The sequence below is a fragment of the Pinus tabuliformis genome, chromosome 4_2, assembly GCF_031772625.1.
Source record: "Pinus tabuliformis cultivar Carrire ecotype Pingquan chromosome 4_2, CPIR1, whole genome shotgun sequence".
In the NCBI taxonomy this organism is placed as follows: Eukaryota; Viridiplantae; Streptophyta; class Pinopsida; order Pinales; family Pinaceae; genus Pinus; species Pinus tabuliformis.
The window spans coordinates 804,174,368-804,246,456 of NC_142304.1; the positions used below are offsets into that span (position 1 = coordinate 804,174,368).

Sequence of the window (72,089 nt, forward strand, 5' to 3'; positions counted from 1 at the left end):
CTTTTGGTAGCGTTTTGAGGCATCAAACGACGTTTTTGTGGGGGTGAAACTTTGTTGCTTTAGCGCTGCACTGTTTCATGTTATTCTACACACGTAAATCTTTCCAATGGCGGATGAAGTGCATCAATCGAAGTTTGTATGCAAAAGTTATGCTACTTAGAAGTTGATCTTCCTGTTTTCACACCTATAGTTCGGGAGGATGCTACGTTAGCCCCCATTATTCATGGAAAAGGGGTTGGCCACATGATTATGATGTAAAAGACTCTAGAAAAGTTTATATTGTAACTCTAGTTAAGAGTTGATGTAGTCAAAATTAACCACTAGTAGGCTATCGGGCTGTGTTATAACTGGGCCATTAGGAGGAAGAGACATTCCATTCTTTCGAGATAATTTTGTTCCATAGCCGAGCAAAGATAGCCAGGAGATATAGGAGGTAGAGCACACAGAGAGGATTTGTGCACTGTAGCAGCCCATGGGCTACAAACATTACTTCTTTCTACCTGCAACCATATTCCAAACAGAGAAAGAGAGTGAAGTAACCTCACCTTCTAACTGGGTTTTCTCCTGAAAGGGTTTCCCAAAGAGCATATCTTGTGTTTTATGTGTGTGTGTGAGCTTGTTTTGTCATTCTCTACTTTCCTGCATAATTCCCATTCGCATGCATGCACTAACTACAATATAATCTACAGATATTAAAGTTTAATAAAATTGTAATAGTGTAGAATCTCATATTTTTAATATAATATTATTAGATATGTTGTGATGATGTCTAGTGGAATATCCACAAAAGTTTACGTATCAACTACAACCATAATAATTCCACAATAACCACAAAGTAATACCTGGGTGAGAAGTGCAGGCAAGCTATCCACAACATTGAAAAAGTTTGAGCTTAGACTTGCTCGATGGTAGTGAGCTTTGTTGATTCAAGAGTTGCACTGCTATCCTTGTCAGAGCACCATTCCTTCCATATTCTTATGATTGTGTAGTCCAAAGACCTCATCGAGCTAGTGGCTTTCTAGACACACGGTGATTGTCTCGTGCATAATTACCGGTGCTAGGGAATCTCTATGTGGGTCTGAGAATTTGACAACCCAACGCCTCTTGTCTTTATTAGGCCAACTGATGTCCTGCCCTGTATACACCACCTTAAATCCCATTCGTTGTGCAAGGCCTGTGGTGAATTCCCATTCGCCTTTATTTGCAACTTTATTATCCATAATTGTTGGTATGCTTCCACTCCCTTTGTCATCACTGCTTTACACTGGTTTGTGAGGAATCCAAGGGTGTCACCACTGAAACACACCAAGTTGTTGGCGACTATCACCATCAACACTAACCTTATCCACAATGTATCTCCCATACATTATGCATCTTGAATTCCTTAGCGTTGACATCATTACCCACACTCCTTTCCATGATAACCTTCTAAATGCACTAAGCATGGATTGTGCGAAGAGCCTCCACACTCCTGACATATTGAATGGCATTATGATAACAACTGTAGGGGGTGTGTTGCCATGTCCCACTGCCCATTGGCTAGTTGGGATGGTGGCACACCCCAGCCACCCCCCCTAAGGAGTTGCATTGTTATCCATGTTAGAGCACCATTCCTCCCATATTTTGTTGATTTTGTAGTCCAAAGAGCTTCTCACCGAGCTAGCGACTTGCTATACATAAGTTGATTGTCCCCATGCACAATTGCTAGTGTCAGGGAGTATTTGTGTGGGTCTGAGAATCTCACATCCCAACGTCTCCTATCTTTATCAGGCCAACTTATGTCTTGCCTTGTATACACCACCTTCAATCCCATCCATTGTGTGAGGCTTGTGGTGAATTCCCAGGTGCCATTGTTTGTAGCTCCGTCATCCATAATTGTTGGTACACTTCCACTCCCTTTTCCATCATTGCTTTGCATTGGATTACGAGCTATCTGAGGGTGCATCACTGAAACACACTAAGTCACAGGTGACTATCACCATCCAAGACGATATGCCTAATCTCCCATATGTTCTACATCTTGAATTCCTATAGCATTGACATCATTATCCACACTCCTTTCTACGGTAACGTTCTAAATGCACTGAGCATGGATCATGCGACAAGCCTCTACACCCCTGACATATTGAATGACATTAGGATAACAACTACAGGGGCGTGTTGCAATGTCACCTTGTCTATTGTCCAAGTGAGATGGTGGCAAACCTCCCCCGCACCCTTGCTGGTCACCCCATCTGGGAAATTAATAAACTTTAATTTAAAATTACAATTATATTAATTATTAAATGTATTTCTATATGCAACTTTCTTTTAATTAAAAATGTATTAATGTATGAAACTTTCTTTCTTTAGAAAAAGATTTTTTTTTTTTAACGATTTTGTTTTTTAATTTATTAATGTTTAGTGTATGAATTGTTTGTTTATTGATGAGAGGAATGAGGAATCCACTTTTCGGTAAAGATTACTATAATCTCTTTTGGATTTGAACTTTTTGGATAAAGATTACTCTAATCTCTTTTGAATTTTGGACTTGAACTTGAAGCATATTACAAAGAAACACATATTTTTAACTATAAAATTTATTAATAATATCATCTTTATTTTATAACTTTTAAAAGATATATTCCTTTTTATTAAATACACCATTATTTTTAACATAAAACTCACTAATAATATCATCTTTATTTTATAACTTTAAAAAATATATATTCTTAACCATTAATTAATATATATATATATATATTTTTAAACACAAACCTGCCATGCAGACACAAAATTTAAAATATATTAGGAGGTTGGGTTCCATTTAGTACGGATGCTTGCCTTTTCATATGGGCGAAGGTTGCCTAGGATCATTAAAGGCGTAGTGAATAATCTCAACACAGCACTGTTCACGTGGCGGTGAATACAAGAATAACATTATCAGTGATATTTAGGGAAACATGACCATCTCTTTTCAGTTTTAAACGCAAAAGAACACCTTTACTTTCACTTTATGCTGCGTATCCACCGAAGGTAGGGCTGCCATTAACTTCGAAAACTTGAACACTCCGGGTGTTCTAATCCTTCTACTGTTGCCCTTTTATAGAAGGTTAATCCTTTGTACAAAACCCGAAAGTAGGCCCGGTAAGGTTTCCTGATTACCGGATGCTTTACGGGAATCTTCATGTGTGCTTTCAAATTGGCCGTTTTCTCGCTGGAAGAGACTTTCACCAGTTTTAAGCGGTCACACAGAGGAATGGCACGTGGGAAGACAGCCGGGTAAGTAGCCCAAGATCTTGACACGATTCATAAGCACATAAAATCCCATTTTATGTAGGAAAAAAATGTTGGGTGCCGATAAAAAAAAGGGAAAGAAGAGCAGAACACGGATAAGTTGAATCAGACCATGTGTTCAGTCTGAACTTGTAGTCTTTTGAGGCTTAAGGCATCTCCAGTCCAGCTCTCAATTCTTTAACCTGTGTTTATTTGTGTTTATTTTTGGGTAAGGATAAGGGCCCCAAACAGAGATTCCTTGGTGGGTCTCTGCTTCTTCACAGATTCTTCGATGGTGGATTTTTGGCATAAGGACCAGTAGGAGGAGAGGGGGACTGGTATGTTGGTGATCTTGGGGATCCGTGATCTGATGACCCAATTGGGGATTTACGGGGAAGAGGGTCGTTGAATTCAAGACCCAGTGGGGTTTTGCTAGGTGGGTGGTTTTCGGGATCCGGGAGGTTTTTGGGATCCAGGACCTGATAGACCGAGAGTTGCAGACTCAACAGGTCCAATTCAGATTTATTGTTCGGGTTTCTGCAATGGATTACTTTTGAATTTCGATACCAATTGTGGCTGGCGGTTAGTTGTCCTTGTCTTGGTTGGTTATTTTGAGGGCCATGGAGTTTGCGGATGGGAACTCTGGATCTGCCAGCGAAGGCAGTAAGGATATCATTAATGGTGAGAGGGCCGAGGAAATGGGAAAATTGAAGGAAGAGGTCATAAAACCCAATGGGCCTGGGGTTCAATCAGAGAAACCTAAGGGATTCGGACTGAAGAAATGGAGGAGGCGGCGGCGAGATCTGATGAAGGATGCTGGAGGTGTGCATGAATCTCATAGAATCCTCAAGAGAGGATTATCTGCTGCAGGCCAATTGAGGGCACCCAATGGAGCACCCAGCGAAAGCAAGGTGAAATCTGAAGCAATTCGTTCTGAATCCTCTGTTGGTAATTCTGAGTTGCCTTCAGCCTCGGGATTTGTTCACCAGGACCGGATGTCGGACTCAGGGTCCTGGAATGCAGTAAATATGTTTCCTGCTGGAGGGAGCTGTGAGTATGGTGAAGAGAGCAGCAAGTCGTCTACAGGTGCCAGCTTTCCGAAAAGTATGCCTGAAAATATAGTCAGGGAAGGGCTTCTGAATGAAGTTGAGTGTAAAGTTGTTAAGGGTAGGGAGGAAATAAAATTTCCCACGATGCATGAATGTGGATTTCCAGCCATAATTTTTGATGGCAGCAAGCCAGATTCGAGGGGGTTTGGGCACAGGGATGAAAGAAAATCTGCGGGATTGTCTAAAAAGTTAAGGGCAGAGAAGAACAAGGAGAATAATGCCGAATCTGAAGATCCAGTTCATGAACCCGAGGACAGCGGCACCAGCACAGGGAGAGTAGTGCATGATTTTGAAGGAATTTCTGGAAATCACTTTGAAGATGGGCACGTTGCTGGTATCGGAGCTCAAAACAAACAAGAGTATGTGTATGATCTCGGGGAGAGCTCTTGGAGCACAGGAAACAATGTAGGGAGCTCAGCAGTTAGTGATTCCAGTCAAAGCAAGGCCATGGCCAAGAGTGGCAGTTTTGCTAGCGTTGATAATGGAAGGTGGAATTTTGATCTTGAAAATAGTACATCCGAGAGAGAAAACAGTGAAGAACCTAGGACTTTTGATTCTGATGAAAGAGGAAGTGTTAACCATGATAAATTAAGAGAAAGTGAAGAAGTTAGAGAGAATTCTGTGTTCGGGTGTGAGGACGTTGTGCATAGCGGAAAGAGTTTGGCCTCTGCAGTTAATGTTGCGGAAAAGAAGAGGGAGGAGACAGGTGAATTTGTACAGCAGGTGGACAGGATGCACCAACAACCCGTGGATTCAGATTGTTTGCTTCAAGCGTTGACAGAGCTTCGGACTGCTGAAGAAGGATTACACGAAGGTAAGACTCTAAACTTGGAATGAAACTTCCAATTTAGGAAGCTAGCACAAGTGCTTGTTACAACAGTTGCATAATTATCGTTCTTTACGTATGCTTTTGTATTCTCCTGGATTATCCATGGTGCCAAAATCTAACATTTATGGCTACAGTTTGTAAAGAATGACTAGCGTCATCCGCCTTACTTTATTTTTGCCATTGTTATGCATCTCTACCTTTTTGGCTGTGAAAGGTTTATCTTACTGTTTACAGTTATGAATGCACTTCTGTATGCATGCACGGTGTTCATCATTTCATTCTACTTTCTGATTTAATTTAGGACAAACAAGTTTATGCCCGATGATTGAATTTGAAAACATGCCACTTTGGATGGTGTTCATCATTTCATTCTACTTTCTGATTGAATTTAGGAGAAATAAATTTACGCCCGATGATTGAATTTGAAAAACATGCAACTTTGGATGGGGGTGCATAGGTTGAATGTGAATCCTCTGCTATAGTAGTATCCACTGTTTGTCCTAGCGTTATAGTTTCTTTTTGAATTTACATTATACAATTTTATGCCCTAGGATTGGATTTGAAGAAAAAATTCGAACTTTGGATAGTGTGAACAACTTGCAACATCTATGTTTCAATAAGCACATTGATATTATAATAATGTATTTGTAGAAGAGTTTGTAGGATTTGTTGGAGCTAGTGTTGCCTTTGCAACTCATTCTCATGATCGCTGCATATGTTCCTTTTCTATGAGCTCGTTTTAGATGAGGAAGTATGAAGGATTGCCTTTTAAAGAGCCAAATAAAAGAGACAAGGTTGCAGGTGATTAAACATGCATGCTTAAACATAGATCATAGTAAGGTTGTGTGCATGAGTTTTTAGAAGTGTGAATCTTTGTTACAACGGATAAATCCCTCTTGCTGACAAGAGCGATCTCTCTAGATCCTAAAGGAAACTAGAAACAAATAGACAATTGAATGACTATTTCCCTAAGCTTATTTCGTTCAAATTGTAAATACAAGAGTAGGAGAATAAGCCTCTTACCTATTTGTGAAATGCTTGATGAAGATCCCTACTTTGTCTCAATGAAGCTTCCAAATGCTCAAAAAGACATGCAATCACAGACATAAAAGAGATCAAAGGCATATGCAATCATAACAATTCAAACAAGCTTAATCTAATGATCAAGGAGATTAGAAATTGAGATTATCTTATTGAATATCAAAAGAATCATAAACCATTCATCATTTCAATAAGACAATACAATGGGAAAAATGATTCATTTGTATTAATTCAAGGATAAAGAAGAGCCTTACAACCTTTGCCTTGATGTCATGAGGTTCCTCCCAAATGCCTCTAAAGTTCTAAACCACTCCTTAGCTAATAAGCCTTCCAATCTAAATCCAACAACATAAGTGTATCTTTTTCGAACCCCCTAATCCCCCTATCCTCAAGTCAATTTATAGGCCAAGAAGAAGAAGTTTCAGATCCAAAAGAGAAGGATGAGATCCTCTAATTGGGGGATTAGGGTTTGTTAAAATTGGCAACTAGGGCCAAACTCCATGTGGGTCATCCCTCTCATGGAGATATTTTTCTTGGATCCCTCTTATCAAGATGTGTAGGATTGATTTAAAGATCATTTGATTCCTATAAGTATTCATGGAGTTATGAATTTATTTGCGTTATAAGATAATTCGTCAAGGTCGGCCAGCAACCAAATAAACCCACGTGCTCAACGTTTTAGTATAAATAGAGGTGGCCTTCAAGTCATTTCAACACACTTGGGATCTCTTCCTCTCTCTACTTGTCTTTGGGTTTTAGTAGGAGGGATCCTAAGGAATAACGTTGCCCTGATCCAAAGGGCAGAAAGCCGGAACTGCCAGAACTGCTGGAAAAGCCAGAACTGCCGGAAAAGCTGGAATTGCAGGAAAAGCTGTTACTGTAGGAACTGCCGGAAAAGCCGGAACTGCCGAAAAGCCGGAAAAGCCGCAACTTCCAGAAAAGCTGGAAATGCCGGAAAAGCCGGAACTACCGGGACTGCCGGAACTGCTGGGAACAACTGGAACTGCCGGAACTGCTGGGAACAATCGGAACCGCCGAAATAGCCGGAGCATCTATCTCCGAAGGAGAGTAGCATGCAAGGGACAACTAACTAACTTTGGGACAGTTGTTGTATGGTACTTAACAGCGAATACACCAAGCATGCAATGTTACAGCTAGCATGCAAGGGACAACTAGCATGCAACAACAAGCAAGCAAGGTGTAGCCATTACATAGGTCAGGATGGCAACATGGTGCAGCAATGGCACATAATGCAATATAGTGATAGGTAAAGTCATGATTAATGAAGTGTGATGAGATGCAGCATAGTGATGATGGGTGCAGCATGGTGCAATGCGATGAGGTGTAGCATGATGACGAAATGCAGCACAACGATAGGTGAAGGAGTCACCTTGGAGAATTAGTTGAAGCAGCATGTCTTCAACTGATCTCATGTATCATCTTCTTAGAGATTTATGCTCTTATTTAGATAAGTCAAAGTGTTGACTTATGTTGTAAACGTACTATCTCTCTCTCTCTGCTGAACTATTGAAGAACATATAAGAAGAATTGATCAAGGGTTTCCCCACATTGGGGTTTGTCCGTGGCTAGTGCCACATCTTGTGTCCTCTTGTCTTGGCTTGTCTTCTGCGATTTATATTTATGTTCTATCTGCAGTTTACTTTAATGCTGATGTGATTGCTAATTTGGAAAAGGTATGGAGCTAACTGTGAAAATTGAATTAAATTGCTCTAAGCATAGAACATACCTAAAATTAACATGGTATCAGAGCTAAGGTGAAGACAATGCCCAAGCAAGAGTGAAAGAGCAATCACCGAAGACAGTTGGGAAAGGACAAAAGGATCAGTGAATTCACCAAGGGTGAAGTCGAAGCAGAGAATATTATCAGAATGGCGCAACGGAATATGGCCTACCTAAAGATCACTTCATTGGGAGACCAGATCTCAGGGTGGAAGGAAAGGCAGATAACTAGTTCGGCCATTATGCGAAGGAGTGTTCGAATGGCAGGGACACATCACTTGATGATGATAACAATCATTCTAGGGACATCTTCAATGATCAAAGGAATGACAGGTAATGCAGGTCATCAAGGAAATGGCCGATTCTTCATAGAAAGCAAGGAACCCCAGGTATGAAGAATCAAATGTTGTTTTTGATAAGATAAAGAAGCGTTATCTTGTAGTGGCCCTCTCCTTCAGAATCTTTGGGAATCTAGCTTATAGATTGTAGTGCTTCAAGGCACTTCATCGGATACATCGGTGCACTCTCTAATTTGGTAGAGATGGAAATAATCGTGGGATTATACTTGGAGCTGATGCCACTTATCCCGGAAAGGGTGTAGGGAATGTTAACTCTCAACTGAATAAGGGTAACTCAATTCATTTACAAAATCTCTTTTATGTCCCTGATCACAAGAAGAACCTGGTGTCCATCTCGGAAATGGAAGTCAAAGGTTTCAGGGTGGCATTCATCGATGGAAAGGTACATGTTAAAAAATATAATTTTCAAAGATGCTTTTTCGCATGGGTTCAGGGTTGGCAATTTGTATCAAGTTGCAGGATGGTCCATTGGGGATCACGTCAATTGACATATCACATCTATAACAACGGAGGTCTACCTATGGGGCCCTACTTGATGTGAGTCAAATGGTGATAGGGATGTCTGAATTCAAGTAGAGCATGAAGGTACATGTTTGAGATGTACCGAAGGAAAATCTTATAAGGGGACCATTCCCTCATGCAGTAGGTCCACAAGTTTGGAACAACCCGAGGAGTTTGAGATTCATGATCGGGAATCTCATGTATACAAGTGGAAGAAAGCCCTCTATGGCTTGAAGCAAAACACTCTAGGCGTAGTATGAGAGGATTGATAGCTGTCTGATGAAGCTGAGATTCACTAGGAGTGAAACCGATCCAAACCATTACCCGAAGGTTATGGATGATAGACCTCTCATACTGGCACCTTATGAGGATGACCTATTTCTGACAGGTGCAGACCCTTTCATTTGCAGAAGTAAGAGGGAGTTGGATTCTGGATGTGGAATGATAAATTGCAAGCCTGTGACTACCTCGAGGATCTTAACTTTCAGAAGTTATATGGTACTGATGTCGGACCAGATTTGGGAAATTCCTCTGAGTTTCATAAACTCATTCCCGTTGATGTTCTTGGCGAACTTCCTTCCGGACATATGTTTTGTAGTTAGTATGGTGAGCTCATATTTGGTTGAGTCTCACTGCATTGGTGCCAAGAATCTTTTGAGATATCTTCGGGGCACAATCTCTCGTGGATTGAGATACACTGCTGGAAATATGAAACTGCATGATTATTCGAATGCTGACTGGGCAGGCAGTGTGGAGGATCACTAGAGCACTTCTCAGTGCTGGTTCTCTTTGGTTTCTGCTTCGATATCATGGATGAGCAGGAAGCAGAAGTCGGTTGCTACAAGCATCGCCAAGACCGAATACATAGCTACGAGTATGATCTCGTGTGAAGCTACATAGCTACGAGTATGATCTCGTGTGAAGCTGCATGGTTGCAGAAGCTGTTAAGTGAGTTGTTTGTACACATGATGAATATCACTGTGATTCTCTATGACAACCAGAGGGGGGATTCGATTATTGAGGAATCCCGTATTAGATGATTGCTCCAGTAGATAGACATTAGATATTGCCTTATTTGCGATATGGTAAGTCGATGAGTAAGGAGGTTCCATCGCATTGAGACTGATGTACAGGTCGCACACATTTTGTCAAAGCCCCGGGGAAAGGTCAAATCTATGACTTTCCCGAACGACTTGGAGTCATTGAGAGACCTTCTTATAAGGGTCCTGCATGTTGCATGCATTGAGCTCTGGGAGCTCTGGGGGGCTTGGGGTACGTACTGGAGCAACATACGACCACAGGGAGACTCACCCTCCCTTGGTGGTGCGCTATGAACATGATGATTAGTTCTCCTGTGGGTCGGGATGATTAGTTTTCCCGTGGCAACTGTGGAACAGGATGATTAGTTCTCTTGTGGGCCGGGATGATTAGTTCTCCCGTGGCAACTGTGGAACATGATGATTCGTTCTCCTGTGGGCTAGGATGATTAGTTCTTCGTGGCATCCACTGGATAGGATGATTAGTTCTCCTGTTGGCCAGGATGATTTGTTCTCCGTGGCGACTGTGGAACAAGATGATTAGTTCCCTTGTGGGCCAGGATGATTAGTTCTCTGTGGCATCCACTGACAGGATGATTCGTTCTCCTGTGGACAGGACGATTAGTTCTCCTGTTGAGGCATCCTACCCATGCAGTCTGGGACTCATGGGAAGTACCTCTCATCTGATCAATGAGCAGGGAAATGATGATAGGGACCATAATAGTACTATCGATGGACGCATCGCTGTATCTACTGTACTCCCTATGCTAGGATGACCTCCATTGATCTGGGATCAGTATGAGTGGTTTGAGACACTCTCTTGTGACATTGATTTGGGATCAATGAAACTGATTTGGGATCAGTATGAGTGGTTTGAGACACCCTCTTGTGACATTGATCTGGGATCAGTATGAGTGGTTGGAGACACTCTCTTGTGACATTGATCTGGGATCAATGAAACTGATTTGGGATCATTATGAGTGGTTTGAGGCACTCTCTTGTGACATTGATTTGGGATCAGTATGAGTGGTTTGAGACACTCTCTTGTGATATTGATCTGGGATCAATAAAATTGACTTCGGGTCAGTAAGAGTGATGTGACACACTCTTCAGATGAAACTGACTTCGGGTCAATAGGGAATGGTATGAGACATTCTTGATCAATTCTTCTTCTTCATGGTTCAGCAAGGCAGAGCAAAGCAGAGTAGAGCTCAACAAATCAAAGCAGAGCATAGTATAGCAAAGCTCAGCAGATCAGAGCAGTGCAAGGCACTGATGGCAGAGATAGTATAGTCGGACATATGGATCAACGGATGGAGTTTTCCCTAGTTGAGAGGGAGTGTTAAAATTGGAAACTAGGGCCAAACTCCATGTGGGTCATCTTATTTATGGTAGCTGATATTTTTCTTGGATCTCTCTCATCGAGAGGTGTAGGATTGATCTAAAGATCATCCGATTCCGATAAGTATTCATGGAGTTATGAATTTATTTGCGTTATAAGACAATTCGTCAAGGTCGGCCAACAACCAAATAAACACCACATATGCTCAACGTTTTAATATAAATAGAGGTGGCCTTCAAGTCATTTCAACACACTTGGGATCTCTTCCTCTCTGTACTTGTCTTTGGGTTTTAGTAGGAGGAGAGATCCTAAGGAATAATGTTGCCCTGATCAAGAGGGCAGAAAGCCAGAAAAGCCGGAAAAGCCGGAATTGTCGGAAAAGCCGGAAAAGTCGAAACTGTCGGAAAACACAGAATTGCCGGAAAAGCTGGAACTGCCAGAATTGCGAGAAAAGTCGGAAAAGCCGAAAAAGCCGGAACTGCCGGAAAAGCCAGAACTACCGGAAAAGACGGAACTGCCGAAAAAGCCGGAATTTCCGGAAATGCCGGAAAAGTCGGAACTACTAGAAAAGCCGGAAAAGCAAGAACTACCGAAAAGCCGAAAAATCCGGAACTGCTGGGAATAGCCGGAATTGCTGTGAACAACTGGAACTGCGGAAATAGCCGGAGCATCTATCTCCGAAGGAGAGTAGCATGCAAGGGACAGCTAACTAACATTGGGACAATTGTATGGTACTTAGTTGCAAATACACCAAGCATGCAATGTTACAGCTAGCATGCAAGGGACAACTAGCATGCAACAACAAGCATGCTAAGGACAACAAGCATGCTAGGGACAACAAGCAAGCAAGGTGCAGCCAACACATAGGTCAGGATGGCAACATGGTGCAGCGATGGCACATAATGCAGTACAGTGATAGGTACAATCATGATTAATGAAGCGTGATGAGATGCAGCGTAGTGATGATGGGTGCAGCATGGTGCAGTGCGGTGAGGTGCAGCATGATGACGAAATGAAGCACAACAATAGGTGAAGGAGTCACCTTGGAGAATTAGATGAAGCAACATGTCTTCAACTGATCTCATGTATCATCTTCTTAGAGATGATCTATGCTCTTATCTAGATAAGTCAAAGTGTTGACTTCTGTTGTAAACGTACTATCTCTCTCTCTCTGCTGAACTATTGAAGAACATATAAGAAGAATTGATCAAGGGTTTCCCCACATTGGGGTTTGTCCCTGGCTAGCGCCACATCTTGTGTCCTCTTGTCTTGGCTTGTCTTCTGTGATTTATGTTTATGTTCTATCTGCAGTTTACTTTAATGCTGATGTGATTGCTAATCTGGAAAAGATATGGAGCTAACTATGAAAATTGAAATAAATTGCTCTAAGCATAGAACATACCTAAAATTAACAAGGGTTCCTTGATGAAAGGGAATTAGCTCCATGATCTGAGGGGTATGGCTCAAATAGATATGACCTAGAAGCTTTCAGTTGAGATATATTCGACCAACAATGCTTCTGGAATTGGCTTTTTATTTTTACTTTTCTTTGATTTACCTGCGCAATCTATAGTGGAGGACAGAGCGCAGTTATCAGGGATAGAAACTGCGAATGCGCGGAAACTTACTAGAAAAAGCGCGCAAGTCACACTTAACAATTCATAAGGCCATTTTACTCAAAATTCACTTCTTCTTCAAGGGTTTTTGATTATTTGACTTCTAAGGGAGTGTAATGGAACATGTTAATGGATGGCAAGAGATCCATTTTAACAGTCAAGTGTCATAGTAACAAAATGACGTGTAACAAATTGCCCCAAAAGTGCGAAGTCTGAAAAATATGTTTTTAAAGATTGAAGTGCTTTATCATGCCAAAGATTGGATTAGAGACAATGGTTGGACACTTGCAAGAAACATTCAAGCATTATAATGCAATATATAATCATCACTGAGGTAGGCATTCCCATACTCAGAGTAAAACTAACTCAATGAACAAGTATGAAAAATTCAAGAATCATATCCATAGTAGACACAGTATGGACGTAACCATCAACTATGAATTTGTCTACATCATCATAAATATATATCTCCTCGCAACCTGGATTGATGAAACTAGATCCAGGGTCTTGATCTCCATTTTTTGATCCGTCGTACGAATCTAGCCATGCGAGTGAATGTCTCGAAGTTGAACATGGCAGAAACCACTTGATTACTGATCAATGATGTGAATCGTTAACAAGCACGAGAGAAACCACCAATAATGACAATGGCTCTCAAGGTACTCTCAGTACAATCTATAGAGTGTGAAAAGATGATATGAAGTTGAACACTCATAGAGTCGTTCGATCGAAGGCCAATGATGAGAACTTGTCGTTGAAAGCGTGAAACCTGCCATTAAGGTATACAGGCTTCAAGGTATCGAAAGTTTCTAGATCAACTTCCTAGATAATGAGCTGAAGTCAATAGGAAGCGACTCGTCACAAGAAAGCCTACGACACGAAACAAAATGTCAAGTTTTGAAGAATATAAGCAAAGACTGACTTAGGGTTGGTCAACGCGACTGAAGGCTAAAATTTGCAAATGAATATGACTGAGGTTGAACTTCTCTTGAACACATAGCGACACTACAATTGAATTGGCAGCATTTGACTCAATGATAATACTCAAAACCAGCTGAAGACTTTCAATGAGGTTCGATTAACTGTAAGACAAATGGATTTCCCAACCCGGACATAGGTCTGATGGAGTGTCTGTTCAAGAGCAACATACTACCATTATAATGAATGTAAAATGAATACCTTTTCCCAATTCCCCCCCACCATTACTGGTAAGTACCTCTTTATTTTTTACAAGCTTGAGGAGGATAACATGTGCTTGTTGTGTAACCTCATCCTTCAGATTAGTCCTTCAAAGTATTTTTAACGAACCCTAAGCAAGAGTGGTTCGGTCCTGCTATGCTTAACGAGTCCTATACTATTTGATTTTTAACGAGTCTAGTAAAGGGGTAACTCGATGTCATTTTCATGTTTAAAGAGTTTGAAAATACACGAAAAGAAAACTCATTCAGTTCTTTTACCGTAAAATTTTAACAAGCCTAGAGAAAGTAAAGCCCAGTGTTTTTTAGTTTTAGGGAGTTAGGATGAAAAACATAAGTAAACTCTATAATGTTCTTTTTTGTAAATTTAGTCCCTCAAGCCCAAAAAAGGATAAAATAATGCAGGAGAGAACTTTATTGACCATAGTAAGTCCACGTATACCTTTTTAGTAAATAGTTCAGTTCAGTCTGTAAAAGGGGTAAACCTATACTGAGTGGACGGTTTTTCATTTACTTTTACGAATTCGAACAATCAAGTGCCCGACAATCTTTTCATGTTTTGAAAGTCTGAAAATAGCTTAAAAGAGGACTCCAGGTTTTTGTTTTTTCGTGATTTTTAAGAGCATGAAAAGTGATAAAAGTCTACTCACAGTCAAAATGATCCATTTTTAACACTGTAACCTATTCTACACATTAAACTCAATAAATTATCACAACTGTTCGATCTTAGGGTTAAAAACACTAATTTTTTTGACTTTAAAAGGTCTTAGGCATAAAAATAATATTTTAATCACCCACAAACTTATAAAAGTTCAAAAAGTAACTTTATTTTTACCATTTGTTTTTTAACCAGTTTGAGAGCAGAAAGAGGGCTTTTTACCACCAAACTTCTGGGGCTGATTCCAAGTAAACTGGTGGACGAAATCACGAACCGTTTCCTCCAAGTAAGAGATCTCGTCAATATCTACCTTTTCATCAGTTTACATTTCATTTTTAGGCTTCTATTTAATTTTTTGGGGGGTTTCCATGTTTAAAAATCCGCCCTCCAGCTTGCGCGGGAACTTTTCATCGGGTCCGCGTAGCCTGATAATTTTTTGTATATGGAGGAACGTGGTTGGCGCGGAAACTCTCCCGAGTATCTCCGCAGCTGCGCCCTGTTTACCAGAAAACAGATGCGCAAGCCCCAAGGGTTTTAAAAATGTGGAAATTCCGCCCCAAAAAATCCCAAACTTGTTTTAAAAAATGTTCTAACTCTTAAATGTCATTTTCATGATAATTAACCATTCAAAAATGGAATGGAGGGAGAGAGAACATGAAGCCCAAGATTCAACAACTTTGGATGATCCAACAACTTTGCAGGCTTTGAGAAATTGTGGCCTCTACAAATATTGGATTATTCCGGGGATGAAAGCTCAAGTAGAGCTCATGACATGGTTGGTGAGAACCTGGGATGTCCAGGATCAGTGTTTCGTGATCGGGGATCATCGTGTCACCATTGATGTTGATGATATATACTTTTTGACTGGGCTCTCCTGTAGAGGGGTTGATATTTCTTTATATGGGCAAAGGCTGGGTGGAGATACTACTTTTGGATATCTATGACGATACTGTGGGGATGCACAACTCAAGGATGGCAGGATTGATATTTAGACTATTGGGAACCTGGCCTTGAGGACCATAGCTTTCACTGTTAGCAAGCTGTGTGGCAGCGCAGCTCTTCACTTGGCCACAAAGGCCCAGATGTAGACTGCCGTGGAATGTTGGGAGTCCACGGTTTTTAACTGGTGTGAGGCAGTGGTTGTCAATATGAAAGGACAACTAACCAGAGCTAAGAATGGTAGACTGAAGAATTTCGGTTATGGTGCCATTTTGATTTCTTTTTCTCTAGAGAGGATTCCACTCCTTAAGCCACAACAAATTTTGGTGGATGCGGGAGGGCCTCGAGATCCACGGATGTTGAGGTGGGTTTCGCTTATGGCTCGTCATGGAGGTGATGGTCCGGTGGTGAGATATGCTCCTGAGTTTTTTGTATGGCTGGGTCAACAGATCATCTCGATCGAGGATTTCCCATATGCAGGGATGGATTATAGGGGTGACCTAGATATCCCACTTCTAGCAGGGACACAGTGGGGTGACCTAGGTAAAAATTCCTCATTTTGATGTTTCTTTTTAAATTTTAAATTTTATGTGTTTTTTGTCTTTCAAGGCTAATTATTCGAAATGTATATGCAGATGTGGGCCTAGTTCGACTAGCAGGGCTACGACATTTTGATAGGCGGGGTGACCAGCCTATAGCAGTTGTAGCACCAAACCCAGAGGTAACAGAGGTACTGGCTGAGCTGGAACACAACCTAGAGAGGTTGACTATAGATATCCCAGAGACTGGGATTGATGATTTGCCTCTCCAGCACCAGAGGCATGTGGTTGGGGTTCCAGGACCACTCAGGTGATTGTTACGCCGGGTTGCTCGTGCTATAGTCTGCTATCATGATCATCATCATGCTTAGTTGCTTAGTCTTCTAGGGCTACATTTTGATTTTTGTATTAGCATATTCGGATAATAACGACCATGGGGCCTTACGTCCTTGGATGACATATTTTTGTAAAACATTCTCTACATACCCAAAGGTAACAAAGGTACTGGCTGAGCTGGAACACAACCTAGAGAGGTTGGCTATAGATATCCCAGAGACTAGGATTGATGATTTGCCTCTCCAGCACCAGATGCATGTGGTTGGGGTTCCAGGACCACTCAGGCGATTGCTACGCTGGGTTGCTTGTGCTATAGTCTGCTATCATGATCATCATCATGCTTAGTTGCTTAGTCTTCTAGGGCTACATTTTGATTTTTGTATTAGCATATTCGGATAATAACGACCACGGGGCCTTATGTCCTTGGATGACATATTTTTGTAAAACACTCTCTACATACTTTATCTAATTAAAACTTACTACTTTTGATTTCAGTTATCTTGTTCAATATATGGATGATATTGTTTTTACTTACAAATGTTGCAAATGTCTATTTAACACATGATTAGCTAATGCATCGGTTAATGTGTTTAAATTTCTTGGAATGTGTTGATATTCAATGTAATCAAATTGCCTTTCCAAAAGACGGACCCGTAAAAACATTCTTAACATTGACTAACTTCTTACTGTGTAGACATTGTTTAAATGTAATACTATGAATTGCGAATCTAACCTAACAATCAAACATCGAATGCCAAATGAAATGGCGCCAGATAATAGTTTAATGACTTCACTATATTTTGCTATGTTGTTCGTTGTTTGACCAAGGCATATCCCATGAATAGAAACTAACTCATCACTGGGTGAATAGATGACCCAAGCTGTGGAAGACAAATTCCGAGTATTACGACTAGTGCCATCAACAAAGCCAATGTAAGTTTGAGGGAACGCCGACATCTGCAAATCAAGTGTAAAACAAGATAAGCATGAGAAGTAGTAGTGGATTGTAAAAAATGTTAAAATTATTGCACACACTTATAAAATTATAATACAAGTAATGTACAAATCTCCATAAAATATTTTATGCATAATATATCTTCAGGTAAAGGCCATTTCTGAGCTTTCCCAAACAGACACCATCATAATTGACCAGCTCATAGGCTCCGTTTAGGTAATACACATTTTACAATATAAGGGCCATGCCACATAGGCTCAAATTTGCCTGCGCCTAATTTGTCATGTGCTTGATCATAGACCAAGACTAGGTCACCTTCTGCATAAGAACGAGGATTTACGTTTTGATCAAATTGAGCTTTGACTCGTTTTTTAATGAGGCTCGCTAGCTAATGTGACATCACGACGAGTTTCATCTAAATGTGCTAAATGCGAAAAACGCTCTTCCTTTGCAGAGGTAGCTGGTAATAACTCGATGGCTAGTTTCAGAGATGGAATTTCACATTCAATCGGTAAAACGACCTCCAAACCATAAACAAGTTGGAAGGGAGTGAAATGCGTAGATGTTTTCGCAATAGTACGGTATGCCCTCAAGGCTGAAAAAAGCATGGTATGCCAGTTTCCTTTATGAATGAAAACTATTCATTTAATCATGTTTGTTAAAACTTTGTTAACAACTTCGACTTGACCATTTGCTTGTGGATAGTAAGGGGTAGAGCTATCATGGTGTAGGCCGAGCTGTACAGATAGTTCAGTGATCATAAAGTTGCGAAAATGGCTACCATGGTCTGTAATAATGGCCTGTGGGACACCGAATCGAGCAATCACATGATTGAAAATGAAAATTGCTGCAGTTTCACCGTCATCCTTGTATGTAGGCATTGCCTCGACCCATTTTGTAAAGTAATCAACTGCAAGGATAATATACCCATGCCCTTGATCGAGTGAGGGTTATAGGTGACGAAATCTATGCCCCATTTTGAAAAAGGATTGACAGTTATAATAGGGTGAAGAGGAGCTGGAGGCGCTCGCATCTTGCGATCATAAACCTGACAATTATGGCATTTTTTGATTGTAATAATGCAATCTTTAAACATGGAAGGCCAAAAATAACCAGTGCGCAATATCTTTTGGGCAATGGCATACCCAGACATATGACCACCACATGCTCCAGAATGGCAATCATTTAGTGCTTTTTCAGCCTCTTGAAGAGTTAAGCATTGTCGAAAGATAGAGTCAATACCGCGACGATAAAGAGTGTCACCAACAATGTTATATTGCTGGGATTGGTAGCGGATGCGATGACGATCAGTTCGAGATAACTTAGGCCTAAAATTTTGGGTTTGAAGATATTTGATGATGTCTCCATACCAAGGATCGGATGTACTGACCAAAAAGAGAGATTCATCTGCCAGAGAATCTTGTACCACTGTTTTTGTGTCAGTATAGGGAAAGTCACACAATAATTCAACGAAAACTAATGATTTCTTTGATTTAGATATTTTAAATTCCAAATCAAATTCCTGTAAAATGACTATCCATTTGGAGTATTTGCCCCCTAGCAATTGTTTGGTAAGAATATACATCATAGGGTTGCAATCTGAAATGACTGTCGTTTTTCGCAAAAGTATATAGTGACAAAAATGCTGAACAACTTGAACAACTGCTAATGCTAATTTCTCCACATGCGCATACTTGATCTTAGTTTTAGTGAGATTTCGACTTAGGTAATAGATCACATGTTCATTGTTAGATTCATCTTCCTGTACTAATACCATGCCAATGGTGGCATCTGACGCAACTAGATATAGAAAGTAATCTCGATGATAATCATGCGGATGCAATAACGGTGCATGGGTCAATGCGTATTTCAATGCATCAAAAGCTTTTTCAGCAAGCTCATCCCAAATGAAAGGAATGCCCTTTTTCAAAAGTCAGGTAAAACCTTTGGTCAGCTCGACATAGTTCGGTATGAATCTATGTAAAAAGTTTGCTTTCCCTTGCAAACTCTAGAGTTGACGAAGAGTAGAAGGAGCATGCAAGTTTAGAATTGCCTCTACCTTAAGAGGATCGACACGAATGCCTTCTTTCGAAACAACAAATCCTAGAAGTTGACCAGATTGTATGCAAAAAACGCATTTGTGCGGATTCAAACGAATATTGTAGTGCCTACATCTAATGAAAATTGCTTTCAAATGTGATGGATGATCTTTCCGTTTTCCCGTGTGAGCTAGTAGGTCATCTAGGTAGGGTTGGACAATATGTTTGAGATCGTGAAACACGTAAGATGTCGCTCTTTGAAAAGTTGCGCCAACATTCTTCAAACCAAATGGGAGTTTACGATATGCAAAAGTTCCCCATGGGCAGATGAATGCAGTCTTATGTTGATTGATAGGGAGTATGTTTATTTGGTTGTAATCGGAGAATCCATCCATGAAAGAGAAAATCTCTTCTCCGGCACAATCATCAACAATTTGATCAATGTATGGGTTTGGTTAATTGTCTTTTGGACAAGCCTTATTAATGTCCCTGTAATCAACGCATACTCGAATGGTTCCTTGTTTTTTATTAACTGGTACAATATTTGATACCCAATCAATCAAAGGAACGGGGTAAATAAATCTTGCTTTTAATAGTTTTTCAACTTCAACTTTTATAGCAATAGCTTTTCGCGGAAGCACCAGATGCAATATTTGTCTAACAGGTTTGGCGTTTGGATAAGTCTTAATTTCATGCACTATAATACTAGGGTTGATTTCTGGCATTTCTTCGTAAGACCAGACAAAAATGTCGTGGAATTCCTAGAATAGGGCTTTATATGTTTGAATTTCTTCAAAAGAACAAGAAGCTCCTATATGAATATTTTCAGTAATTCCTAGTTTCACTGAGATGTTTATGGACACAATTGCCGATATGTTTTCTAAATTCATTTCAGATTCAGAATGAAGAATAGACATCAAGCATTCGGGATTATTCACAAACTCAGGTAAAAACATAGACGAAAAATTATTCTTGACTTTGTCAAGGTAGGGTAAGAAAGATGAGCAATGATGGTAATCGTGCCAAGGAATTTCATCTAAAGTCATTACATCCATAATGCCTTAAGCAATTATAAACTCTCTATCAAAAGGATCAGGTATTGATATTGGTTCTAAACGTGACAAATGAGAATAATCATTGATGATCGTATTCACTCGATCATTTTCAAATGGTGATGGGTTGGAAAAGGATTGAAGTGCCTCATAAGCCAATTCAAAAGGACTAAGAGGCATCTGATTACCATACAAAGCTAATTCTGATTCTGAAGGCACTTTCCAAGGATTCGAAGATTCAAAAGTGTTTGATGTAATCATATTGACCTAGGCAACGTTATGAGGAAGATTTGGTGGAGGGAACGCGAAGGTTCCCATAAGAGATGAGTCCTTAAGAAGATCAACACCAACATCCTCATATGCAGTAATCAATTTTCCAACAAAGGGAACGCTACCAATAGAGTTAGGGTCCGAAGTGTAATAGGATAGCTAGTCTATCTTCGTAATTTTTCCTTTATGAGGAAATATAATCATTCGAAAAAACAATGAGACCACGACAAACATGGCATAAGTCCAACTTCGACCCAGTAATAGGTTATAATTAAGCTGAGCATCAACAACTTCAACTTCAATTGCAACCGTTTTACCTTCTAATTCTACAGGTAGATCATTCAAAATTCCATATGGTCGAAAAAATCTCCCATCAAAGGCTTTCAAAGTTGTGGGAAACTGATTGATAGTTGGAAAACCTAAAGCTCTCCAACAAACAATAGACATAATACATGTAGATGCTCCTTTGTCAATTACCGTTCGAAAAACTCGTTTTGTCTTGACAAAAACTGGTATCTGGAAGGCCAGTTGATGTGGGAGTCTGGGTACATGATTTTTGAGATAAAAAACGATTAGATTAGAGTCCTGGGGATCAACTGCTCCTATGGCTGATAATAGTAATTTCCTTTGTGCTGGACAAAGTCTACAGCATTTCAAGCGCCGACATTGCTGAAGGTGACATAGCCAGATCTTCAACAATATTGTAATTTTGAGTAGCTCTAGCATGTGGATTAAAAGCTGACTTTCGAAGAACACCCTTAGGAGGTGGTTGAATTACCATATCAGGATTATGTTTTTCAATTTGTAAAGAGGAGGAGCTGATGTGGAAGAATGATTAGGTGAACCAGAATCTTTTCCATCTATACTAGGACTTTTAGATCCATAGTCTTTGGACCTCGTAGCTACTGTAACTTGCAAAGACATCATCATGATGTTTGCTGATGTGGAAGAGGAAGATGGGTTATGGGAAACCATCTCACTGTCTTGAGAAGGAAATGGATCCTTCAAAACAATGGGAGTAGGTGAATTGTTAATTTTTGGTATGTTCTTATGCTTAAGAGCAATTTACTTCAATTTTCTTGTTAGCCCAATATCAATATCCAGTTTAGCAATCACATTAGCATGATAGTAAAATGCAGATAGAACATAAACATAAACAGTAGAAGACAAGCCAAGACAAGAGGACACAAGATGTGGCACCAGCGAGGGACAAACCCCAATTTGGGGAAACCCTTGATCAAATCTTCTTTAGTCTTCAATAGTTCAAGAGAGAGAGAGAGATAAAGTACAATGATTTAAAGTCAATACTGACTTGCCAAATAGGAGATCTGACATCAGAGATCTTAACCATGAAGATGACTCAATGAAATTACAGTTCTGGCACCAAGGGCTGAAGATTTCTATACAACAGATGTTAGCCCTAAAACTGCTCCACCAATCACCTAGAGTACTGCGGCTTTCCTTCCACAAGACCCTCCTTCCTTCGCTGCATCACTGGTTATATCAAAGCTGCAAATCTGGCACCCTTTACATGCTCCAAGGACTGGTGTCTTTTCTCGGCAAACCTGGTCACTGGTTAGGGCACAAACTCCGTCTGCTACAACACCCTATTCACACCCATCAGACCTCCTATTGACTGCGTCTTTCCTTCAAACAGTCCCTCCAACTATTCACTGCCCTTTAACCTTCTCCTAGGCTTCAAAAACAAACCACACAGCCTCTTGATCAGGCATAACAAACTGCGGTATTGTCTCCCTTCCTAGCTGCTGTCAAACGCTGGAATATAAGGCTAGAACCAACCCTTATACTCACCCAATAGCCAACTGTAGGGGCTCAATCTACCTGTAATGTCTTCTGTGCAATCTCCTGCCCAAGACACAGTTGAACCTTGCCACAAATGCCTTTACAAACAACCCAGAAGTAGTCTCCTGTAATGTGGCCTTAATGCTGGTTCATTTGCACTTCAAAACAGTCATGAGAATGAACCTAATGTCCTCCCCTTCCTCGCTGAAGTTGCCCTAACCTGCGGCCCTAAAACAGAGACCCTTCTCCTTGCCTTAAGGCTCCTTCTGCTGTGGCTAGGGCCTTCTCTTGTTGCGGCTTAGGGCCTCCACTTGACTGCGGATTAGAGCCTCCTTTGACTGCGGCTAGGGCTCTTCTTTGACTGCGGCTAGGGTTCCTTAGATCTCTCTTTCCACCACGTCCTCCTTGTGAGAAGACATACCTAAACAAATGGAGAGAGAGATCATGAGATGATGTGCTCCTCAAATGACTTGAGGTCTCCTCTATTTAAATGCAACGTTGAGGATGAGTTGGGGGGTAAAAGTTCTTGTTTAGCTTGCTAGCCGACCTTGACAAATTGTCAATAATATGAATAAATTCATATCTCCATAAATACATGTCGGAATCAGATGATCTTTAGATCAATCCTACACCTCTTGAAGAGAGGAATCCAAGAAAAATATCAACTGCCATAAATAAGGTGACCCACATGGAGTTTGGCCCTAGTTGCCAATTTTAACATGAACCCTTAACGAATTTAGAAACTTCAGCACGATGAGGGCATTCCTTGGTGTAATGATCATCATCACAAATTAAACAAGGATAGCGAGGTTTCTTCTTTTGGTCAGACAGTTCATTCTTGTTTGATTTCTCCTTGGGAGCAATGTCTTGTTTGGCTTTCCCTTTTCCTTTCTTTTACCTCCAGATTGCTTGTTTTTTGCCAGCAGATGAATCTACGACATTTATTTCAGAAGAAATTTCAAGAGAAGGATCTCCTTCGGGTGAATATGGTAAGGCCAAAATCTGAGTTTCTTTAGGATTTTTCTTTTTAATCTTATATTTTTGGCTAACAGAACCAATTACACCATCAACGACATGTGATTCTATAAGAGCTGAGTTGGTTTGACTTGGACGAGGCAAATCTGGGATTTTCTCATACAAAGTGCCAGATTGAGTATAAACAAGATCTAAGTATCGGGCACGAGCGATAACTTGCTCTTCAGTTACAACGCCACCTTTGGCAACATCTTCAGTAATTATTGGCATAAGTGATTTTATAAACCATTCGACTAAGATCTGATATGGGATATAAACTTTAACTAAACGACGTCTTCGTCTCCATTCATGAATATGATCTGAACTATAAGTAGACGTTGACTGTTAGGGTCTTGTTGCGGGTATTGATAACCGTGAGGGACGAGTCCTGTTCTTGGAGGAGGATACCTAGGATATCTTGGAATAGCCTAAGCAGTTGGAATTTGCATGCCTCCCAGATATCCAGGATGAACCATACCGAATTGCGGTTGAATAGGCACTTGAAAAGTATGACCGGGGTACGATTGATTCTGGAAAGGAGGACCCTGACCCATTTGACCTTGGATAAATTGTCCCTGAAAGGGTTGACTCTGCAAAGGTTGACCTTGGAAGAATTGATTTTGAAAAGGTTGGCCTTAAAAAAATTGACTCTGGGGTTGACCTTGAAAAGCCTGTCCTTGGAACGATGTTTGCACATATAGTATACTAGGCTGAACCATAGGAACAATTTGATAAACGTGTGCCCGAGGAATAGTCTGAGTAGTTGGCTGCATCGTTACTTGAGAAGTAATTGGAACAGTTACTTGTGATACTCCTGGGATGGGAGTTGATGGTGAACGCGGAATTGGATTTTGAACAGACGTTGGCACAACAGACTGAACTGGAGTTTGTGGAGTACTTGGGACAGGTTGCTAGAGTGGTTACTGTATAGGTGTTGATGGATTACCCTGGACAAGTTGTTGGACTTGAATAGGAATACCTTCAACAGGTTGTCCAATAGGTTGAACCAGTTGATAAATTCTCACTTGAGGAGCAACTGGCATTGGCTGTTGATTATATGAAGGATTCCAGATTGTGTTCATCCCGGGATACGAAGTACCAACAATGGGTTGAGATACGACAAGTTGACCTAAATCGGCTTGAGGTATTTGACCATAACCTGGATAATTTCCGGTAGGAGGTTGCCCTCCAACCGTAGGGTAAGATCCGACTAAAGGTTGTCCCCCAAGAGGAGGATACGATGTTTGCCCCCCTAGGTGGGTAATAACTGCTTGTTGGGTTAACTTGAGGATTACCTACATTGTCGGAAATCATATATATATATTAATTAGATGTCAATCGTTGGGCAGTAGAATCAGTTAAACTAGTTGACATAATTGAAGGTTGATTTGAAGGAGAGGCTCTTGAATAAGTTCTTGTAAGAGAGTGATATCCAGGAGGGACTGATGGGCCACCATATAAAAGTGATTCTGGAGAAGTAAAAAACATAGAAGTATCTGATGACATTTCCCCAGAAGTTATTCTAGACATATCAAAGCTTGGTACAATAGAATAAGGAGTAGTGTATCGTGGAAGGCCTTGACCTAAAAAGTTCAAGGGTGTAAAATACCAAGGGTCAGGTTGAAAAGCAGAAAAAAGAAGTTCCGGAGTATCTGCTTGATCACTAGTAGAAACTGGTGTATGTGGCGATTCTTCCTCTTCGTCAAAGGTAAGTTCTTTGATACTAATAAGACTAGGAGGTAGACTATCAGTAATAAGAAGTTTTACTTGCGGTGAACGTGGAGTAGGGGCTAAAGCAGCTGAAGGTGACTTAGGTTTAGAAACATTAGACTTAGGTTCTTCGATATTTGGTTCGGTTAATTGTGAATCTGAACTCTCTCCAATATCTGATTCTGTTTGAATAAGTTCAGTAATTTTTGGATCGGTTACTTCTAAGTGTAATTCTAGTGTTTGAGGTTGATCAAATTCAAGTTTTGTTACTTCAGGTTCTAGAATAGTATATGTTTCTGGTTGATTTACTTCAGTTCCTATTACATCAGAAGTTTCAGGTTCATTTGTAGTCCCAAATCCTTTTGACTTTGATTTTTCAGTTTTAATCTTTTCTAGCTGACTTGGCGTATATTCAGGGGGTTGGCCTAGCATTCTACGTGATTGTCTCGGTAATTCAGCCACGATGAAATCTTTTTCCTTTTCAAAATTAATTATTCACACAATATCAAAATCACACCTAAAGCCTCAAAAAAGTAAAAAACAAACAAGGCAACACACGCTAATAAATATAGGAATTCAAACCATAGAAACTGACTTGTCATAGAGATAAATAATTACTAGTTGGTGATGAAATCCAACGTCACAGAGATCAAGGTGATTTTTTTTACAGATATGAGTGTTTGGAACTAGTTACATTGACAACCTGCTTAATGAAACGATTTAGGGCAAGTAAATTCGCTTATGCCATCTCAAGCAAAGATTATTCTCCAAAAAGTCCAAGTGAGTCTAGCCAACGTCTGTTCCAGGTACAGCATGACCTTCCCTCTGTCGTCACCTTAGGTAGAGCCCTGGGGCAAGTAACTTTGCTTATGCCATCTCAAGCAAAGATTACCCTCCAAAAAGTCCAAGTGAGTCTAGCCAACATCTGTTCCAGGTAAAACATGACCTTCCCTCTGTCGTCACCTTAGGTAGAGCCCTAGGATTATGGTCACTAAATTTACCAACTACAACAATTCTACCTGGGGGGACAGTCATAAATCAAACACACACGCAAGGGCAGAGTAACAAAGCTCAATCCCCTTGAAAGCTCCTCAACATGGTTAATTGAAGGTTTACTTTCAAGTGACCCCAAGTACCTTTCGGCACTGTTGTAATACATGCAAATCACTCTATCATAGCCAATGAAGTGGGTACGATCACTTCACTAGATCCGACATGATCTTGTGCTTAACTCATGTATAAGAAGAGCTTCCCAAAGCAAAATTGAAATAATTGGATTTCTCTCCCTAACGCAAGATTCTATTGTTTGTTTGTAGCTTTGGAAAATTTTATTCACTTTCCTATTCCAAAGCCCTACACTTAAGCTACTGTAGGTGGTAAGAGCCCTAAAAATATAAAATTATAATTGATTTTAATTAACACTGTGTTATTAAGTTGTTATTTACTCAATAGGTAATGAGAGTGAAACTTATGATATTATGACTCGACTCGAAATTCTCGAACATGCAATTTGTAATCTGTCATTCAATGAAATCCTAATTAAGGGAAAGTAAGAGTTTCTTTGATTTTCTTTGAACAAAATGCAAAACTCACAATTTCACCAAAATTCTTTTCATAAGACAGCCAATTTCACTTTGATGCAATCCAGATGCAGACATAAACTAAGATTTCAAATTTGCCTTTGAGATCAAACAAACCCAAAATGTCTTTTTATCATTTATCACCCAAAATTTTGAAATACACAGAAATCAAGCAAGAGTTTGGAAAAAATGCAATTTCCCTAATGAATGCTTTAACATAATGATGTTAGAATGTAATTATGAAAGATTTCAAAACTGAAAAGAAATGATTTCCTTTTATCATGCAGTAATGAAAACAATTCTTCACAAAACATAACAATTTATGAGAAACCCTAATTTGCGATTAAACAAAGAATTTCATCACAAATAAGCAAGATTGATAATGGATCTGGTATATTTGACAGAAAAAGACAGGAATACAATGATCTTGAAGACAACCTATCTCTTTTTGATCAATCAGCAAACAAGCGAGACAAAACCTTAATCAATTTTTCAAAAAGGATTAATTCCCAAAAAGACCTCACAAAACACTCAAACAAGTTTAGAAAAGGTATTGGACGGTCAAAACAAATATGATTACACTTTTAGAAATCAAAATTCAGAGTCTGGCTGAGAGAAAACCTAATTTTCAAAAAATTTCTAGGAACTACCCAGGTCAGCAGTGTAAAACAGTGCGCATATGCAAGTTGCTTAATGCGAAAATTGTGTAGATCTGCGCTCTGTGGGTGAACATAAGCCGTGCAGGTCTTGGAAGTCCAAGAAAAAATAAAAAAGAAAGCAATCAACCCAGAAGATCTGAAAGATCATAAATTTACCAAGACTCAGGTCCAGCTAAACAACAAAGATCGGAAAGCAAAACCAAGGAAAGAGAAGAGAATAGTAATGTTCCCCAACGGAGTTACCAATTTGTTACGATGGATAAATCCCTCTTGCTGAGAAGAGCGATCTCCCTAGATCCTAATGGAAACTAGAAACAAACAGCGAATTGAATGACTCTTTCCTTAAGCTTATTCCGTTCTAAGTGTAAACACAAGAGTAGGAGAATAAGCCTCTCATACCTATTTGCAAAATGCTTGATGAAGATCCCTGCTCTGTCTCGATGAAGCTTTCAAATGCTCAAAAAGACCTGCAATAACAGACATAAAAGAGATCAAAGACATATGCAATCATAACAATTCAAACAAGCTTAATCTAATGATCAAGGAGATTAGAAATTGAGATTATCTTACTAAATATCAAAAAAATCATAAACCATTCATCATTTCAATAAGACAATATAATGGGAAAAATGATTCATTTGTATTAATTCAAGGATAAAGAAGAGCCTTACAACCTTTTCCGTGATGTCATGAGGTTCCTCCCAAATGCCTCTAAACCTCTCCTTTGCTGATAAGCCTTCCAATCTAAATCCAACAACATAAGTGTATCTTTTCTGAACCCCCTAATCCCTCTATCCTCTAGTCAATTTATAGGCCAAGAGGAAGAAGTTTCAGATCCAAAAGAGAAGGATGAGATCCTCTAATTGGGGGATTAGGGTTCCTTGATGAAAGGGAATTAGCTCCATGATCTGAGGGGTATGGCTCAAATAGATATGACCTAGAAGCTTTCAGTTGGGATATATTCAACCAACAATGCTTCTGGAATTCGTTTTTTATTTTTACTTTTCTTTGATTTACCTGTGCAGTCTATAGTGGAAGACAGAGCGCAGTTCTGCGCAGTTATCAGGGATAGAAACTGCAAATGCGCAGAAAATTACTAGGAAAAGTGCGCAGGTCACACTTAACAATTCATAAAGCCATTTTACCCAAAATTCACATTTTCTTCAAGGGTTTTTGATTATCTGACTTTTAAGGGAGTGTAATGGAACATATTTATGGATGGCGAGAGATCCATTTTAACGGTCTAGTGTCATAGTGACAAAATAACGTGTAACTCTTAATTTGCGTGTGTGTGTTTTTTTGGATCCCTTGCTCGGGAATGTTGCATATCTTGCAGCTCCTTCAAGCGTGACCTATTCTTGGTGTGTATTTTTCTGGTCACAGATTTGTTGCGTTCATTTTTTTCCTGTGTGAAAGCAACCATTTCAAATTGAAATCGTGCAACTACAAGCTATTAGTATGCTCCTTTCTAGAGATCGTAGTGTGATTCTGGACCTCAAATGCTGCATACATTTTTAACTAAATATTGTGATTTTTTCCTGGTAAAAGATTGTTGTTTTTGACATTGTGATTTTTCTTGATTTTGCCAGTTTTTTCATTTAACCATATTGATGATGTTATTGATTTATTTCTAACAAGATCACTGGGTGAAATAAATTATTGAACTTAGGTCACGTTATTCTAAGGATGATGTATCCATATGGGACAGCATACCATGATTTCATGGTCACTTAAAGGAAAAAAGGAACTTGGGCTAAGAAGGGTTGTGATTTTGATTATTGCATTAAAGAAGCCTCTTCAAATAATAATAAGTTGGATCAATATTGGGTTGATGGCTGTGGTTAGACAAAAAGGTCGAAATAGAGATATGGTTGTGGAGTTGGAGGAAAGATGGAGGCAAAGCGTGGTCAAGCATAGAATGCAAGAGTCCATAAGTGGAGGAAGAGACGAAGAAATCACTATTGAAGTATGCAGGAGGTTTGGCAAAGACTTGGCTTAAGGGAACAGCTTATGGATACAAGAAAGATAAAAGGATCCTAGTCATTCCATGGTGAGTTGGAATGTGTTTTCGTGAATGAAATACAAGAGAAGTGCAGAGAATTCTTGGCTGACTTAGGTGAGGATTTCAAGATGTTTTTGGAGCAGTTATCATACTTTTGATGAATGCTGTGTGAATGGGAACACCAAGTATCATGGACATTTGTAGCAGCAGATATGCGGAGAAGGTTTAGCGAAATAGGATGGGATTGAAGAAAATACTGAAGATTGGCTAGTCTCCCTGTAAGTTGTGAAAGAAGAATATGAAGCCTGTTTTTTTATTAGATAAAGTTTCACAATTAGGACCATGTGGTCGGTGTTATTTTGCACAAATGATAAAAAAGGTCTTGGTCCAGCTAATTAAGCAATGCCAACAAAATCGAGGAAGCTATATTTTTGGTTTTGTCATGATCTGTGGGTTGAAATCTCCATACAATAGAAGTATTTTGGTTTAATATAATTCGGTTTTTAAGAAGGTTATGCTTAATGAATAATAAGTTTCTGGAGAACCTGTGTTAATAAATTTAAACTGTGGAAATCTGCATTAAAAAAAAAGGTTATGCTTTGCAAGTTATTCTAAGTCACAACAATAATCAAAAAGGTCAACAGGTTTATGCACCCAACAGGGACTAGTATGCAATTCCAGTATGTGCTCATTTGCAATTTAGAGCGTGCAGGTGTAGATGTAGGTGTGGATGGGTTTAGGACTTATTTGGTACAGTGGGTTGAACAAGGACTTCAGAATGTAAAGGATATAACGATGTGTCATACTACTCATTAATAGAAAAACATGAAATGAAGATTCATAGGTGTGTTAAAATTCACTCCATAGAAGACACTCACTGACCAACCTGTCAACTTCTGCCTTTTCCCTCTTTTTGAAGTGTCGATTTGATGCCAGGTTGTGCACTAGGTGTCGTTCTAGGAACAAAAAAGATGAGAAAGCTGAGGGGTTGGGACATGTGGGTGTGGAATGTGATGCTGAAGAACCACTCTCACTTCCCCCCACTCTTGAGGCTCCTACAAGCTGGCCTTTTACTGCTGACCTGGTGTCTTTGCCCTCGTCTTTATCCATCAATGATTTAATGGCCTGCCGGATGATTTCTGGAGTTGGATTTGGGCAAAGTTCTTTTTTTTGCCTTAGCATTTTCCCCAAATGGAATTTTAATCTGTTGACACCCCTTGACATGTGCTTGCCACACAAATTGCAAGTCAAATACATTCTATTGACCCCCCAGATTCAGGTATAGTATCAGGTTCACCATATTCCCACATAGGGTCCAAATTCCTTGACATTTTGTTTGAAACTTTGAACTTGAATTTGAACTTGGGCACAAAAAAAAATTAAAAAGTGCCCATCACATAAGAAGCAAACACAAATGTAATTGTTGATTTTAAATTTTAAATGCCTCTTCTCACTCACTTGAACACACTCAGATTCACTAAACAAGGGTTTGAATTTTTTATTCTTGAAAGTTGAAACATGTAAACAATCTAAACATTTTGAAGTTTTGATTCAATCTAGATTCTAAACAATGTTTTGATTCAAATTTCTAAGCAAAAATAAGCTAAAAACAAACTAATAGAAAGATTTAAGAAGCCATTTGTGTAACAAAGACTAAGAGAGAAATTAAAATACATGCCTGGCAGCAAATCGGCACCTTGAATCTCTCACGTTGAGCAGTGGGCAAATCTCCAAATCCACACCACAAAACTAGCAATTCTCCTTTTGGGCAATGGTAAACACCTCCTCTCTCCACAGGGATGAATGGCAGAAAAAAGAGTGAAAAATGAGTGTTTTTTTTGCCTTTTCCCTCACTTATCCGCGGCTTGGGCAGGCTCCCCAACTTTTTCAATCGACTCCCTATTTAATACCGACTTTTTCGATTGGGAAAAGATCGCCAAAAAGTCGGCCGATAAAATCGGCTAGTCCAAAAAACGGACTTTGCCGACTTTATCGTGACTTTTTCCACACTGAGCAAAGCCCTTTGCCACAAGTCTTTCTTTATACTTATTCACCTCACCATTTGCTTTATACTTGATTCAGTAAAGCCATTTGCATTTGATGGTTTTAACATTTGTTCGAAAATCAACAAGTTTGCACGTTCCATTTGTAATGACTAAATCATACTCATCCACCATGGTTTGTTGCCACTCTGTATGCTTCATTGCTTTCGTAGAAGTGATTCTTTCGATGAAAGCATGAGTGATCGAGGAAACATTTGATTGAGATTTATTAGGACTTCTAGTTCGTATCTTGTCTTGTTTATTTGGGTGAACATCTTTGAGAAGACATGTGAACCATTTTGGTTTATTATGTTGGGTCCATGGTGAAGTTTTTATAGTTGATTTGACTCGTGTTGAAGAAAAATCTTCATTTGAAGAAGAGTTGTCTTATTCTTGAACATTTATGTTGGGGGTTGTTAAGTCTTTTTCAATCCTACTTGTTTTTTTGATGAATTGTTTTATCCCAAGTTACCTTTTTCTCCAAATTAAGGAGGTTATTAATCTCCTTAGCATTTTGATTTTTTGTTTCATCAAAGACATCTTGTCTGATAATGAATTTTCCACTAGATAGCAACTCATACCCTTTCTTTCCATCTAAATAGCCAATAAGAATGCACTTTATAAGAATTAAGGCATAGCAAGTGGAGATAAAAGCTTGATGATGGATAATTGAATCCTTAGTACCTTACCAAGCTTCATATGGAGTGATTTCGTGTTGAAATTCTCATCATCTATGTTGTAACAATCACTTATTACAAAACTTCTTTATGTTGCAATATTAGTTAAGCAATTGTAGATAGAACATAAACCATATAAACCATATGCACAATAAAAGACAACCAAGAACACAATGAGACACAAAGAATTTAGGTCCAATGACCAGGGAAAAACCCAACTAGATTCTTCTTCTATTAGATATCAATAGTTGAACAGAATACAAAGTACAAAAGAGAGATCAAGAGAATGAGAAAGTTCACCCAAATTTGCATAAGTTGCAGCATGAAGATCACTGGTAGCAACCACTGAAGCAAACACATAATCAACCTTGGCTCACCAAGTTTTCCTCTTACTCTCCAAGTCTTTCTCTCTCACAATCTCCTTCAAGTCTCTCCAACTCTCTCTCAAGTTCGAATTCACAATGCACAAGTGAGGTAAGATGATATGAGACACATATATATATATAGGAGGAGCAATGAATTATTGACATAAAGGAGGAGCAATACACATGCCTTGAGGAGTTACGTTTACCATTTAGGGAAGAGTAACTCATGCCATTAAGGAGAGACAATTCAAATTCCATTATAGAGATGCAACTCATGCCTTAGATGAGAGGGTGAGAGGAATCTTTAATGACATGCCTTTAATGAGTGTGTAAGAGAAATCTTGCATGCCATGCCTTGTAAGAGGAATCTTTCATGACATGCGTAAGAGGAATCTTTCATGACAAGCGTAAGAGGAATATTTTACGACATGCGTAAAAGGAATATTTATGACGAGTCTTTTAATGGGAGTAAGATAGTGCAAGAGCATTAATGAGAGTGTAAGAGAACATTATTGAGAGCCATCATTGAGAGACTTGATTTTTTTTAATAATAATATAATAGTATTATAATAATAATAATAATAATATTTATGATTAAGTTGAAATTGAACTATTAGGATTGATTGATGATCAAAAGGGATTTTCCATCAACAATACTTGACTCAATGATTAATTGCCCTGATCGACATGGCTTGGGAGATGTCAAAGGAAACAACTTGCATATTCCAGATTACTCAACTAGTTCAGTTTGTGAGTGTAGGATTTCTTGAGGATGTCTAGAATCTTGGTAGTAAGTGCCAACATTGTCAAAGAGTTGGTTATATGGAGAGTCAGTGTTTTGATCTCCAATTTGGTCTCCATTGTGGAAAACAGATCACTTATTTGAAAATGTAAAAAAAAAGCAGGTTAACAACACAATCCATTATGAATGGATAAAGTCTTGGAGATGGAATCAAGAGTTAAAGAAATTACATAAGTGCTACCACCTAACCAAGACATAGGAAAAAAAAGAAATGGAAAAAATAATAATCTATCAAGCACTTATTCCATATGATTTTGGGCATGACCCAGATCCAATTTTGTACGTTTTTCAAAGTCAAAGATGATATTCTCCACACGTTAAGGGGGGAACATAATGACAAAAATAAACTCTCCTACAACTTTAAGGGAGGGAGTAAATTGGTGGAGTAAAGATGGTTAGTGGTAAGCCAAAAACCACCACATTATTCAAATCAAATTAGTTAGTGGTCATCCAAAACCACCATTTTGGTTAAATGAAAATGGTTAGTGGTAAACCAAAAACCACCACATTGTTTAAATCAAATTGGATAGTGGTCATCCAAAAACCACCACATTCTTCAAGTGAAGATGTTTAATGGTAAATCGAAAGCCACCAATATTAATGGAACATGGTTAGTGGTCAACTAAAAAACCACCAAATGAAGTGGAAATGGTTAGTGGTCAACCAAAAAAACCACTACATAAATAATCCAAATTCTTTCAACAAATTTCTCACCTTGCACCTGATAGGGTGGAATATCAAATGTCAAAGTTGATAGTCAGGCTTCAAGTTTTGAAGCGTTATCAATCAAAATTCAATTAGCATTTAGGAATTCCAGCATAGCAACTGGTCTCCTCAAATAAATCAAATCAACTATTGGGATGATAATTAATAAAAATGGGAATGTTTAGACATAGTTGTTATTCACTTCCACATATTGGCAGTTTTTCAGGCATATCTTTATTGAAGCTTAGATCAACAGTTTCAAATTAAAGATGACAAAAGTTATTGGTACAATTATTCAGACTTGTGATTGGGGCATAGTGGGAATGTTAGATCCAGTCCCGAGACAATCACAAAGTCTGAGACCACATTGCTATGAGTTGTAAACTTATCTTTGATGAGGTGTTGTCACAATCCACTGATGAATTTTTTGTGAGATTTAGATCTAGAATTGTCAAACTGATGCACTGTAAATTAATATCACAAGATCAATACAATGAGTTGAGAATGGCATTAAGCCTTTTATGCTAATTCTATTCTTGTCTCGCTTGTGCTCAATTCTTAACACCATTCATATCTAGGGTTTTCCTTTTTGCTCTATTGTGACCATTCGTCCCAAAATTTCGCTCAGTCAATGGTCAATGTCGGATCTGAGAAATGGTAAATGTTCTACTTAAAATAAATTTTGAATTTTCCTATATCTACTATTCAGAGCTTTTTGTCGTCCATGTCACATCACATCATCTACCACTTGGCCTCCACCTTAGCACTGTTGTGCTACTCTGATCCATGTCACCAAGCCATGTCATAGTTTATCAATGTGGGTCAAACACTTGTTCATTCATATACCAAGTTTTTAGCTTTTTCGGATTTGGATGGGCTTATTTTAGAAAACTTTGGATTTTCAGATTCCACATTACTTACCACGATAGGTGATAAGTCAACTGCCATGTTAGCTCATCTGGACCACCATGCCCACAAAAGCTCAACCACGCCATGTCATTGAGCCATGTTGACATGCCACACCATCCACACATTAGCATGACATGCCACCCAAAATTTGCCCTTTATGCCATGTCACTATGACACGTCAAAATACTATGTTAGCACCCACCTACTCATGGGGTCTGTGAGTGCCCACTTGGGCTTCATGTGACTTACACTTGGTCTGTTGAGCTAGGATCTCTGGATCTAGGTTTTTCAATAAGTAAACCCTCTTTTTGATTTTTTTCGAATGCCCAAACTTTCGCACCATGATAGATTTTGGTTGTCCATCTTCAACACTTAACAAAATCTGATGACTATTCGTGGCTCTGATAGATTTCGGATTTCACCTATTTTCTGATCCAGTTGACGGATCTTTAACTTTAGTAACTCCACTTTTCTCTCAATAGGCATTCTCGTTAACTGGGTCAATGGGATACATAATACATCACCCATTTGATTTGCTTCGTTCCAATTAATGGATCTTCAACTTATGAAACTTGCCATTCCATCAATTGACATTCCCTTTAACTAGGCCATAAGGTCACTGGGATTCATACAACTCCCCCTTACAACATGGAATTGGTCTGATTAATGGGCCATTGGGCCATTGAGAGAATTGAGCACTGCCCCTTATACCTAGTGGCTGGTCATAATGGGCTTTTGAACTTAACCCCTTTTTGCAACTTGAGCTCTCAACCATGACTTTGTTGGCCCACATGACCAGGGGATGAGGCTGTAACCTCCAATCCCCAAATTTTCCAAATTGAATTGCCGAGTTTTCTAGGAAAATGCAGGGTTTTGTTATAGTTCCCATCCTACTATCGGGGTTTAAAAGTGACTCCAACAAAGTAGAAACCTCTCCAAATGACTTCTAAAGCTACAAAGGTCATCACCAACTATGAAGGCATCCAAAATCCTTTATCTTACAACCATTTACCAGGCCTTTCTACCAAGGAGTTAAAGGAGGCCACTATTCACAGTTTGCCCCTATCTAAGGCCTTCAAGCCTTATCCCAAAAAGGCATACTTTTCAACTGATCAATAGTCCAAGCAGTAGTACAACATGGTTGTTTGATCCCACAATCGGCCTAACATGTTGATTTTCTTAGTGCAATTAGAGTTGGCACAATATTTCTGAAATTATGATAATTACTTTTGATGTAGATTTTCTTTTAGCTTATCCAAGAATTATACTTAAGAGATTCAACCATAAAGAACAATAGAACAATAGAGATCACAACACATAAGATTTACCTTGGGAAAACCCACTACGGGGAAAATCCCAACAACCTTTTCAATAGAGAAATTCTTCTTGTTCAATGAGAGACACACCTAGACCTATGGTCAAACTTGGTCTTCTCCTCCAAGTCAAGTCACCCAATTTGATCTTGCACTTTTCTCTTGATCCCGCACTTCCAGAATTTTGGCCCTCCTGCAATAGGCAGTTGCCCCAAAATTTTGGCCCTGCAACAGTTGCCACAATAACCAAGAAATTTTGGCCCCTTGCAACAGTTGCCCCAGAAAAATGCGGACCATAGAGAACGAGATTACTCATGTGTGAGATGCTAGAGAGAGAGAAATGCGAATATGCGCTCACTTCCCAAAAACTGTCTTGTGTGAGAGAAATGCGAATATGCCAATCTAGGAGGTTGAGCTGCCTTTATATAATAGTCTATCTTGGGTGAATGAACGTGTCTCTTGGCCAAGGTCGACTCAACTTGGAGGGAAGCTGACTTGTCACTTTTGAAGCCAAAATTTACATTTCAAAAATTCAATTTTTCATCTTTTAAAAGTCGCAATGGGACTTTGACTCAAAATAAATTTTCCTTTGACTCAAGCATTTATAAATATGCCTTACAATGATAAATACAATTACATAAAATGACCAAATGTACATTATGAAGACTGGCAATAGTTACAAATTCAACATAACAAAGGCCAATCACAATCACTAAAAGGCCACAGAATCCCACCACAGAATCCCACCTCAAGTCCTTTAATACAATTTCCACCAATTCAACAATTCTTCAGTGAACTCTTTAACACTTCTATGTCGGATGTTTTGTGAAGACTATTTTCAATGAGTCCTCACTTTTCAATCAAGGATTTTACTCTTACATCTATGTCCCCATTGTTAAAAGGACCTCGTGATCATAAAAAATAGATTCAAAGGTTCTTTTATCTATCCAAAGTAGACCAAGCTCTTTTTGTTGAGACTCACTGAGAGTCTTTACACATCCGAGCAACCATCCTGGTTGTCCAAGAGGCTGAGGGGTTAACCCCCCTTGTCTTCTTAGCCATGACATCTTATAGTAGAAAGTTTATTATAGCCAAACATTAAAGGTAACCAGGATTGGGTATCTCTTAGTCCCATGCTCAAAATCACCAAAACACAACATAAGAGCACATTAATATCAATAAGAAGGCATGTGAATAATATACATTCATCTTAACCAAATTTATCCCCTCATATCATAAACATGTATCACATAGACTAGGATGTCCATTCAACAATCAAACACATATATATGCAAAATTTATCAATCATCATTATGCTGATAGGCATGTCTATTTTGGAATGGGATTTCTAGAATTTTAATCTAATTATCAATAATGATTATGTGGATGGTAGGGATTTAACCTCCATTGAATACTATAAAATATTCACAGTATACACAAATGAAAGGTTGAGATTTATCTCCTAAGTAGCTATGCTCTTTTTGCCCTTTTAATTAAATTGATTAATTTTAAAAAATTGTCGTATGAACGAGTGTCTTATGAAATGAGTTGTTTGGGCATGTGGTATTGATATAGCCATGGTATTGTAACAAAGCCTATTTATAGATTGAAAATCTCCATGATTAAGAATCTTATTCCATGTTTATATATATATATATATATATATATAATTTAAATAAAGTTATAATTTAGTTTGTTTGTATGATTTTTTTTTTAATTTTAGCAATGTGAGATGTATAATGAAGTAAATGTTTTGATGCTTATTATGGATTGATGCCTATCGATGTTTATCAACGATTTAAATTAAATGGTTGTGCTAGTTTCTATTTCAATGAAATAGATTTACATCATAGATTTAAAGTCCGCAAGGGCACATCATAGATTTAAAGTCCACAAGGGAACTTATATGATTGAAATCAAATGCTGGCTGCAATTGATGAAGGGTGAGCCATGTTCCACCCCACCATAGGTTCAGTTTTCTGTTCTACCTGTTGCAGCTAGACACCCTTGAGTCACACCATGAAGCCATTAGGGAAGTTGTCGCTCAACCATTATAGGGTGGAGTCATGAAAGCCGTTCTTCTTCATCAAGTCAAGGTCATCGATTCTCTATAAATCCCACTAAGTCTATAGTTTTCCCAATTGTTATGGGTGGTTTCTCAACTATTTTTATAGCCAACAAGTAGAGGACAATTCTTTCTCAAGCTACCAGTGGCGTAAGAATGAAGGCCATTCTCATCCATCCACACATAAAAAGAGTATGATGTCTTCAACCTATTGAGCCATGGTTTGTTATCATTCACAATGTTGCCTCAATGGGCTTGCATAGCACAAAGGGAGTCCTTCATTGATCCAATTGTTCTTTGGTACTTCCCCTTTTCAGTGCTTTTTGTGCTTATATTAGACAATTTCCTGGGCTTCTAGCTTTAGGTTAAAGACTTCCATATTGACTTATCTCACCAAAGCAGGTGATTTACAATTTGCACTCTAGTTGTCCTGTCTCAAAACCCTAGTGTGTTTTTGTTTCCTTTAAAAATGAGAGCCTTCTCTACTCACGCTTGTGATGCACATGCTACAGGCTCTCGCACCCTCCCAGAGTGCATGTCTCCATTTTCTCTTCTTCCATTCATAGGTTTCTCTTCTCTTTAAGATTTATTCTTTAATGAATTTCATGTCAGATTTTCCTGCTATGGTCATAGCAAAAGCTTCTAGTTAGAACCCAGAAGTATTTGAATGGTACTCTGCCCATACCTTGGATAAGACAATTTGGGTACAAGCCAGCTATTTCCATAAATATGGAAGTTACTACCACATCCTTTCCATTAGATATTTTCTTGGGAAGTTTGACAATCTTAGACTTTATGAATATTTGGCTCAATCAAATAACTTATTGGCAAGGATTATTCCATAAATTCCTTTTGCGGGCTTCCCTCCCCTCTAATGGCTTCTCATGGTCTGTATCAAGGCTCCACCTCATTATTAGTTGTTATCAAAATATAATTACAATTGTTCAGGGTCTTTAAACCGATTTTATGTTGAAAAATGCAGCAAGAAAGTCTCAATTTTGATTTTTCCTTAATCAAATTGAGGAAATTCGAAATTCCATATCAACAGACAACTTGGAGGAGTTAACTGAGGTGACATGGCTCTTGTCACTCAGTTAAGAACACTCAATTCGAGTTAATGAGTTGAAGTTCAGTTTGCTTGAGTTGATTCCTAAAAAATAGGAGTCTAGCTCAGTTAATTCGAGTTAGGGGCATGAAGTTCAGTTGTGTGCAATGATTCCTAAATTTTAGGAGCCTAGGTTGAGTTAATTTCAGTTGTAGCAATTTAATTCAGTTAAATTGAGTTATGGTCAGTTAAACTAGTTCTAACTGTTGGAGGAACTAGTGGAAGGTCAAGTTGTGGAAGTGTGACTTCAACCACACTCAGTGATCATCCAGATAACTGATCAATCAACCTAAATTAGCTCATGCATGCAGAGAATTCAAGTTACCCAGTTGAGATGGAGATTCCAAGGCAATGTACTATCAGTTGTAGACTATTCCAATGTGTACAAGTGGTGCATGCAGTCAGAGGAAGAGCCTAAAAGAATTGCAAAATCCAATTGAGGGAATTTTCTAATTAATATGGGCTTAATTCCTCAAGGAAATAGGAGCTTGGAGGGCTTGAAAATTGGCTAAATGTTGGCTAGAGTCAGGGGTCTAATCCCTCAAGGAACAACACAAGGAAATAGGAGTTTGGAGGGCTTGAAAATTAGCTAAGTGTTGGCCAGAGTCAGTCAGGCAAAGGGGACTATACACTTGCAGGGTGTGCTCAGACTTGAGCAAACACATGTATTTCATCTTTATTCTCTAATTAATGCAATACATATAGGAAGGGGTTTTGAGCAGTTGTTTTCCCTTAGATAAATCTCTGTGCATTTGTGATGTTTCCTTTTGCATGCCAATGATTTGTGTTCTAGATTGTGAATTAATGTCCGCAGATCTGTAGAGTAGCTTCAAGTCCTTTGATTTAGTAAATTTCATGAGTAGTTTTGAATCTAGTATCTACACAGTAATTTCTACATTTACATTTACATGCCCATACAGGGAACATTAACATAATTAATTACAATTGCAATATCTTTTGGGGATTAAAGGTTGAGGTGTTACAGATTGTTGAGGGAAGATATGATCACATTTTCTAGAGTCCTTACATTGCCCATAATTTAAATTTGATCTTAGAAGAGTTTAAAAATAAAGTTTCATGGATTAATGAACTCATAGGGGAGATAATCAAATTCATCACCAACCACCACCAGTCTCAAGCAATATTTTGAGAACATTTCAAATTAGGGTCGTTGAAAGTTGCTAAGACAAGATATGCCTCAAACTTCATCATGTTGGGTTGCCTTGTTGAGGTAAAGAAACCATTAATTTGTATAGTGGTAAGCCAACTTGGGTTGAGTGGAGACAAGCAGATTCAAAGTGGTGAGCTATGGTGCACATATTGTGTCTTGATGAAGCGTGATGGAGCAAGATAAAATTCTTGTTCAAGTTCACATCCCATGCATTTGAGTTTCTTCGAAGTGCCAACACAAACAAGCCTTTCTTGGAAGGGGTTTATGATGGCATGGATACCATGGTTGAGAAAACCTTAGAAATCATTGCAGAGGAATCTACTCAGCTTTTATTTATTCATGCTCATTTTGCTAGTATAGTGAAGAAAACCATGGTTGAGAAGTGGAACTAGTTCAAAAACTTCATTGCACAGTTTAGCACATTCCATAAACCTAAGATTTTATGATAAAGCAATGGGAAGAGGAAGGCACCACATAAGGATCGGGAAGTGGCAAATGGAGTGAAAAGAGCCCTTATGAGGATATTTCTAGCTCATCTACATAGGGAGGTGAAGAAAGAATTTGCCAATGTTGCTTTTATTTTGGGTGAGTATTCAAACATATCAGCTTTGGATGAGATTAGTGCCATGAGTGCAGCTAGATGGCGGATTTGTCATAGAGCAAATGGTGTACATATGCAAAGCCTTGCCATTTGTATTCTTTTACAAGTGGGAAGCTCTTCATCAATAGGAAGAAATTGGAGCACCAATGGTTTTATTCTTTCAATGAAGCATAATAGGTGGGGTTTATAGAAGGTTGAGGATCTTGTTTATGTAAATTCCAACCTTTGCCTTGCATCTTGTAGGGTTCTAGAATATAGTAGTGGGATTTGTAGAGATGGGTTGTGGATCCATAACGCCTTGGCTTGGAATCTCTCTTGCTTCATTGAATCTTGATGAGAACCTAGAAGGGGAATTTGAAATACTTCTAAGCAATCCTCATTATTACATTGAACGTGCATCTTCTTCTATCTTCCATGATGAATATGAAGATGAGGATGATGGCTATTAACCTTTAGGATTTACTAGCTTAGTTAAAGCTCATGTTTTATTTGTGTGTTCGTTGTTCATAGTTCATACATGCAACATTGCAACTTCAAGGATTATATATAAAGGCTAATTTTGGATACAAGGCCTCATTTATAAATAGTAAATGTTGTTTTTTGAGTTTACTACTTGCATTATGTATCACTTGTCTGATGTCTCTTATGTTTGTCATTTAAATGTTCTTTGACTTTAGCACTTGCTCGTTTATTCATGAATTTGTATTCTAAACCATAATCTTAAAACTTAAATGCTTTATTTGAAATTGTCAAAATAATTTTATGAAATAGCACATTATATATATAGCATGACTCATCGAGTGGGCCAAATATGGCCAAGTCTGCTATGAAATGAGCGACATAGCCATACAAGGCCCACAAACTCACTACTCGACAATACTTGCTAGACTTGGTGAAACTTGCGGCGACTCGACAAACTCATGGAAACTTGGTTGGTACTTGGCCTTGTCCCCAATTTTTTTTTTGTCTGCCTTCTTTTTCTTGTTAAAGGTGGCCTCTTCTTTGCTTGTTCACACTCACTTCACTTGGAATTGAGCTCTCCTCCAGCATCCAACATCTAGCCTTCACGATCCGACAACGATCCTTCAGGTAAGCATCCATCTCTTAGTATTTCGTTTCATTTCGAAATTTTGGATTTCTTTTTAGACTTGTTAATGGCTTGTTGTAGGATTTTGTGGCCCATGAGGGGCCACACTGTGGCTGTTACAAGCCTCTATGGGGCACTTTTTTTTGTTACATTTCATGTTGGTGGCCTCTATGATTAAAAAAATTACAGTTATTTAATATGATTTTGCTTTCCGAAGTCATATTGTCATCTCAATCCATAAATTTCATGGCTTCTAAATCCAAGTCTAGAAGGCCTCTTGATGAAGCTTAGGAATATGGTTCTCGTGACTTTCTCAGTTATGACGCAGGAGTCAAATGCAATTTTTGTGCCATTGTGGTGTTCAAGGGCATAAACAAATTGAAATAGCACCTGGCTAGAATATTATGTAAAGATGTGGCGGTTTGTGATCATTGCCCTCCAGAAGTCACTACCAATGTTGCACGAAATGGCCCCCCCCCATAGGATCCAAACCGGGAACTCCGTCCCGTACAAATCCGTGGGGGATCCGTTGTCGGATCCGCAGTTCGGAAATCAAGAACTGTAGATCCAACCGAAAAAGACAGTTCCTGAAAATTCAGAATCGTGCCAGCTCGATCCATAGATCTGACAGTGGATTCGCCTCGGATCCGTGACAGATTGAGCATGACTCCCAAGCAGATCCGAATGGAGACATGCGATTCCACAGGGTTCTAATTTTTTTTTTAATTTTTTCTGTGACTTAAGTTGGGTTGGGGCTTCTCGGACACTCCCAAGGTGCTCCCTTGATGCTCCTTAGATGCTTCCTAGTTGCTCCCTCGTGGTAATGTTAAATTCTTGAAGTAAAAGTGACATTCTTCTTTATCTTTCATTTTCATCATTTTACTTAAATTTTTAACATTACCATGAAATGACTCGGGATGTTTGAGAGTGGTTCCACCCTCATTGGACTTCATATGGAGAAAATAGAATTTCATATCCGATTCAAAATTCAGTAGACTTAACAGTTTTCAAGAATTCAGGATCAATGGGATTGTGGCATTTCATTAAATTATATCATGTATCAAGGTATGTGATTACCATATAATCAAGAGCACCAAGCCCTATATGTACCTTAGTCTTGGTGGTGTTAATTGTTGAACTCCTTTGTCATGCCCTTAGCAAAAAATTACCTTTCAATCAAGTCAAAATCATTGATCAAGCATGTTAAGCTTTTTCTACCATATTTTAAGGCTTGGATTAGGTAGTTTGATCAAAATTGGGCAATGTTGACTAATATCCCTAGACAATCGAGGTAGAGACAAAGGTTAGACAAGAGGAGAAGAATCTAGATTCTAGATGGTTGATGCTCGAATAATTAATCATTAATGTACAATGGATGCCATATCTATCTTGATTTATGTACAAATATGCATGTTTCCATATCTTCTACAACTAATTTGGTATTTTGGATGTTTTTTTTTTAAATGCAAATATATATATATATATATATATATATATATATATATATATATATATAGATAGATAGTAGATGCTTCCGAGATGCTTTGCTTTCTAGATTTTTGGGAAATGACGCTTTCGCGGATCCGCTTCCAAAAAATGTCCTTGCTTCGTGCAGCATTGGTCACAACCAAAATGCAAGTTAATTTGGATGCCATTCAGGAACAAAATGCTAAGAGAGCAAGAATGAAGCGTGAAACTGCATCAATGGGTGGATCTTAAACATAGAAACAGGGTCAACATGTTCCTACAGGTATCGACTCATCAAATGTAGTACGAAATGCATCTCATATAACCTCTCCTTTCTTCCTTCCTTGCACTGGTAAGAGATCTCAGCCAAGCTTGGAAAGTTTTAGTGAAAAAGGAAAGGAGGCAGATATGGCAGTGAGGAGCTTTTGGTATCATGATAGTCTCCATTCAATTATGCGAAGTCGCCTTTCTTTCAGCCCATGGTAGATGTAATTATGTGCTGACCTTGGCTACAAAGCAACTTCTTATAATTCACTTAGGGAGAAAGATCTTAATGAGGAGTTTGAATGCGTCAAAGCACAGTTGGAGAGCATTAAAAGCTCATGGAAGACCACTGTGTGCATAATTATGTCAGATGGGTGGACAGATCAAAGAGGTAGAACTTTATTGTTGCTTGCTCTAAAGGAACCATGTTCCTAAAGCCCATTTTTACATTTTCACTTGTAAAAGATGCAAATCTGATTTTTTCAATGTTGTCAGAGGTTGTGGAGAAGTTGGGATAAAAAATGTTGTCCAAGTAATCATGAACAATGTTGCAAATTATGTGGCTGCTGGAAGAATGATAAACAATAAATATCTTATCATTTTTGGAGCCCATGTGCTGCCCATTGCATAGACTTGATTTTGGAGGACATTGGGAAGTTGTCGTGGGTGCAAGATGTTAGGTGGTTCCTTTTGGCGTAGTTTTTCAAGTAATTCTCCAACTTCCTCTGCCACTACTCATAGATCTCCTTAACACTTAGTATCGCATGCATGCATGCAACTACTATACATTCACGAATCATGTAGTATCGGTAACATGATCAATGTTGTAAATTGTAATCTATAGATTACATAATGGAGGTTACTAGTAGCGCAGTCTATGGATTACATAATAGAGGTTCCTAGTAGTGCAGTCAAATGGCCATATTATATAACAAGTATTATGCACGAAAGTTACAAACATGCATACATAGAAGAGGAAGAGGAGAAAAGTAGTAGTGGAATCAACAACAAACATTTTACATCATGGTTTCATGCCTATTTATACACTTGCTTCAGTGGAAGGTAGTTGCAACTGTCATAACTACTTTGGTCAGTTGACCCAATCCAATGGTCCACAGACTAAATTGAACTTCACAGTTGATTGAATTTTATACAATTAGTCGATTCACAGGCCTAGTAGACTAGTGGACTAGGCCATCTAACACCCCCTTTGAAGTCAACAACCTCGTTCAATACTTCAATTACAATATTTGAAATAAATAAGCTCCTCCCCCACCTTTAAACTAGTAGGGACTTTAAATTAAAATGATATACCTTAACATTTGCCCTTATATATCCTACTTCATTGTGAATGGCATAAACATATTATATTTGAAAAATTTCCCAAAAACCATTTTTCTAAGTGTCTTTACACTCTTTTGTTATATTACCCACCTCTTTTTATGCCAAAGGTAATAAAGTAGGAACTTCAAGGTTTGAGCATTAAAATAACATATGGTTAAAATGAGATGATGCTCTCGAAAAATAATCTTTTTTAAAGCATTCATAGAGAGGCACAACCATATGATGAATGATTTAATTTTGGAGCTGCCCTCAATGTGGTTGCAATGGCTTACTCTTATACCTGCGTGAGAAATGATGTGATGCTCTTTGGGGTTCGTTTGACAGATGGATCGATGAGAATGAGTGTGAGTATGAATAATTTACCAAATTATGACGCTGTTGTTCACAAATAGTAACTCCAACTTCTCTAACAATTTTGGCGAAGAGGATTACTTTGTGGAAGCTGCAGCAGCATCTTTTACCGGGAACATCTACCAATCAAGTCTGGCTATGCCAAATTTTTTCAAGGTGATGGGCAACAAGCTTTTAGGGAGGTGCTCTCAGCAGCAGCCTTGCACATATCAATCTCCATTACAATCAAAATACAGGCAGCTGGTTCCTGAATGGTCAAACACACAAAGATGCCAGCCTTAACAACAGTTGGCACACACACAACTGGTTCCTGAAGTGTCATTGAAAGAGAAATTTACGTTCATTACAGATGAGTATGAAACGATTGATCAGGTAACTGCTGCATTGCGAGATTCTGGACATGAGTCTTCTAACTTGATTCCTGGTATTAACATTGCTAAGAGCGATGGATGGACAGGTAGACACTCTTTAATGCACAAAATCTACATGAGAGTGGCTTAAAGACTTTTATGCCTCTATGAGTATGGCTTTACTGTAGTATTGGAACCTCTCTAGAGCATAGTTTTAGAACTTCGACTCGGATTTGGAATCGGCCGAGGGTCCACTCTGACTCCGACTCGGTATCGACTCGACCTAGTTGATTTCAATGACTCGGTCGTTGTAAAAATACATTATATATATATATATATATATATATATATATATATATATATATATATATTTTGTTTTTTATGAAAAAACAATTTTTTAAAGATTTTCATTCATGTTTCCAAACTCATAGCATTAGAGTATAGAGAGAAGACAACATATGATCAAAGTATGCTCATGAATATATCTATTATATCAAAATGGCACCCAGTGCACTGTCCAATACATGTAATATATAAAGATCAAAACAAAAACACATAACCAAGGAGGCTCTAAATGGCCTCTACAACAAAACATCACTAGTCACTACTGCTAAACAAGGCAAGATCATCTGGCTTAGACTCTGAATCAGAGTCAAACGGGGAAACCCATGGCTCCTCCTCACTACTGCTCCAAAAACCAACTCCAACTCTTCACAAACTCCTCACAAATGCTCACACAAATGCAATGAGATAGCTGTGAGTAAATGTGAGGGGGTTGGGTCACTTTTATGGGGTTTGGGTCACTTTTATAGGCTTGGGAGAGGGGTAGAGGCATTAAGAAAACAAAAAAAAAACGAAAAAAAAATTGAGTTTAAAGTTCGAGTTGCTGCATTTTTTCCCCGCGGACTAGCTCGGCCTTGGCCGGTTTAAGACAGGCTTATGCCGAATCGGCCGGTCTGTTACTGAACCAGCCGAATCGCTGTCCAGCTTGGCCAGTTCGGTAACGGACCGGTTTTTCTACCTAGCCAACCCGGGCAGGTGTCTGGCTTGGTCTACCAGGGTGAATCTGATTCGGACCGGCCTAGTTTTAAAACACTGCTCTAGTGTCCAGACCTCTTACTGAAATATGTGGTTTTAGGCTTAGATATTTCTAGAGATTAAGGGTGAAGGTAACATTTTCGTGCAGTTTTCTGCTGGATCAGTCCACATAGACTCAGACTTTGGAGTGATCTTCTCTGTTTCTGTACTGTAGTTTGTGTGGCTACTGGACATGCCAGAGGAATAAAACAGTAACCATCTGCAATCTGTGGCCATGATGGCACTCCTGGGGTGTGCAATTTTCCTCAGCTGAAATGAGTCATTGTAATAATGAGAGTTTTTTGCAAAATCCTGTAACCCTTGCACGGCAAGGCCATGGCAGGGGTTCAGGTGTACAGACTACCAAATAATTAATGGCATCACATCAACAAATATAGATCACCTCTAAAATCCTTTAAAAGCAACTAGATTACATTCCAAGAATTTGCCAACTTTATAATATTTGGCAAAATTTACATTCGAATAAGCCTTTAATATTCCAATTTTTTTGATATAAAGTTATATGAAAACAAACGTTCTTAGTTATTGTCCAAAGATCTCAGTTTTATGAGTTTTATGATAGATATGTGAGATGATTTTTGTTTTTTGTTTATTATTATTAATATTATAGCTAACTTTTTAAATTAATTTTTATTTTATTTTATTTTTTTAATCTTATATAAGATATAGGAGGGTAGATCTATAGTGGATAGTAATAGACCTATAATCTTGCTTTTGCGATCTAGAAAGATTTTTAATTTTTTGAGATGTACAGCAAATTGAGATGACTGAAAAATAATGACTTTTTAAAAGTAAACTTTTTGATTTTAAATAACAAAAGAAATACCTCTTTGAAGATGTTTCTTTCTTTGACTAAGAAATTTAGGCTTGAGCTTTGGAGTCTTTTTTTTTCAATGATTCAATACCATGGCCTTCTCGTCACCATGGCTCTGATAGCATGTTGACATTCACGAAGTGTATTCAGACACAATTTTATCAATCACGATAAGAAAATTACATGATATGGGGTGAGAGGCATAGTGTATATATAACCTTTGTAGCCTTATTTCAACACACCATGTATTCTTGACCAACAACTCAAGGGTAATCACTGTGACGAGGACGTGGTAATCACAGTGACAAGGAAGTGACAAGGACAATCAATCTTCTAAGAAATATATACTTTCAGAATAACTTTATTATTATTATACTAGGAAAATACTTTTTTTTTGTCTGTGGTTCATGGACCCTGGAGATTAGTGACTGCTACATCCATGGAATATTTGTACCAGGCAGATCTGCCCAAAGGGGTCACTTCCTGGCGGCTCAACCACGGAGCCTGACCCCGAGGGTGTCTAGAGAATTGGACCTGTGACCTCTCAGTAATAAAGGTGCTTTAATGACAGCCACTCGACCAATTGAGCTAACTCTCTGGGCTATTCTAGGAAAATACTTATCTATATATATTATAAACTTTAGGCTAACAAACTTGGGTGCATCCAGATTGGAATCTGTACCCTTTCCAGGGATTCCTGGATCAATCCCCCTGGCCGGATGGATCTGGTGACAGAGGATATTTAACACTATTTTTGTGAATTTTGAATTTTTCATGAACTTGTGCAACTACAATGGAAGTGAGAGAATGTTTGGTATCTAAAGTTACCAAGAGTGGTAAAGAATCCTCCTGTTCACTGTTATCATACCATCTATCAGATTTCCCCAGATGGGTTTTATTTCTTCATGACAATTGTCAATATGAGGGAGAAAGTAAATCCTATGATATTCTGTCCTCTTCATACCATACGTGAAGAAGTTGTTTAATAGGAGAGTCTTCTATATGCCTCATGTTTCCCTGGATAAAAGTCCTGAAGTGCATATGAAGATGTCTATCTTGATACTTACCTTGCAGGAAAGGCTATGTTATCAGATCTGCCACCCATGTGTAGGATCTTCAGATCTGATCCAGATCTGGATTTGGATCTGCTAGGATTCGTCATTGAAGCGGATCCTCTGAAGAAAGAAACAGATCTTGAGCCCATGAAACAGATCCCAAAACTCATAGTGCTTCTGTCCCCTTAAAAATCAAATTTTAATTGAAGAAATCTCCAATTTCTAGACGCCTGAAGGCTAGAACCCCAAACGCCATTCCTGGTCAAGGTCTGATCTAACATTATGTCAAGATCTGCTTTTGAGGTCCGATTTATAATGTCTGTTCTCAAGATTTGATCTATCATTATGGTCAAGGTCTGCTGTCAGTGTTTGATCTATCATTATGGTCAAGGTCTGCTGTCAAGGTCTGGTCTATCGTTATGTTCTATGTGGTTTCTCACTTCTTCCACACTTTTATCTGGTCCTTGCCATAGCCTTCAAGAAAACCACTTTATTTACCGCTGCTATGGACGTGAATGTGGCTCACAAAAAGGTTGTTATGACCTGCTTCACGTTCATTCTGAAATGGTGTACAAAATTATCAATCATCAAATTATCAATTATGGTACATGGGCATCTAATGCATGAGAACTCCTTTATTTGGTTGTAACTTATAGTTGTACTGTTGTGTTTCCTGATGGTTCTGATTTTTAACTCTATTTTTCTTTTAATCTAAAAATTATTTTTATATGTTTTTGTACCCTGCCATTTACCCACCGTGTTCAGATTCTGGCTTTTCAAAAATTTGGCAGATCTGTATTTTGATCTGGTAATATAGAGGAAAGCTTGTCTGCATGAAAGGGTCCAGTCAATGGAATGAGTTTTGTGTTTCCCTCTGGTTTCCAATCATTTTGCACTATTCCTTTCAAGTTTTGAAACTGATTTAGTTTACTTGAATAATGAGCTTGGTGGTTGTGGCTGGAAAAATTTCAGTTTCTTCCGGCACTGCAGTAACTGATGTACCAGTACAGCATAATAGGAGAGCCTCTGAACCATTTTGTTGATGAGAAGAAACCAAATTCAACTACATGGTTCATTCATTTTAATTGTTTATGATTCTTTGTATTTCATCTTCAGTAGCCCATTTAAGAATCAGTTTTTCTTTCCTCCTATGTACCGTCTGGCAGTATATATGTTTGTGCCTTGACTGAAAATGATTGAAAGTGTCCACTTGAATTGCTTTTGTCTTCATTCATGCTAACATAATATTTTTTAAACCACGGAACCTCTTTGTGGTTCACAATAAAGCAACCATAGAACTCTGGCTGTGTCATGAAGGCAATGATTCGATGGTGCAGGTTTTGCTGAACCTTCTTATTGTGTTGTTACTATAGCGTTTAAGTTTTTTACATTATATTAAGCATTTATAGCTTAAGTTTTTCACATTATATCAAGCATTTATAGCTTTTAAGTTTTTTACATTATATTAAGCATTTTTCCCTTCGTTGTGTTGTGGAGGATAGTTTGAATTTGCTTGTTGGACGTTATCTTTATTTTACAATGAGTTTACCATTGCCTTGGTACAAGAGAACAGTGTTCAAATTTAAAAACGAGATTGTCTTTTACCAAGGGAACTGATAAACCTGTTTTATTGCTACAGAACTTCAGAAAATAAAAGATCTAGCGACGGGAGTTGAATCATTATGGATGGCAGATTCTGAACACAGCAGCAGTTCCCCAAAACACACTGAAAGTAAGCATGGAAATGAGAATAATATGTCTGATATGCCTAATGGTTCTCATATTGAAGAAAAGACAGAATTGAAATGTTCATCTTGGAAAATGGAACTCAATAAGCTCAATGAAAAACTGAAATCATTACAAGAGGAACTTGAAGCAGCAAATAAGAGAATGTTATTTGAACATATGAAAGTGGAGGAGCTTGAATCCCAATTTCAGAATCAACCAATTAAACTGAAAGAAGTTGAGCGGCCACCTGAGGCAACTGCAAATGAGTTGCAATTATTGCAAGAAAAATGCCGAGAAATGGAAATGGAGTTGGAAGAACAGTATAAAGAGAAGATGCAAGCTGAAATAGAATTTCTGATATTAACAAGTTCAGCTCAGAATGACATTGCTCTGGTGGAAAATGAAGCATCTATTCTTCAGGAACAAAAAAGGCTAGTCGTTGGACAACTTCAAACTGCTTTAAAGCTAAAAGAAACAGAAGGCCATGCTCTTTCGTTAAAGGACCATTTAGTACAATTGGAGAATTCAAGTGCCGGCTTGTTAGAAATGGAGGAGGTTCTAGAATTGCACAACAAAGTATGGGGGTTCAGTGTGTTCTCCTTGATTCAATTTATTTTGTTATGCTTGGCCATTTTGTTCATGTTTGCACAATCTCCTCATACATCAAATTTGGTTCCGACCTAATTGTTATCATTGTAGATTTACATTTTTGTTAGAGGAAAAGCAAGTGTCGTTCAACATTCTAGGAAGTACTATATTGTGATTGTAAATTTCTTTGCAGTCTATGACAAATGTGTGCTCGTCTTAATGAGCAACTTTGAAAATGCAGCATGAGTGTGGTCAAAAAGCAGGTGATAAATTCTGGTTGTATCTATAGACCGGTCACAAAATGTCTATAGAATGGAAGTAGTCAACCAGTGTTTTTTCGTTCTAGATATTGGCTTCAAATATTCGAGTTGTAATTTTTTCATGAGATTTCTTGTACAGATATCCTCGAACAGGCATGAAATTACCATCTAGAAACTGTGCACAAGATTTTCATAATTCGTGATCACCCTGAACAGACATGTAATTCTCATCTAGAAACAATGCACAAGCTTGTGATAATTCCTGCGCTAGAATCTAGGTGTTATATTTAATTTTTTTAATCCAGGAAAGAAGAGGACAAGATGGTTGAGCTTGGAATAGTAAATGGAAACAACAATTGAGACAAACATGATGTGGCAGTCAGTTATTCAATTTTTTACAACAATATCACTTAAGATGCATTCTGGGATTCATGTTTCTGTTGGTATTATCACAGACGTCATAATTTCTTTTTCATGTTGTTTCTGCATTCCCATTTTCTGAGGTCTTGTTTCCTTTATAGCCAAACAGGGCAAACTTATCATGAAACAAGAGAACCCGATCTTTTACCTGTATTTACTATTAATAACTTCGGAAGAAATTTAACCTTTTATTTTGATAACTTGCTTTATCTAAGCGATCAACAAATAGCTATCATCCTATTTTTTTCAACGTTATCTGAATAGTCTTGTAGAGCATATTCACAATGTTCATATTAATAAAGATCTTAGTTTACGACCCTTCTGAATGGCTGCCATCTTCTAAATAGAACGACATAAAGCTTCTTTTGTGATTTCTGGTACTGAACAACTTGTATTGGTTTTCAGTGCTCTTTTGAAGAGCCTAATTTATTAAACTGTTTCAGCCCCCAGCAGTTTCCTTGGATGGTTCCGTACAAAATACCCTTGCTCTCCTGAGAAAGTGGCTTAAAACATAGTTACTGTATATGTAGACACTATCTTGCATCTGATAGTGTACGCTGATGATTGATGTGGGTATCTTTTTGGGAATCAAAATGCTTCACTGGCATAATTTCCATGACCAGCGTTCACCACCTAGCAAGAGGTGGGAGATTGCTTACACTCTGCAGCCACACGGCCGGAGCTAATGGCCTTTTGGTGGTTCAATGACCCCACTTTGTGGGCAGCATGGTGGCCACTTTTTGTGAGGATTGAACGTGGAGGGGGATGCAACCTGTTTTCACTGACATGGCCTGCCTCTTGTAGCTAAGACTGGTGGCAAGAGGGGAGATTGTTTACACTGCAAAAATGACCCCACTTTGTGGGTAGCATGGTGGTCGCTTCCTGTGAGGATTGAACTTGGAGGGGGATGCAACCCAATTTCACTGACATGGCCAACCTTTTATAGCTAAGATTGTGGTAGCAAGAGGTGGGAGAATGTTTACATTGTGCAACCACCCGGCACAAGCTAATGGCCTTTGGGTGGTTCAGTGACCCCCCTTTGTGGGTAGCATGTTTGCCATTTCTGAGGACTTGAGGGGGCTGGAACCCGTTTTGACTGACACGGTCCACCTCTTGTAGCTAAGATTGTGGTATTCGAGATATCAAGTTTCTTGATTTTATCGTAGGAGTTGTTCATACATCCAAGAAGTTCACTTTTGTTTTATCTTCTGGGCTCTGAACAATGCTCCTATTTTTGAACAGGAGATCAGATGCAGGCTTTTAGATCTACAGGGATTAATATCCAGCTTTGTGTTCAAAAATAGGAGATCAGATGCAGGCTTTTAGATCTACAGGGATTAATATCCAGCTTTGTGTTCCTCCCACTTTGCAGTTGTAGTTTTTAATCCAAGACTCTATGTTTATGCCCCACGGCCATGGTTTATTGGAATTTTTTTATTTTGATTTGAGCTTATGAAGTTGTTTTATGTCCTGGGGCATTTGTCCGGACTCTGCTTCCATATTTCAACTCTGTTTTATTTTTTTCGACTAGTCATCATAAAGGCGTTGTCTCACTATTAAATATTTGTGGAGTTTTTGTCTAGAATTTGGCGAAACAATATTTAGTCAAATAATGACTTTTCATTATTTGAAATGTGTTTTTAATTGCACATATAGATTAAACATTTTTTAGTCAAATAATGACTCTTCGTTATTTGAAATGTGTTTTTAATTGCACATATAGATTAAACATTGTGAAAAACAAACTTCTGTGCACTCGTATTATAGAGAATTTACAAGAATTCAAAAAAATATCTTTGCTGGATTCTGAACCAGTTTGACTGGAAAATATGCTTTTAGAAAAGTTTCAAAATGTCTTGTAGAAATACAAGAATTAATATCCATCTTTTTTGTCCCTCCCATTTCGCTTTCGCAATCTCTAGTTTTCATCTCAGATTATGGTTCCACAGCTAGGGTATTTTACGACTTGTAGAAATACAGGAATTAATATCCATCTTTCTGTGTCCCTCCCATTTCGCTTTCGCAATCTTAGTTTTCATCTCAGATTATGTGGATATTCCACAGCTAGGGTATTTTAGATTGAATTCAGGTGTTGAAGTGAAGAGCTCAAATGCCAAGTAAAGCATCTGCCCTGAGCGTCACTATCTACCCTGTAATCATTTTGGCCTTACCCAATTAAATTTCCCTGATATTATTTATAGGATATTTTAGATTTGAATTGAGGTATTGAATAGAGGTTTTGAAGTCAAGGGCTCAAATGCCTGCCCAAATATTTGAGCATCACTGTCTACCCAGTCACGATTTTAGTCTTAACCACATAAATTCCCCGGATATGATTAACTGTCCAAGTTGTCTGGTTTTGCTCGCTCTTCAAAATTTGGCTCTTCGGATTAGTGTTCAAGTCATCATGCCTCGCGGGGAATGGTATGTTACAAGCTTACTGAGATCAACTGTTCTGAAGATTCGAGTAACACATTAATAACATTTTTGAAGTCAACTCTATTTAGAGCAATTTGCATAATGTCAACGATCTTGTGTTCATTTTTTGGGTTAAGTCAACATATTCTATTTATTCTAGAGAAATTTATATCGTGAGGAGCATAGCTTCAAAACACTATGGCCTCATTCTTACAGGATTTATAATTTGCCAGACGGTAATGACAAAGACACTAACCATAACAAGAGAAAACTTAGTGGACCATAGACAGATTCCCTAAGGGATCAAAACCGCCCAAATATCCAAACACAACCCACAGTGATCATTAAACATCAATATTACCCGGATCCAGGTCATCAGGGCCATTGCCATGTGGTTGGCGAAAGACTTCATGGACATACTCCCCCATATGTGCCATTTTCCCTTCAAAGTTGTCCAACCGCTCCAGTGGCTGCTTCTGACTTCTGCAAAGGTAGACCAACTGATCCATCGTATTCTACTGATTATGCTGGAGGCCATTCATAAAACCATAAAACCTGCTTCTGACTTCTGCAAAGGGAGACCAACTGACGCATCGTATGCCACTGATTATGCTGGAGGCCATTCATAAAACCATAAAACCTGCTTCTGACTTCTGCAAAGGGAGACCAACTGATGCATCGTATGCCACTGATTATGCTGGAGGCCATTCATAAAACCATAAAACCAATGATCTCGCCACAATCATTGTGGCGTTATCGAGCCAACTGCTCCACTGTTGTTAAAACTTAACAACTTCGCGAATTTGTGCTTCTAAAGAATCAAAAGGCAACGCCTACATTTTGCATCTCCTCCCCCTTCATCCTGTTGTTCCACATGGTGCACTGCTACCCGTCCCCTAGGACCAGCACCTTTCTGGACCAGCACCTTTCTGGACCCGTCCATGCTGGCGCTGCATGGGGCTCCCGCTAGTTACCTTGCTGGCCCACATCAAGATTTCCAACCAATGTCCCGGTTGCCAGGACAAATGAGCAGTTCGCACGCCCAAAACACATCAGCCGCTGGCTCGTGCTCGCCCCATGCAAACGTCCAACGGTCAGTACTTCTACTAGCATCAAGACGACCACCTCTCAATGGAGTGCAGCGTGCCGCCTACCTGTGTGTGACCAACCCTCCAACAGACACATCAGTATCCCTCGCGCCCACAGGTTCTCCATTCCTGCCAGGAGCTCCCAGCCTCCGTAACTACAGACACCAACAAGAAATAGCACACTGGGGTTTTCAGCAACCCCACTGGCCACCCCCGCTAGAGCCCAGGACACCCCCCCACACCTCTACTGGGACTCTATGAAAAAAACAAGACTAAAATGACAATGGAGGAAGAAACGAATACCTGCGCCGATGAGAGAGGGGAACAATCCACTTCTGACGCGAATACCGCCCTGTTAATGATGCGGTCCACGCGCTTCGCCACCGAAAATTCACCCACAACCCAAACCTCCGAGGGCGAACTGGGTTCCCAAATGATTATGCCAAGGACCACCGTATTGACCAAATTACCACCATTAAACTCAGATCGAATTCCTAACCTGCAAACAGTGCACCTAACCTAAGTAGCCACCCTGCTCTCCACAACAACGAATCTCTCACAATAATGAATCTCTGTCCTCTTGACCACGGTCTCTAACTAGAAACCAATCTTCACAATTCATATGGAAGTGTTTAATCGCACTCATAGTCATCCATCAAAAGTATACATAGAGATCAATATCTCTTAGAGAGCCAAAATACATAGAGATCAATATCTCTTAGAGAGCCAAAATTCTTATTGCTCCGTTAAGGACTAATTCTCATCAACTCTGTTGTGACACAGGGAGTTGGAAAATGCCAAAAATGTGTGGGAGAAAAGAGTATGCATTTTTTGTTCTTCCGGAAGAGTGGAAACTGAAAAACATTTCATTTTAGAATGTAAGGCCTTCAAAGACAACAATGAAAGTTATGCAGATACGCTAGCAGCTAGCTCTTGGGCTAATCTATTTAGCGAGGGGTTTGTGGAGATACAGAGAACATTTATTTTGAAGCTTCAAAAAAATAAGACCGAATACATCAAGCAGATGAAAAAGTAGTCTATTCCAAACTGCTTTAAAATAATTTATTTATTTCTTTCTTTCCATCCACCATACGGTACAAAATGCCCTGCATATAAAATCTCAAAGCTTCTACATCCTCGCCCCCGCGTTAGCTTCTTGGTACACAACATCAATCAAATGCCATGTGGCAGTAGAGTAAATACCCCCTTAAACCTCCGGGACCCCCTTCTGGTACACAACATCAATCAAATGCCACGTGGCAGGAGAGTAAATACTCCTTAAACCTCCGTGACCCCATTCGGGCAGATCTTGTGCTCATTTTATTAATTAGTTTTTTCTAACATTATTTATTATGCCATGCTTATGAAATTTCAAAGCTTCTACATCCTCGCTCCCACCTTAGCTTCTTGGTACGCATCAATCAAATGCCACGTGGCAGGAGAGTAAATACCCCTTAAACCTCCGTCACCCCATTCGGGCAGATCTTGTGCTCATCTTATTAATTAGTTTTTTCTAACATTATTTATTGTTAATATGATGTAGCTCATCTTTTATTTAATTAGCTTGAACTCGAGTTTATGGTTGATTTATAAGATTTTTCTTATTCATTATTAAAATGATTTTTTGTAATGTGAGCTCCATTTTATTATTTAAATTATATTTTTAAATATTAAAATAAAATTTAAAATTAATGTTTTGGAAAAATTTTAAAATATTTTGGTAAAAAAATTCAATAACTTAAAAACATTTTCATAAAAAAATTCATTAAAAATTATATCATTATTAATTTTTAATTAAATTTAAAACAAAATCAATAAAAAGATTACCATGGAAATTTTGTTAAACAACTACATGATTCTTACATTCTCAATGATTCTTACATTCTCATTACATTTTCAAGCTTGGGTATATATATTAACATAGATAACGGAGAAATAAATTCAATTTCGATATGAGAGAATAGAGAGCATCTCTATTTTCACTGCAAAACCAACCAAACAAATAAAATTTAAAATTAATGTCTTTAGAAAAATATTTTGGTAAAAAAATTCACTAACTTAAAAACATTTTCATAAAAAAATTCATTAAAAAATTATATTATTATTAATTTTTAATTAAATTTAAAACAAAATCATAAAAAGATTACCATGAAAATTTTGTTAAACAACTACATGATTCTTACATTCTCAATGATTCTGACATTCTCATTATTTTCAAGCTTGGGTATATATATTAATATGGATAACGGAGAAATAAATTCAATTTCGATATTAGAGAATAGAGAGCATCTCTATTTTCACTGCAAAACCAACCAAACCAAATAATTATAAATAAATTAATGTTGCCATTCCATTTTGGTTATATTTGAGAATAATAAACAAATTAATGTTGCCGTTCCATTTTGATTATATTTTGCTTAATTTTAAGAGTTGTGGATTGCATTCCCATGGGAGTTTTCTTATTGTTCGATGTTGATTAAATTGGTATTTGTTGATTATTAGATAAATTTTAATTTAAAATATTAATTGTTAAAATGTTTTTTTATTCAATTTAATTATGAATTAAAATTCAGTAAGGTTTTCAAGTTTGGATTTTTTTTTCCTGAGCATAACGTAAGGGATATCCTTCCCAAGGGATATCCTGACCTTAGGTAGGATAACCTGATCTCCCTTCGCGGGGCAAGGATGAGGGGACGAACCGCTTGCTCGACCAAAGAGAGAGCAATGAATGCATTCATTACTGGCTGGGTTGCCCGGGAGAGGAGGTAGAGATAAGATCTCAGGAAGGAAAGAGATAGAATAGATTGAAGCAGATAGAAATAGAATATCAACGGACGGACAGGTAGCAAGATAGATAGACGGAGGGTGAGGGTGAGCCTGTCGAACTCTCGACCTCTGGGAGAGGCAACGAACGCTCGACCACCGCCATCGAAATCTGTTCAAACCTCCGCCAAAGCATATATTATATATGTCATTATGCTATTTTGAACGAACCAACCCACCATTCATGACGAAACCCATAATATACCATTCATGACGACACTCATATGGATGTTGGGGCTTTCTATTAAGATCAAATTAGCGCGGATGCTCCAGTTTGCTTATTCCCCTTAGGGATTAGTGTGGATGGACATGGACAGGATGGATGGGATGGATGGGCAACGCCACCTTCAAGGACTGAATTTCCCATATCTCAAGGCGTGGTACGGCTGGTCTTGCTTGTATTACAAGGCCACTTTCCATCCCCAAAGTATAATCTATCATCTCGTTCAGAGCTCATGCTTTAGCCTTGGTACTGGAGTTGGCTCCTTCGTTTGAAGGGCATGTAGAAGAGTAGGATATAACAGAGTAATGGAGTTGACTTGATGGCGAGTCAATAGGTGTGGTCGGGGGGTTGTTGGGGGTTGATCCGGTCCGGTGGACTAAGTAGTTGGAGTTGCTCGAGTAGTTTCATCCATTGATTCCAATAAAGAGACTTCCATGCACCCCCGTTAACGCCCACCAGAACCTACGTACGTTTCAATCAAGGCCTCCTTGCCTCTCCTGAATCCCCGGGACTGAGGGTCCATCTCCCATTCGATCAGTGAATGGGACGATCAGCAAACATGCAGGTAGGTTGGGTGAAGGGCAAGGTATGTCAATCGCTTGTCTGTAATCAGACAAGGTCTCCCCGAAGGCCCGGGACTGTAACAATCACCTGGACGTCAGTTGTGGGAACTGCCCTTTATATAGACAGACTCTTTATATTGTAAGGGAGGGCTTGGGCACTTAGAGCATATTAACTTGAGAAGATGCCTACTGGATTACTTTCAGTTGGACCTACAGCAACCAACAAACAACCTAGTGTGGCGTGGCGTCTTAACAACCCTTGATAGACCGGACGGCTCACAGACCTGAACTGAAGGCTCCCTACGAAGGTCTTCTTGACTGAAGAGGTTATAAGTAAGTGGTATAAATTCTGAAAAGTTCAATTTACTTATTGGGTGGGGGCTTATGGTCGAGCCTGCTTACGCATCCTCAAGGTAAGGTACGAAGTCGGAATTCTCTGGGAATGACTTTGCTATGACTTATGTAACGAAGTGTACACCTAACGTCTTAATTGACGGGGGGGGGCGTTTAATAAAATAAATAGAGATATAACTAGGCCTGAGTAAGTCTTCTTCTATTAATTTCAATAGATTAACGGAGATTAATTTCATATATGATATTATTTTTTTACAAGTCTTCTTCTATTAATTTCAATAGATTAACGGAGATTAATTTCATATAGGATATTGATTTGAGTTTGTTTTTAATTATAAAATTAAAGAATTTTACAGTTTAAATGTTTGGTAGTTTAAATGTTTTATGTTTTGGTTTTTTAAGTATATTTTTGAATTAATTTTATAGAAAATTTTGAAGGTAAATGTTGATTTTAAAATGTGATATATGGTTAAATTTTACTAAAATCTTTAGTGATATTTTTATAAAAATAGCTTTTATAAAAAATTAATTATGATTTTATATATTGTCCCTAAAAAGTTTAGCTCTTTTAGAATAAAATAATTTTATCCTAAAATAATTGAGTCAATTATTAAAAAAATGGAAATTAGATATTTCTTTATGGAAAAAAAACATGGAAATTAGTCACTGTGTAAAAAATAGGTCTTATATTTTTGGTTAATTTTGTTAAAAATATGGTATGAATTTGTTGGAGTTGCATGTTTGAGTTGTGAAGTTTGTACAATTTGATTGTGGTTTAAGGTATTGAATTCATTTATGGATTCAAAAATATAATTTAAATAATGAAAAATCACAATCTTGCCAAAATTTATATCACTAAATTCCACAAAAATAAGAAATGCAAAGATTATATAATAATAAAACAAGCATAGAATATATAATAAAGATTTTTGGATTAATTTATAATTTTTGTATTTGTTGTAAATGAATAGAAGTTGGTTGAGTGATTTACCAAGTTTATGTATAAGATATTGTATTTTTGCTTATTGATTTTGGAATAATTTTAGTTCAAAATTTGTATGGTAGAATGATAGAAGATGGTTTTAATTATTTAAAGTGGTGTTCCACAAAACCAACCAAAATTTGGAATAGTTAGATTACACTTTATAGAATTTGCAAAGATGTTTGACAAACGTTATATATTTAATGCTAGTTATTTTTTAAAATGGAGAAATTTAGAATAGTTAGATCACAGTTCGTATAATTTTCAAAAATGTTTGACAAACATTATATATTCAAGGCAAGTTATTTTTAATAATAAGAGATGCATAGATTATATAATAATAGAACATGCTTAGAATATATAATAAAGGTTTTTGGATTAATTTATAATTTTGCATTTGTAGTAAATGAATAAGAGTTTGTTGAGTGATATTGTATTTTTGCTTGTTGATTAAGGAATAATTTTAGTTTAAAATTTGTATGATAGAATGATAGAAGATGGTTTTAATTATTTAAGGTGATATGTTTTATTTTCAAAGTATTTGAATAGAAAAAAAAAAAAAAACTAGTCTAATTATGAGATGTCTTTTTTTTTTAACACAAGAATGAAGAATAAATGCTATATTAAAAGATACTAAGTTAAAGCTCAGTTTAGATACATGGTTTACATAAGCAAGTTGAACCCAATGGACATGTTCAGAATGGAGTATGCATCAACGACCATCTATAGAATTTTGACCTTGAAGTTTTTGAACAAAATGCTACAATATATACAATATTCCACTTGTACATCACCAAAATTTACAAAGCATCCACTCATTTTGCCCCTTGTTAAGATAAAGGGGACATAACCCTTTTTCCCCTACCACCATAGTTCAGTTTGATTTAGTCTTGAGCCAAATTTAGCCATGTGATCAACCTTGGAGTTGTTTGATTTGAGAACATGGAGATATTTATTCTTGGGAATGGATTGATACCAGTGATAAATCGCTTGAAAATTTGACTTAACTTTGTATTCGAGGGGAGAGATCTTGAATATAAAAGGTGAAATTCATTCAAGGAATCACAGAAAACAATCACATTTTGGGTTCCCAGATTCAATATTTGCCTCAACCCTAATATTAAGGCATAGGCTTCAACAACGTTGTTGGAAGTGTAACCTAAAACTAAGCATACAAATGTTCTTCTTGATTCGCAGGGAAAAAATTCACTGCCCTCCTAATTATGAGATGTATTTTAGCAATCAATGAGAGGGATATATAGACTTGATGAGTGTCAATGAGAGGGACATTTAGACTTTCAAGATTTAGATTTATACAATACTATTTATAATGTTCGTAAATCTTTCTTTTGCACAACTTTGAGCTTTTTATGCATCATCAAATGAGTAGGATATATATACTTGATGATTGTCAATGACAGAGACATTTAAACTTTCAAAATCTAGATTTTAAATAACAATTTTTGTTATGTTCATAAATCTTTATTTTGCACATCTGTAAGTTTTTTTTATACATTATCAAGAAATTAACAATGACAGTGAGTGTGTTGTTGCCAAATTTGACCCCAATTAGAACTTAGCTCTTTATGACGGTTTCGCCTCATGCTTCCCTTGTCATATAACTTCTTATCATGTTTCTATTACCAAAAATTACTCGCTTGAATCCTTATCTTTACCCTACATTAGATTTATCTTTACAATAATCAATTAAACTCACAAATGATCATTATTACATTAAATAAAATATTAATACTAAATTGATAATAATAAGAAACTTTATAAAATTTTAATCCTAAATTAATAATAATAAGAAACTTTATAAACATAAATTATAGCTATAATTATAATAATTATAAAATTAAAAATAAATAAATAATTTAATAATCAAAATACACATTATTATTATTAAAATAATTAATAATATAAAAAATTAAAAATTAAATATAATGATTAAATTATAAATTATAAATTAAATAAATACAAATTAAACACCCATTTTAATTGGTAGTAAAAAATTAAATTATATCAAATATAGTATTAAGCCAATTAAAACAATAAAATATTAAATTATAACATAATTAAAAAATATTTAAAAACATTAAACCTGCCTAACCTATCGTCTTGCCTTACCTACGTATGACATTTTTTTTAATAAGTATTAAGATGGGGTAGGCACGTTTCTTACTGCCACAATCTTTGACTCCCTTCTCAAATACAATTACACTACCCATTGCCATATAACAAATAATAAAGGTGTGACTCATTCAACTTCATAAAGCCTTATCAAGCCTTCCACGAGGGTTGAACCACTAGTGTACTCCCCACGCGAGCCAAGAGCTCATCGGGCCTCCAAACTCTATGCTTTTTTCTCCTCACACAAACCCAACAGAGATATTAACTATGTTTTAGAAGAAATTTAAACAAAGTTTACTACTTACATATATTAAAGTTTATATATATAACATATAAATTATATAAATACATATAAACAATAATTAATATATATATATATATATATAAAACATAAACTACACACATATATTATATATAGTTTATGTATTACTATAATTTTATATTTTATTTATATTTATTTTTTTTATATATTTAAATCTGATATTTTTTTTCCCCGAGGAAAAATTGTAATTTCTATTAATATTTGAAAATTACATGTTGTAGATGCTTGAAGAAGCATATGCTGTATGTTGTGGCAGAGCATCATTCAGATGTTCATGTACAAAAAACTCTGTAGGGTATACTGATAGTATGTGCATAATTACATATCAAAAATAAAATATATACATAGAACTGTTCGGTGAATATGAACTGGCAGTAGCTCAAAACTCATGTAAATAGGTCCTCTCGGGCCCCTATATTCTAAGGTTGATATATGGACGATGATAGTACTGATAGTGGTCCATGTCCTTCTGCTCCTTGTATCATCCATAAACGCCGAGGCAGACCGCAACCTCCTTGGAAAGATGGTCATAAATCTGGTTGCACTCCTTGTAGATATGATGACACACAATGGAGTCAATTTGGGCCCTTAAAAGCAGTGCATCATCCAATATGTGCTTGAGTGCATGTGCATGGCAAATAGATAAGTTGTTGAACCAATTTATGATAATCTTGGAGTCACCAAAAACTTGTAGGTGCCTACACTCTTTTTCTAAAGCAAATTGCAAAAGATGTATGAGTGTAAGCAATTTTGAAAAGTTATTGGTACCATTGCCCAAACCCATCTGTATTTTGAAGAAATGGTTCTCTAATAAGTGTAATAAAGCTCCCCCACCACAACCATCAAAATAGGCCCATGGAATGCTTTTGTCGATGACTTCAGGGGTAATGGTTCAATGGGGGGCAGGTCTATCATCCTCGGGTATATTGGAATAAATGGACAAGACACAAGTAGAAGCCTGGTTCCAATGAGACCTAATAACACTAAATATTAATTTGTTCTGAGTTAGCCAGATGGACCAATAGACTAGTAATGGGAGATTTCTAGCTTTGTGAGGCTGAGCCGATGACCACCAAGTTTGCCATGCTTCAAGGATGGTATTTCCCCGCCATCTGAAGGTGACGGAGGGAGAGGAGAGAACCAGGGCCCAAAAATCCATGATGATGGGATAGTGAAGGAATAAATGCTTAATGGATTTAGAGGCTTGTCGACATAAACACACCAAGCAGGACCATGGAAAGATCGCTTCATAAGGTTATCCCCCGTGGGAGCTTTATGGCGAAGAATGGTCCACATGAAGAGTTTGGTGCGAGGGGGAGCTTTCAGTTTCCATAATAACCTCCACCACCAGTCAGATATTGGTGGCTTATGAGTAGAGTATATAACAATGTAGCCATCCTTGGGAGTGTAATAACCATTTTTAGCATGTGCCCAAATTAGTTCACATTCACCTTCAAGAATCTTGACATGTGATTCAGTAAGAGCACTTGTATAATTGAGCCGGTCTAGGTGCCATATGTTAGGTATGCCAAGTTGTAATGCCGTTTTCCAAGCCCGAGAAAAAATATTAGTGTTTTTTGGGTCGGCAATTTGATCAAAATTGATAATACCAGCATTAGATAAATAATGGGTGAGTTCAGGAGGTAGTCTAAAGGCATTATGGATCCATACCCACACGTACTGAGGAGCTTGACCTAATCCTTCAGGCCAGTCCATCACGAACATATGATATGGAGTTTAATACACTCTCCATATGGTTGATATTCCTGTCCCGTTCCAAGTAGGGAGCCGAATCCATTCAATTGTGCGAAGGGGCCAGATGTATTTTTGATAAACAACCTCAGTCCATAAGCTTTGTGTCGTGAGAATCTGGCAACCCATTTTGGATGCAAGTGCTTTGGAGAAGGACTCAAGGTTTTTTAGTCCCCAACCACCCCATTTCTTTTGGAAGCACAATCAAATCCCAACAAACCCATGCATATATGTGACCATCCTGTCTCCCTTTCCATAAGAATCTGCATCACAACTGTTGGATCCGTGAGATAATTCCTTTTGGGATCCAGGACATAGACATCCAGTAAACTGGAGTGGTTTCCAATTAGAACCAATCTTCTAGCTCTGGAGAGGTATTTGTGATGCCAAATGTTTAGTCTTCTTTCAATCTTGGTTACCAGCCAAGTCTAATCAACAATCCTGTAATGAAGGGGTTTGAATCGAAAACCAAGATACTTCAAACCATCATCCAAAGATAGGAAAGAGTAAGGGAATCTGTGGAGAGCGAATTGGATCTCATGAGGTGAGCATCTAGAAGATGTAATAGTAGATTTCCGGGCATTACACTCCATACCAGTAGCAAAACAGAATAAATGCATAATAGATTGAAAGATTGATAGATCACCAATGCCCCCATTGAGAAAAATTAAAACATCATCTACAAAAATTAAATGCATTAAGATACAATTGTTGGTGATCTTAATACCTTAAAGACGTCCCAGTTTGCTGATGAGCCGGCTCAGACCTTCCATAATTAGCAGGAACAGGAGAGGGGAGAGGGGACAACCCTGTCGAAGACCCCTCTCTGCATGAAAAAAAGGGGAGGTAGATCCATTGATGAGTACACTAAAAGATACCTTGGTGATGCAACACATGATCCAATTGACAAATTCTAGAGGGAATACCAAATGGGTTAATAACATTCTCAGGTAAAGCCAACTTGTGTGATCAAAAGCCTTTGCAAGATCAATCTTAAGGATCATGCCTTTCAATTTCTTAATTTTGATGGAGTGTAAAACTTCTTGTGCAGTACCAATGGCATCATGTATTTGTCGATTGTTAAGAAAGGCAAATTGTTTAGGGGAAATATGTGCAGAGAGAATGGGATTAAGTCGATTGGCAATGATCTTATGGATGCAGTTGTAGAGAGAGATAGGTCGAAATTTGTTGAAAGATTCAGGACAATCAGATTTTGGGATGAGGGCTATGAAGGTTGAATTGAAAGCCTCATACATGTGACCACTAGTGCGAAAGTCTTCAATGATTTGGAGTATATCATCCCCCATAATGTTAAAGAATTCCAAATAGAACTCAATCAACCAGCCATCGGGACTAGGATTCTTTTCCTTCTTAAACCATTTTAGAGTATTCTCCAGGTCCCCCATCGTAACCGGTTTGAGGAGATCCTCAACTGCTTCCTGATCAACAAAGCGAGGAAATAAGCCAGCCACCCTAATGATCTCTGCCAAAGTTGCTTCCCGAGGGGCCTTGTAAAGATTTCTAAAGTGAGATGAACCGAGAGATGCTAAGTGATGAAAAAAGTGCACTCTCTAGCCTTCCTCATCGGTCATCTGCGAGATGGTGTTGATCGCTCGATGCCCATTAGCATAATGATGGTAGAATTTTGTATTGTCATCTCCCTCTTTCAACCAGATAGCTCTACTTCGAAGTCTCCAAGTTTCCTCTTTGTCCTTTAATATTCTATCCCGTTCAGTCTCCAAGTTGATGAGATGGGTCTTGGCATCAACAGATAAAAATCCCCTCCCATTATCATCCTCCTCACTAGTGATCTCGATCTCGATGGAGTGGAGCTTGATGTCATCTTGTTGTCGCTTGTTATGAGCCCAACTAATGGATAATTGTTTGAGTTTAAGAAGGTTGTTAGAGAAACCTTCCGAGATAGATCTGTTATCACCCCAAGTAACTCTCCTAGGTTGTATCTCAGAGATGTTCAGGAACATTACAAACTCAACAAAATGTTGGGAAAAATGGTGGATGAATGAAAGAAATGCTGCATATTCAAGCTAGATAACCACTTCTGCTATGCTTAACCCCAGACATGGGTGAACACCCCCAGACTACAAGGCTTTAGACCACCAATTACTCACAGTTTTAAGGAAAATGTGATGATGGAGAACACTGATCACACCAGCAGATGCATAGGACCCTGTGATGGCCAGCTGCAACCAGTTTAAAGGTCTGTAAATCTATTTCCTAATGCACAGACAGGATGACAACTCTCTGGCATTAAAATAACAGAAACCTGCATACAAATTCAATGATACATGCTAGATTCTAACACAGAGGTGGGATGACAGCCCCTCTAATGCTAAACATCAACAACACATGAATAAATGCATAACAGGCACAACCTGGAACAAAGAAGAAGAAGTGGAAAGTGAGCAATTAACAACAAAAGAAGCTTGCATTAGCTGAAAATGAAGACCAGACGCTGCAGGTATCACAGTAGTTACAGTCTCCAGAAGTTGAAGCTTACAACAAAATAACATTCATCAACCTGATTACATCTTCTTTTTGGGTTTATATAGAGTTTGTTTACAAAATTGCTCTGCTGCCCTAAGCGTGGAGGGGTCATAACTGGCCACCAACCACATTTACAATTAGATATGGGTCCTTGCTGCACACTGTGTGTTTTAATGAATCAATTTGACATTTACTGGTACTTTGTTGTCCTTCCTGAACAGGTGAAGTATTATTTGAATGAATTTCAATAACTACTGCAGTCATTGAACTGCTCGAGGATCATCCTTTTCATCCTTGGCCGTGCTGTTCTTTGAATGTGGCAGCTGAGGATTTAATGCACATAGTATTGAACCATCGACTCTTTTCTTCTTCGGGTGCATAGGACTGCCAAAACACAGAAAATGCATGGAAAATGGACGATGAGCTGAGAACGAGTGCTAGCCATTGAATGGCTCAGACGGACAATCGAGATCTGATGGTGGGAGGCGATGGAAGACACAGAGGCGCAACGGGGATCAATAGTAGCCGTTGGATTAAACAAACGAGCGGCGGAGATCAGTCTACGAAGGATATCGGAAGACAACAGGATCGGACAAACGAGGGCCGTCAGATCGCAGTCGGGCAGATCCGACGGCTATTGGGCGGCGGAGGTGGGCGCGGATTAATGAATGGGGAGCCATACATATGGATGGTTAACAGTTTCCCCACACCGCTCACGAGAGACAGGCAGTTTTCGTACATGGAGGAGTGATCGAGTAATAAAGCGCCGCGTGGCAGATGGGACGGCGGGGAAACAACTTTCCCCGCTGACTAACAGATGCGCAAGTTACGGGAGTGGGGGCTGCGTAAAGCGTTGGATTGTGGCGACGGACAATCGGACGTACACGATAATAAACACGTGCTCCGGGTGATGTGACAGGTGAGGGCCCCGTCGGGTTGTATGATTTGGCAAATGCACGTAGTTATACGTGTTAAGACTTTAGCGCCCGGGGAATAAACACAGAATGGGTTTATATGGGGTTTAAACGGGTTTATGGAGGATTTTAGTGGAAAATGGAGGAAATGCGTGCAGCGGGGTTTAAGTAAATATGGGTTTACACAAGGTTTCAGAAGAAAATAGATAAAAGGGGTTACGAGGGTATACAACAAACAGAGGTGAAAGGATGAAATAAAGTACTGTGAGCTCCCTCTCTATAAAGACACACGGCCACAGTGGTCATTTGGTCCTCCAAACACACAAATGCATAGCAGAGCTAACACTGGCTCCTTCTGGGGATGAGATCCTCCCTGTGAGGTCTCAAGAACCTGCAGATCAATGCCTTCCTGATGAAAACAAATTAGCCAAAATTCCTAGTGTTCCATTGGGCATGGAGTCTACTGCACCTATACTAAAACTGATAAAAACACAATATTTACAACTTTTAAGGCCAAAGACCTTAAATCACATAAACTTTCAAAAACCGCCCATTAACTGGGCCATCAAAAACTGCTTCTCCTCCCATACTTTTCAGTATGAAGGTGTTGTTCCCTTGAATCTGTGAAATGATGAAAGGCCCTGTCCAGAAAGCATCAAACTTCCCATGATTTCCTTTCTTTTCTTTTAGTGCATCCCATTTCAAAACCAAATCACCAACTTGAAAATTATTTGTTTTTGCCTTCTTGTCAAAGGCTTCCTTGACCTTTCTCTGATGTGCTGCAGCCTTTTCAACCAGCTGTTCTCTAATCTGATGTACCTCTGCTAAATTAGTGATCCTTTTTGCCATGCCTTCCTCTTCATCCTGTTCTGTTTGAAGGAATTTCGCCACAGGGAGAGTCAATTGAATTGGAAATACAACTTCAGTGCCATATACCAGCTTAAAAGGAGAATTCCCTGTGGATTTTTTAATGGTCACTCTGTTAGCCCACAGTGCATACTTGAGCTTTGAATCTCAATTCTTTTTATTGTCCTCTAACAACTTCTTAATTATCCTTATCAGGCTTTTATTAGAGGATTCTGCCAGACCATTTCCTTGAGGATAATATGAGGTGGAATGAACAAGTTTAATACCCATTGAATCACACATTTCCACCAATTCTTTTGCCCTGAAGGCTGCTGCATTATCTGTTATTAATTTATGTGGACAACCAAATCTGCTAAAGATATTCTCTGTCAAAAACTTCATGACCACATTATGATCAGCCTTCCTGGTAGGGACTGCCTCAATCCACTTGGTAAAATAGTCAGTGGCTACTAATATCCATCTATGCTGGCCACTGGAATGTGGATTGATTTCTCCAATGAAATCCAAACCCCACTGCTAAAAAGGTCCTTTTGCCTGAATTGGTTTTAGGGGCAGGGACTTCAACTGTTGTTTTCCTTCAAATCTTTGGCACCTGTCACAAGATTTAACAAAAGAAAATACATCAGAAAATAAAGTGGGCCAATAGTACCCAGCTCTCAGGATTTTATGGGCTGTGGTTTTCTAATAATGGTGCCCTCCACACATGCTGGAATGAAATTGCTGCATAACTTCTTTTCAATGTTCCTTGTCCAGACACCTTAAAAATATTCCAGATGGATCCATCCAGTAGAGCAGATTTTCGTTGATGCAATATTTAGCTGCTCTAAGTTTTAAAGTTCTAGCTTGAATTTGAGTAAATCCTGAAGGGATTTCTAGCTTCTGCAAGAAATTAATTATTTCGGCATACCAACTACAAGAAGCTAGATTCTCGGCCACTCACTGCCTTCTCTATGGTTCAGCTGCTTTTTCTTCTTATGCCTGACCATTTTCTGCAATAGTGCACAAGAAATCAATATCTAAAGACTTGCAATTTTTTTCAGACAATAACTTGGCAAGCCCCTGACCTCTGACAACCTTGGTGGGCTTCAGTTCTATATTAAATTCTATCATCTTTTCAATCCATTTTTCCCTTCTTCCATCAGCATCAGGTTGTGTCATGACATCTTTTATTGCAACAGAGGGTACATATGCAATTATCTTTGAATACAAGATATAAACTCTGAAAGCTTTCAAGGATTTGATAAGGGCATATGCGTGTTTTTCAATAATATCATACCTCAGTTCAACATCCCTCAAGTTCTTGCTGAAAAACGCTACTGGATGTTCTGAACCTTCTTCATTTGCTTGCAATAGAACAACTGCAATGGTATCTTCAGAGGCAAATGGAAATACATGGAACTCCTTGCTGTAATCTGCACTTATTAATGTGGGAGCCTCCATAATAGCCTTCTTAATGGACTCAAAAGATTGTCTTGCTATATTAGTCCACTTGATTTCTGCCCCTTTCTTCAACATGGAGGTAACATGCTTCACCAATTTTGCAAAGTTTGGGATAAACCTCCTTACAAAATTAATTTTGCCCAGAAAGGATTGGATATCTTTCTTTGATCTTGGGACAGACAAAATTTGTATTGCTTTTACTCTTTTTGGGTCGATTCGGACACCTATAACAGACACCACATCTCCTAACAGCTTGCCTTCATTTAAAGAAAATTGAGATTTTTTAGGATTGACTGAAATTCCAAACCTTCTGCACTTCAGAAACACTTTTTTCAAATGCTGCAAATGATTTTGATGGCTGCTGGAGTATACTGTTATGTCATCAAGGTAGATAAGGACAAATTTGTCCTTCTCTCCTACAAATGCTATATCCATAGCTCTCTGAAAGGTGGCTCCAGCATTCATCAACCCAAAAGGCATTTTGGCATACATAAAAGTGCCCCAAGGAGTGGTGAATGCAGTCTTTTCTTGATCATCTGGGTGCACAACAATCTGATTAAAACCTGAAAAACCATCCAAGAAAGACATTACTTTGGCTCCTGAGACCTTTTGCAGCAAATGCTCCATTTTCGGCAAGGGATAATTATCTTTCTTTGAGCATTTTTTCAAATTTCTGAAATCAACACACAATCTGATTTCTCCACTCTTCTTCCTTACTACCACTAAGTTGGCTACCCATTTGGAATATCTAAGAGGAACAATGATCTTGGCAGCTAGCAATTTTTTTAATCTCTTTTTCAATCAGAAGAAGAAGCATAGGATTTATTGGTCTGAGCTTCTATTTGAAAGGAATAGTATCTTTCTCCAGAGCGATTTTGTGCTGAATTATGTTTTTATCATACGTTTTCAGATCACTATACTCCCAGGCAAACACATCAGCAAATTGCCTCATTAAATTGCAGTATTCAGCACTTTGATCAGCTGAAAAATGAGTGGATAGATTTAGATATCTAGGCTGACCTGGACTTCCTATATCATGCTTACAGACTATAGATTGATCTTCTTTTTGGGTAGCCTTGTAAGGCACATCATTTTGATCAAACAGTCTTTCAAGAGGAATTAGACCCTTAGGAATATGATTACTAGGAAGCTGGACAATGTTATTTTTGCTACTTTTATTTCTAAGCTGGGACTGGGGGCTTTCTTCCAAGGCTTCATTTTCTTGGTCAATTTGCATTTCAAAAAATTCATCAATGACTTGCAAGAACCTATTCAGTTCATCATCATCTTCAAAGACTTTCCAATGGTGGACATTATCAGGCAAGGATGGTCTATACTTCATTTGGACTTCATACACTAGTTTGGGAGGCAAAGGAGGTATAAATAGACTAGCAGACACAGCAAGGGAATCAACAAACTGATTTTGGGCTCTAGGAATGTATGAAATACAAAAATAATCAAAAGAATATCTGATTCTCCATATCTCATCTCTGTATGCTTTCAGCCTTGGGTGCTTTGCTTGAAATGTTTTATTTACTTTCTG

At 38.2% G+C, this 72,089-nt stretch overlaps 1 protein-coding gene across 1 annotated transcript; it reads left to right on the forward strand.

Annotated features, from left to right (window-relative positions):
- The first annotated feature begins 2,992 nt into the window (after positions 1-2,992).
- Positions 2,993-51,938, forward strand: LOC149172116 (uncharacterized). The gene is made up of 2 exons (XM_089424213.1): positions 2,993-5,178; positions 50,806-51,938. The coding sequence occupies exons 1-2, from the start codon at positions 3,876-3,878 to the stop codon at positions 51,576-51,578; spliced, it is 2,076 nt and encodes a 691-aa protein (XP_089280339.1). The 5' UTR covers positions 2,993-3,875; the 3' UTR covers positions 51,579-51,938.
- The last annotated feature ends 20,151 nt before the right edge of the window (positions 51,939-72,089 follow it).

Coding starts and splice junctions, on each gene's coding strand:
- LOC149172116 (XM_089424213.1), top strand. CDS start 3,876: ATGGAGTTTGCGGATGGGAACTCTGGATCTGCCAGCGAAGGCAGTAAG. Junction 5,179..50,805: donor TGAAGAAGGATTACACGAAG/GTAAGACTCTAA, acceptor TTATTGCTACAG/AACTTCAGAAAATAAAAGAT.